Here is a 72,089-nt window from a genome sequence, read left to right on the forward strand (position 1 = left end):
GGAGTTAAAGTCTAGTGTGCAGGTTGTAGCTTATAGCTTGAGAGATTTAGATTTCTAACACTGTGTAGTATGTTTTGGGTTATAGCGATTTGACGTGACTATTGAATCAAAAAAGAAATTGTTTCGGTAATTTTTTGACAGGAGCAGATGTGAACATTGACTTTATCGTTGTGGAAAAACATCAAACTCAGCACGTTTACCCGTTGGATTCAACAGATCTTTTAAAATTTGGTTGTTGCATGAACGATACGTGGGAAAACGTTTTAAAGACTCTCATTGAATACGCTGAAGTAATCTTTCGTGGAAATTAATTGTTTCTGCAATATTCTTTCTCTTAAAACAATTTGTTACACTCAAGCTCATCATAACAGGTTCCTTAGAGGAAAACAATATGGGATTCGAAAATAAAGTTCGTGAATTTCAGCCACCATGTGTGGAGTAAGGGAAAGCAGAAGTAATCACTCTTTTGTTAACAACCATAATAAAGTCATTTCTGCAATTCACAACGGTTCATGAAGCATTGCACGATGAAAATTACACGCTTCATTTCGTTTAATGCGGACCTCTAAGGTAAGTTCTTAAAAGCTAGCAAAAAGACTCTATCGCCAGGTTCTGCTTCCGCAAGTAACAGAAGGCAACACAAGTTTGATTAGCATAGCGGTGCTCTAGAATCAAACCGTTCTAGATAAATTTGTTCCGCAATAAAAACGTTTCAACAAGTTCACGCATATTTCTTACGAATTCAAAATGAACGAAACAAAAAAGGTTGGTTTACTGCATAGTTGGCAAGCAATGAAGAAATTGACGATTTGTATTTTGAATCCGTAGCATCATATCCTATCATGACATCTGCAAATTAAATAGAAAAAATTTCGAAATAGTACGGTGCTGTTATGGTCGAAAATGGAGGAAATAAGAATATCATCGCCAAGGGCAGCATTCATTAAAAGCATACAAGTTGTTTAAATAAACTAGCCGTTCCTGTTAAAAAAACTTCAAAAAGTGCTGGAATTTTCGATGTATTTGCTTTCAGTGAATCCATTCGTAAATCGAGAACTTAATGAAACGTTTGAGAAGGAAAAAAAACACGGTTTAACATTCAATGGGAAACTAACTGCTACTGGAACTAGACAAAACGCTTTTGTTCAAATTGAACCTGCAGACATTTTCACACGCTCTGTGAACCTGATCAAAGGCAAGTGTAGACTTGTGCCATCGCAGATTGGGTCATATCAACTTTGACAGTCTGCAGAAGTCGATTCTGGGTTTAGTTTCTGCCAACGATTAATAAGTGGCACCAAACACCAGCTTAAAATGCGTGATATTGGAGAGCAAACTCGTTTGCCTTTAAGTGTACCTGGGTCACGAGCGTCAGACATTCTGGAGGTTGTAAATCTTGATCTTTTTGTAAAAATGAAATAAAAATCCTGAGATGGCAGTCGTAACTACGTAACATTAACAAGCGAAAAGTGATGGTATGTTAGAAAATATTTCATTCAAGACAATTCAGCAGACAGCTGGTGAATGCTAAGCGTTTGGTTTCTACAGTAACACTTCAACGTGGGAACGAAAATCGATTCACGGTTTATTTTTTAAAACGAAATTAAAAGAGATGCTTGAAGATGTTATTTGAAACAAAAACAAAAATTCAACCCCATTGTGAACCCCATTCAATCCTGGCTACCTTATCAACGGTAGGAGAAGAAAGAACTAAAACGTTCTAGCAATATGCTTTACTTGAAATTAATTTCTGGCCTGCTTTAAGCCGCTTGCACTACAGGCTGAACTGAGCTGCCAGGATATCTATCGTTGCTCAAAAGTCTAGCAATCAAGCATATATTTAAATAGATTTTGGGATATTTGCTGAATAAAAAGAATTGCAAATTGATGTTAGGATCGAAAAATTCAGAATTAAAATATTTGTGTATTTTGCGGAGCAGTTTTTGACAAAAACCATCGGGACATGAAGTCGAGTTCTGGATTCTTAATTCGGTTTGGAGGTGCGATAACCGGTTATACATCACGAAAACAAACTTATGTGGCACTTTCACCTACAGCCGCAGAGTTGATTGCAATGAGTGACGCTTGCTTTCAATTGCAATGGAAAATTTTAGTGATGGAATGGTTCAACGAAACAAAATAATGCGGAATACTTATTTAGTAATTGTGGAAATTCTAAGTTGCGTTCGAATTGAAGGTAATGAGATAGTCGAAACACAATCGAAACATATCGAAAAAAAATATTTTTAGCCTGCACGACTTGTAACAGAAAAATTAAATTCAAATTATATTTGAGGTTCCATGCAATTTCAAACTTCATATCTACAACCATGTAACTAAAAATTCATGCATTTTACATTGGATTTGTCATGTGATGTATTTCAGTGCTTATTCCTCTGGTCATAGCTTTTCAAAACCTTTAAATTTTTGTGAAAGGTACAAAGTTAAGTAAAACACTGTTAAAAGTTAAAGATCATTTGCTTCATGCTTGCTTAGCGAAAAATTATACTTCAACTAGGGACAGGGCTCTTTTCGTTACTTAAGTCCCTTTACATCGGAAATATTAGTCCTTGCTTTTCACTATTGTGTCTTTTTGGGTCTATCTATCTTAAGGATTGCGCTCGTGAAACCTCCTTTTTGCTGTCGTTTTTGTTTTACCTCTGAACAAGAAAAAAACTCCTCAATATATAAATGAATTAAATATTGCGTGGCTAACATTTTCTGAATTAAACTAAGTGCCGCGTATGTAAATCGTATGGCATATTTGCTTTATGGAAAGGATTCGTGAAACCGAATGAAACTTTTCTATTGGAAATGTTACCATTTGAAAAACATGTTTTTAAAAAATTAATAAATTTCAGAATTTTTATAGTTATTTAGTTCAAGGACCACAACTGTTGCTGGAATACAAAAAAATTGAACTTCTATAGGACTACATATTTTTGTGTTGTTCCATAGATGTGCAAGGTAAATTTTTTTGGAATCTCATATAAAAATTCTGTGTTTTTTAAATATTTATTTAATTTTAAATATTATTTATGTTAAAATATTTGTGAAGGCACGCTCAAGAATCTTCCAAGAAATTTTCATATGGACACGACAAAGAACTCAATAGATAGTAAAGCGAAACGAAATCTCATGATTTAAGTGGTAAGCTTTACTTGATTGTTGTGTTTTATAACACGAACCACACTGGTGTAAACAGACAACCCTTGCCATCGATATCAAAACAATTGCCGAAAACCTGTTGAAAGAAAGGATTGGTACCTACAAAATTGTGGATAAGCAAACTGATGACAAGTTAGCATGCAAAATCAAAGATAGCATTTGTTTAAGGAAATAAACTCATTTGAATCGCAACGGCCTTGTGCGTCACGCCTGCTATTCTTTAGAAGACTGGGCATTGCGTGTCACTGAACTTCAACCCCTGTAGCCTAAAGCGCCGTTTTGTCACCTGAGACCTAACCTACTACCACTTTTGAATGAACTCATTCCTATCCCCGTGGTTCGGAGCGAGACGCAGCGACTGACTCATACTGCTTCGCATTCGCGCTGCAGCGCCGAAAATTTTCAACCCACTCTTTACTGAAACTTTGCTTGAAGAATAAAACAAAGCGACGGATGGAAAGCATAAACCGTTACAGTTTGAACGGAGAGCTGTCTTATGAACTCTGGATGGCACCGGCGCTGCCCTCAACGCAGTAGCCTTGAAGTACTGAAATCCATTTGAAATATTCACGTATGACGTATACCAACGAACACGTATGTGTTTGAGTCACCCATTGAAGGAAATTCTTACTTAGTACATGAACCAGCAGGACCAAATCAATTTTTTGCACGACAACACTTGGCCGCATATGGCGACTCCAAAACGTTCTTACCAGCTGGCAATAAATTCTGATGTTTAACTAAACTTACCATCTTATCCAGATGTTGCGCTCTCCGACTACTGGAGGATAACTCGACCGCACAGCACTTTCACGATTTCGTCGATCTGAAATAAGATTGAAAGAAGATGTTCTGATAGTAAAAAGACTAGTATCGGTTTTTTCTGCTGAGCCTTTGGATGGGTCTCTTGATACTAATTTGGCTTACCTTTTGAACTGCCTTTACATAAGATTTAAAAGAAAGTTCAAAGAAAACAAATGAAATGACCTTTACTGCAGGTACTTCTCTTATGACCAATAAATTTGTGTCAAATTTATGAACCTTTTAAAAATGGATGTATCAAGCAACAGGTGTACCTGTGATCAATGGTTCAGCAATAGGTGTACCTGTGTGTCACTTTAAGTACCAATTCAACATAACAAAAATAACAGATTTCAACTGAACTAAGATGGTTTGCACGAAACATGTTGAGTCCCTTCAAGTTTTCTCGTTGTAGATCACTTTAAAACCCAAGTTTATATTGCCATATAGAGTTTTTGGCTGCTTGTTTCAGAAAGGGAAAGTTTAGTTTTTGCTTCGTTTACCGTCGTGAGTCCGTTTTAAATCACTTTTATTCGACGCAGTCGCAATGCTCACATGGATGTTCACCAAGTTCCAAGGTGTTGAAAATAAAGTAAAACAATGAAGATTTTTATGCAGCATACTTTTTGATGCATCAATTGTAGGCATCCACTTTTTCTGCTTTGCACGGTCGATCTCGCCCAGCATTCAAAGTCTGTTAAAAACCTGACGCTTCTGCTTTCGCGCTGCTCTGGACTTAGCGATAATCTTGTTTTGCCGCCCTTCTTTGTTTTTTGCCAGTGTAAGGACTTCTTTTAACACCGTTTTGTTGCTGCTGTCTTTGGTTTGCTCCCTGAAAGAAGACGAGCTTGTGAGACATGCAAACACTCCTTTTTTTGACATTTTCCCGAATGAATTTGACTGTTGCCACGGAGTGGTTTTAAACGGATTTGGTAAAGATTGTTAAACAATGATTGCATATCGCACTTCCATACAGCTTGAAAGCCATCGGACATACAAATTTAGTTTAAGTAAATCCTATGAACAAAAGTTTAAATTTTATTCTATTTTTGATAAATATTTAAATCACAAGAAGTTACATTTTTGTAAAATGATTATTTGTCCTGACCTCACTTTAATCGATTTAAAATGATTTTGTGGACCAGTCAATAATCAGACATATTCTTCCAACGAGACAGCTTAATTCAAATGCATCACTGCATGCACGTTTATCGTTGCACGTCAGATGTTGAGACAAAGTTTTAAATTTCAGTAAGGTCAAAAGGTCTGGGTTGCTCCTCTATGAAATCGTAAATGTGTTTTAACATTGTCATTGCTAAAGCATTTGAAAGAAAAACTAAAACTTCTGACCGGTTAAATTTTAAAGCGGATGGATCTCACACAAGTCATGAAACATAAGAACTATTTTTTCCCTAGTACAAAGATCACAAGACGTGTACAGGATGTAGGCACATTTCTCATCGGGCAGGTATTTACCTAATCAGGTACAAAACTGGCGCCTTTACGCTTAGCTCAGACTACCAGGACCAATTCGAAGCCTACTTTATAACAATTACACCTCCTCTTTTTCAATAAATTTCATAGAGCACGATAATTTTGCATTTAAAAATAAGCGTAATATTTTCCCATTCGCTTCATTATGTGATGTTTTCAGCAGTTCGATGCACTACGTCCAGTGTAGGTTTACATTCAAGGCCGTTTGTTGGAAAACTGGGTAGTTTTGTGCCCAGGTAAAGTTCGCTCTGCTAAGCGCTTAAAGAGGTTACCTGAATCAATCGTAGTTTTCTTGTAAACAGATTAGTTAGTTTTTCGAAGAAAACTTTCAGAGAGCAAAACAGATACGCTTTTAAGCAGGTATAACATTTCTGGCTTATAATGTACCAAAGGACTTATTAGCGTCTATGATCAAACATCGTAGGCGTTGTGGGGGTTTTTCCATCGTTTGCAGTATGGGTAGAAAAGGTGAAAAAATTCTACAAGATTGCGGTGTATCGAAAAATGGCATTTTAAGGTTTTTCTAAAAGCAAGCTTACCTTTAGTATCAAGATGATGCACTTTAAAAAGCGTTGAGTATTGAAGGAACCAGCTGATTTAAAATAAGTTTGGATGCGATGTTTGTCACAGATTGAGTTTCTCGAACTTTCCTGGTGGTGGATAACTTTGAAAAGAAATTAAAATGATTAAGCAGGTCGTTCTGCAGCTTTTCACAGTATTCGAGACTTAACAAATTGTGAAATTTGTCATCGTCCGTTTTAAATTGGATTTGTTACACACGGTGGTTCGTCATTCATTTCAATTTAACGCACAAAACTGGCTGTAATACGCACTCGTTTTGTTCATCGAAAACTAGGCTTCTTTGTAATTTTTTACAAAAAATTTTACATAGACTGTTTGCTGCAATGCTTTACCATTACAAGACAGACTGGACTTTTTTTCAACGATGCAAAGAACAATTATAGGGAGACCCATCGTGTTATGTACCATCCTACGTTTTTATTACTTTTGAGCTTTTAAATTAAACAGATTGATTTCGATTAAAGAGCAGAGTAAATCTCATCTTAAAACATTGGGCAAGCAGTATTAGTTTTTGTTCGTCGATAAAATCGCACATTTTTCTCTTTTTGAAGTCTCTGTAGAATGATTTGCAACAAACTTCATCGTCTCTCGAGGTTCCTAGATTTTCAAGATTGCATTTGACGACTGACGGTTGTATTTTATTAAATTTGCTTTAAACGATCCAAAAATGATCAAACAAACGACGTTAGAGGGACTTTTTTTTTCATGATTAACATCACAAATGATTTGAAACGTTATGAATTTATCAAGTCACATAAGGTTTAATTTCGTAACATGCGAACGAAATTGTACATGCACATTTAGCTAGGGCAAATAAAATCAGATCGTAGCTTCTTCATTGAACAAAATTGTTCTACTGCCAATTTTAGTTAAACACGCGGTTTTTTAATCAAATTTCATTGATTACTTTCCGACAGTTAAAAAATATTAGTGATCTGCCAAGTTGTTTGAAATTTCTCTTTGAAGAAAGTACTCTCTGCCAACTCTGGAAATAAAAAAATGTGAATTGTGACAACAATAGACATATTACAATTCATGCTTTACTACACATTTTTTTTTATTTTTCAGAAGGAACGGCCTGGCCGTATTGCCGTACAAATTATTTCATGCATGGTTAAAATAATCTAGCCACCGTTTTAAAAAGATGACAAAGATTTTTTTGCATTCCTTAAAAATCTGTGTTTGCGTTTAGAGCACATGTGGCTAAAGAAACTATTTGCCGTTGCTTCCTCCAACGGTTAAAACACCGAGATGCGCAAATTGCCAATTACTGTTCAGGAAAGCCATAACGAGGCCAGGTTTAGTCTTTTCTCCGTGTGTTAAGCGAGTTCGCCAATAACCATATTAGGTTTTCTTGGAAACGGTTTGAGCATTAAAGCTAACACAGCTTCTTTTGTCAAAAGTGAAAGTACTTTTGCCTTGCAAGCTTCTGTAGATTTGTTCTTGTAATTCGTACTTCCTATTTTTTATTAGAATCACTTAGCATATTGATCGAGCAAGACCACTCGTACGGGTCTTCATTTGAGATAATTTCGCAATACATGATTGGTTCTTTTCATGGCGATTAACAAATCCTGTGCAATATGTAAGACACGATCTTGTTTTTAGGTTACTGGCTGCACATCAACACTTTAGGCGTTTTATTTGTAAAGTGCGTCAAAAGTATCGCTAAATTTTATTTGGCATAGGTGAACCTCTCGCCAGCTTTTCGTGTGTTAACAATTCTGGCTGTTTTATTCAACTGTAAACTTGCCGCTATCAAACAAATCAACATAACCTAACACTTTAAATTTTACTTCTCACGAAGTTTCACTATTTTGATACCAGCATTCCTTCCAGAATAGTCGACGTCGAGAAGAAATTTGAACAAATTAACATATTATCAAACAAAACAATTTTCCTTAATGTTAACGTGAAGAAAAAGGCAAATAACATTTATTTTACCAAAGCCGATTACGCATAAGCTTATATTACCAAGCCGCACTGACACACACACACACACACACATACACATTTGCAGAACAACAGAAGACCCCAGTATGACACGTCTGGTTCGCTCAGAGGTCAGCTTGAAAAGGCAATCCACCTCGTGGTTTCTCAGATTTTCTTGCTCACGGTGCTCAAAACTCTGGGCAGCTTTAATAAAGGGTGTTTACAGTAAAGGTCAGCGCTATGCCAAGGTGTCTTAGTGACAAAATCTACATGATTTATTTATGTTTAGTGAATTACACATCATTGCGTTGATGCCATCGAAATGAAACACATATTTTACCAAAACTACACATCCAGTTTTGCTCAACGAGGCACGCATGCTTTTTCGAATCATTTTTGATCAGGCGTTACATCACCGAACAATCATACGCACCGAGTGCAGTTGATTAAAAACGCCACGATAGGGTTGCTCGTCAGCTTGTTTCTATTATTTTTTTCCTATTTCATTTAAAATGCTGTATTTTCATTGTTCAAATAAATTTGACTTACTCTTCTTTAAACTTGAACTTGAACAAACGTAATATGTGGTCAAGACTGCAGCGTGACGTCCCATAAAGTATCGCGACGTCGCCTGTCAGGTTGCCTCTTTATGAAAAATATGTCGCCCAAACCATGCTTAACAATGCCAGGTGTAGTAACAGAGAAAAATGTGACATTGCGCTTGCTGTTATAAAATTTCAATTCAATATGTTACAATAATCGACAACTTCATAACACGTTAACACATTCTATGAGAAAAATCGCATTTAGCGTTATTCTGCTTATTTCAAGCCTTCATAAAAGTAATTTCTTATGAAACTCAGTTTTCATCGATATTTTAAATAAAGTTTTTTCTGGTGGTTACACGCAAATAAACTGCTCTTCCACAAGTAGGAGATGCCGGAAAAATATACACCTTGTTCGGTGAAGTAAAATATCCCCGATGTTTGGGTTATTTGTTTTTTAATTTTAAGCATAAATGGAGACCTCTTTCAAATTATTCTAGCATGGATGTAAAGCACGCTATCCAACCCGCTAGGCATTTCGAAATAAAAGTCTTGAAACAACCTACATGTGAACAAAGGTGCTTATTTTTTGTATGAAGATGAAACAAATATAGGATGTTTTTCGAGCAGTCGTCCCACTCACATTACTAAACCTCTCGAAGTTGCATGTTTTCTAGGACGATTCACTCGAAATCGCCTAGCGGGTACTAGCTTCGAAGCACAATGGTTTGTGATACGAAGGTGACTTTGTACAAAGCGAAAAGCCACTTTGGAGCAATCTTGTCTACGGCCTCGTTAAATTGTCAAATCGACTTTACCTACTAGCAAAGCGATGTGACTGAGCAAATTTTTTTTTTTTGGCAAAGAAATCCGTTTATTTCTTCTGCATGAAGAAGATATTCGTAAAAAATATGTAAGATCGATAGATTATATTTTTCTACGCATCGTCAATACGTTTAAGCTTTTTGAACGATAAAGTAGATGGGAAAGTGCTTTAAAGTAGATCTGAAAAAAGCTATTTAAAAATAACCATCCAGGATTGAATGCGCTAGCTAACGATTTTCGTGGTGCAGTTGAGTACGGACTAGCTTACTTTTTTCTGACGCAAGACCAGTGCTTTTCGTAAGCATTCTGCAAGACTGCACGAAAGTATATATAAATACATAACTTTATAGTGTTTTTGTCGAATTGTGCTTAAGAAGGAATTTTGAAAGAAGTTTTCCATTTATAAAGGGTGTCAAAAAGCAATGAAAACAAAACATCGCTTGGGTCTCAGTACAGTCCTATCTTTGTCGGTCCAACATATTTTTTGCTCCATAAAACTGACAACATAGAATGAAACAATGTGAAGATGTTAACGCTTCTGTGTTTTATTTGCAGCTACACAAAAAAAAAGCAATTTGTGCTTGTAAGAGAGAAGTATAGAGATAACACAAATCGAAACATGTTTTCCCAAGGCGCTGAAGAAGTTGCATTTTTGGCCAGTAAAGTGTAAGAAAGACACTGCTTGTGTTACGGATGTTTATTTCAAATAAACTTTCCTTCTTTCCTTTGAGACTCTGTCTGTAAACTCAGTGTCATTTCGGTGAATATAAGAAGTTGATTCATTGCTAAAGTTAATTTATTATGCTTTCATTGCTTTCATAGCTTAAGTAAATTATGACTTGCTATTTGTTTATGTTGGTGGTGCCCATAGTGCAGCGGTAGCACGAGAAAACACCATACCACAGGTGTGCAATCGAATTTCGAGTCTGGCACCGTCCGATATCATGAACGGCTGACCAACGATCAATAATATACCGCCTTTCGGTAACACAAACTCTCTTCGAAGAGAGGCCTTGTCCCACAAGCTTATGTCGTTTCACATAAAAAAAACTTTGTTTATCTTAAATAAAACTTAACAAAAAAGTTAACATGTTTTGACCAATCGCTGAGCTTTGAAAATAGGCGTTTTAAGACTGCTGCATTGTTTTTTTTTTTCTAGCGTACTAATCGCTGATTAGAAGAAATCGTTAACAAAAATTTCTAATATATGTGATTTTACAATAACAGAAACATTGGAGTAATCCGAGTGCTTCTAACGATGCCAAAGAGTTATCTGCTTCGGTTTTAACAATAATCAGTTTCTTTTCTCGCCTACACGACACGGTTTCTGACATGAAACAACTTGCAACTGACGCGTCTGCCATGGCTTCTCAGTAAAAGGCCACCAGGTTTGATCATTCTTTTTCATTCTTCTTGAGAAATTATCTACGGACAGCAAAGCACTCTTAGAAATTTGTTTACTTTCCATTCGATATATGTTTGCATCTTGCAGTCTGTAAAGCATTCCTGGAGCAAACGCTGACAGCAAAAAAAAAAATGATGTGGTCGGATGCAAACTACATTGCACCAACTGTACATATCTTACGCAAAAAAAGCACACGATTGCCTTATGTCGAGGAAAGGAAGTGGTGTTAATTATAGGTAAACAACAATGTTTAGACTTTCCTTGTTTATTGAAAACTTTTTCTCGTTAGAACTTGTCTATCTGGGGCTAAAACTTAAAGTAGGAGGTAAGTTTGGTTCGCAGCGATTCTCTGATAGATGTAACATCAACCATCTTGGCGTAGAGCAACCAATGTTCGAATCAGACCTCTCTATAAAAAAGATCGTTGTTCAACGGACCAAAGATCGGTGCTTCAAGTTTTTTGCACCACTTTTAATCGCCTCAAGTGGAGCAGCAGAAAGTTTCAGGTAGTCCAAGGGAGGTAATGTAAGTAAAATTTAGCAATGCACTTAAACTGGAGACACAAGAAAGGTGTAAGCCACGGCCTTTAACAACATACGATACAACATTTTCTCGGCTTTCGTTTCAGTTGGTTTATCAGGCATTGTATAAATATTATGTGTAGACAATCAATTCGACAAGTGACAAAAAATTACAAGACTAAAAAGCAACAAAATATCATTAAAAATATAGTAAATACAAAGAATTGTATAAGGAAATTCATTTATTATATGCCACACTGACCAAGACCAACTATTCTCAAGAACTACCGATTCAAAGGCCTTCAAAAACAGATCTGGCCATTGTTTCAATTGTCTTGAAAAGTTCTTTTATGTGAGGGATCTGTTTCTCAAATTGATCAAGTAATAGTAAAGTAAAGTTTTTGACAAATAAGCTTTTATACCCATCATCCCTAGTTGTGGCAAGGATTTTGAATCTGGTTGATGCCAGTTTTGCGTGCAGCTTCGTTCTAGTGGTAAATATGCCGAATCCCCAGATACGAACCTAAATTACAGAAAACGTCACGACTTTGAGACGATTTTATCCATTCAATGTTGATCTAGTAATCGTTCAACCGCATCTAAATCCCCAACAATAAACAACTTACTATTCTCTTATCAAAACGTGTAACACACTTCCAATGTGAGGGTCACCGTTGTTATAATTTCAGTATATCAAGAAAATTATCTTACAAAAGAAAACAATGCTTTTTGCAGGCAATAAATATCGAAAACAATCTTATTATAAAACATCCTTAAAGTAACGCTGCAAAACCTAACGCTGCACGGGTGACGCTCCTACTTGGATAAAGTGACGCACTAAAATCGAAGCAAAACCACATCTTTGTATGGACATTTTGGAAACGCTCATCCCATTGCATTGCATTGATCACCATAGCAATCAGCATCCTTGGCGAAAATGGCAGGATCGCTATAGAAATCACAGTTGACCTGGGGAAACCAACTCGATTGGAAAAAAGTAGAACGGGATTTTCAAAATGGTTCTAAATTTTGTAAAATGCCGTTCACGGGCACTATGTGTTTGATTCATCAGATAATTCTAAAAAATGTGCACCAAATCCGTGTTTAAAGGGCGCGGGCAGGCTGGCTCAGATCAATTGAATCACTTTTGCTGTGTATTTTCTAACACTGCAAATGCACAAAAAAATATTCGAAAGGTTCAAACACAAAAAAGTAGAAAAAAAAAACACTTAAAAACAAGCACATATGACACCGTTTTCGACACAAATCACTATCACCGAAACAAAAACACAATCACAAAAAACCTGTTACAGAAACGCACTACAGGTCAGTTCCCAAAACACAAATTTCTGAGCCGTCTCTCACACGAAACCACACACACGCGCCTCTAAGAAAAACAATTACAAAATTTGGTAAACAATAAACAGTCAATTTTGTAGAACCTGAAGCGTTATTTTACAGAGTCTATGACAGTCTACCTACAGAGCCTGTCGTCTACGTTTCTCTGTACTTTGATCGCCTTGGCAATCAGCTCGCTTGAGTTAAACAAAAGGATACTTGGATGACGAAATTCATAAAACGAACACTCGAAACTCTCCGAACACTAATCCTATTGCATTATATTTTTGAATTTAACGGTTTTTAAATTGAGATCGTAAAAAGAGCCAATGCTCTTCCAACCGGGATAAGGTTTTGAGTAGATGTAGCTTTTCATCTATTGACTCTACGTGTTCACTTTATTAGATCTTCTAAATTATGCGAAATTTAAAATGTTCTTTTGCAATTAGCCAGTATTTCCCGGGGACTCCATTTAGTGAGACGATAAGACCGGGAATATTTGTCGACACATTAGTCAATTAGTGGTGCTTGGCAAATAACGGGTATTGGCCCCGTTATTTTTCTTTGACAACAATTCTTTCGTTTGGCCCGATAAATGTTTCATTACTATTCAGCCATCATAAGGCAGTCAGTGAGCCGGGATTTAACTTTTGCCTCCCACAGTTTGATACAGGCTAAATCTTCTAATTGGGCTGAGCCTTTGATTTACAGAATTTGCCACAATTTTACTAGATGCTATTGCAAATTATTTCATCAACATGGGCCCGTGTAACTGGGCCGTTATACCTAGTTGTAGGTAAAACTGTCTTAGCGTGATTATGAAAGTAGAGCGACAGTTTTACTTTAACTCCAGTTAAAATGTCAGTGCAAACTTAGGTTCTGGTTTCAATCGTTGTAGCTTCGTGCTCTCAATGGGGTTGGGTTAGGTAGATTGCATCCGACAAAAGAGGTGCTGCTATATTTTTGTTGTCAAGCTCCATCCCATCCATTTAAAAAAATGTTCGATTTGGGTAAAATGGAATCAATTCCATTGTCACTAGATCGACTCGTTACGTGACAAATTTGACTCGCATTAAAGTCAAATAGTTACTGGTAAAGGCAGAACAGATTTTAAAGAAGTCACGAAAACTCAAACATTTTTAGAAAAACCATGAAATCAAATCCTAATTTAGTCACATTCGAATCAATTCTTGAGAATTTGGGATTCAATAGTCCGATGTATTGAGTCAGACGGGATTCGATTGTTTGATATCCGTCTAGGGAAGAAATCGTTGCATTTTCTGAATCCTGCTTCTGCCACCACCAGTTGTGTGTAAAGAAGCAATAAAAATAGTGTGTTGTTATTTATCATCTGCGAAGAATTTGTTTTCTGTTTGCAAAAGTTTGCTGTCCGCACACTGCTGGCTTTCCCTTTTCGATCCCGTTATGTTTCCTGCTGTTTGAAGAGCAATCTAAGATAAAACGTCTTCGTTTGTGTGCAAGGCAGCAAAAAGCTGTTTAGATTTCACTAATAGTAAATTTATGCTTCAAATCGTGTTTTTTGTCCGTCAGCCTAAACTGATCGATGACCTTCGATGGCTTTTCTGTTCTCTACCTGGCTTTTTCTCTAAGCTACCGGGCTAACGGACATGATGAAGGCCAACAGCTTCAATCTCAGCATCACCATAAAGCCAGACAATCAGCAAAGCCTCGCTGCAAGGCGGCGGGGCTCGTTCTCGCGCAATAGTCAACTGTACGGCGGATCTTACAAGTCACAGCAGACGACCGGTTTTTATGACAACGGATGAGAACGACCAGGTAGATGTTCGATAGAACCGTTTACACTTTTGGAAAGTAGTCTTATTTCACAAAATTACGTAGTGCTGCATTTGTAAGTGTTGGCGATCTTGACCCCTTATTTACAAATTTAATTCAGCAACCATTTCTTTTTCATTAACTTATTTTGCAATCCTTTTGCAAAAACTTCGCGGGCAGTTTATGATGGCAAATTGGCCCGTACTATCTTTTTCGCAGATATCTTTTTTTTGAAGACCGTGTATTTTTTATTTTTGTACTTCAATTCAAACGTTCAGGTATTACGAACTTTGGGGTTAAAGACAGTTGAATTGGTGGTTAGTCTTTCACACGGTAGCAGCCGAATGGGATGCGAGTAAGGTTGGGTAAAATTGTGATAGAAAGGGAAAATGTATGAGTTGTGTTTCAAAATCTGTTCTGCATTTTTTTATTCAAAACTGTGTGACTATGCGGTGTCTGACAAATTGTCGTTAGGGGTCGAGATTTATCGACAAAAAAAGGTTCGATTAGCTTTGTTTCCAGGTTTGCACTCCAATACTGTTTTGATTGTGCGACAGAGATCATTATCTAATAACAACATGAAGTGCCCGATTTTTTTTCAATCACTGGTTTAAGTTTAAAATCAAACTTTTGGACCACCTCAAACACTCTTTTTCGGTCATCTGGATGAAAATGAAAAAATTGCGAAGTATATTTTTGTATCTATAAAACCACCAACAATGTGAACCTGTACTATTTTTTTATTTTCTTGTAGTTTTATAATTCCTGTTATAGTTTCAGCAATGACAATGGGCAAAAGGATCTTTTTGCAACCATGAGTAAAAATTAGTTTTTATACGATCGGCCTAGTCGAAGTATTTTTTTTAAAAGATATAAGATAGCGTAGAGGGTTGTGAAAAACATTGTCAGGCAGAGTGTTTAGTTTAGTTATGGGTCAAATTTAAAAAAGTAGAAATATTCATGTTGAATATCTTTTCTTGAGATGAATGTCATTAGAAGATAGTGCTTGACTTTGCCAAACAATTTTATCAAGCATACTCCTTTTTCTTAGCGTAAAGATCTTGTAGTTCATGCCTGCCCGTTAAATGCTTACAAGGCTTGTTTCTTTGTCGCACGTGGGAAGTCAGCCCTATCGTACTGGGTAGAGACCGGTATCGGTTGTGTTTCGAACCTTCGCCATCAGTTGGTGAGCCCTGGCGCTCATGGGCCGATTTTGTAACCGGCGCTACTGATCGGCTGTCGCGTACCTCCGTCCGCAAGCATTCAAATTTTTTTTTAGACTATGAGTCTTCACCTTGGAAAATCCTGCGACCAGAGTGCAAACTTCTATAGACATTTTATTCTAACTAGGTTAAACGGCCCGGTTACACAGGTCCATGTTGATGAAAGAATTTGCACTCAAATCTAGTGAAGTTTCGGTAGGTCCAAAAAAAAGCTTTACTCTAAGCATCAGCCAGGTTAGAAGATTTAAGCTGTATCTAACTGTGTATGGATTTCCCGAATCCCGGTTATTCTGATATGATATTGGCTCAATGGTTTTCGTATGACATGATATTAATCACCAGGTTATGATTATTACCTAAATATTTATATCGAACCAAAAAGAATAGCTATTGGCAATTGCGGGTAGTGTATCAGAAATGCGTTTTACAGAGCTAGTAAAATTCTTAGTCCGGTTAGATTGGTCGATGTTTCGTATAGAATCATTATTTAAATCGAGTAATTCTAATGCGCAGGATAATATTCTATCTCATTAAATGCCTTTTCCCGGATAGATAAAGTTTCTCTAACAAACTGTGAGAGCCTATATCATATACCGGTTGTTTTGATATGATATCGGCTCACTGGTTGGATTATGACATGCTCATGGCCCAATGGTAATAAAACAATCCAGGTTCAAAATATTGACGAAATTATTGGGTCAAAACGATTAACTTTTAATTAAGAAGACTTTCACCTGATCAAATTAAAATATCTCCTCAATCATATTTGTCTATTTCTACTCGCAATCTTGATTTTCATTTTCTTCAGTACAGGCCTGAGTATATGGGTCCATGTTTAAGGTGTAATCTGCATTAAAATGTAGTGAAGAGAATGCAGTTGATTCAATGGATATAAAGCTACTCCAACTCTAAACCTCATCTCGGTTTGAGGAACATTAACTCAATAGGAAGCATCTATGTGTCATGGTTATCATGAGCGAAAAATATTGGTCGGTTATAGATTGCTTTTGAATCGGTCTATTTCAAAACGGGTTATTATGGACACCGAATTACAAACAAAGGTAGGGAATGGCCAATTACCAATTGCTATGGTTAGGAATAGGACAATCGCCTCCATTCATCTTTCCCGGTTTAATTCGCCTGTGTGAGATGATCTGCAGGCACATCGTATAACATATCCTACTTTCTTTTATGGATACGCTTTCCATTCCTTCTGATTTCGCCAGTGTTCTACATGCATTATGAGTGCGATAATCTGCGGGCCACTGCATATTTTAAATACCGGACCTATGATGTTCTGCTGTGATTTTCTTTATTTGTAATTTGTGTGCAACTATGTTTCGTGTTTTGTGCATATGTTTTAATTTTTTTTTGTTTCAATCTGTCCGTAACACCTTGTGTTTTGCGTATCTACCGGTGTCCTATTTCATTTAGTAAAGGATTTTTTCTATCTTTGTTTATATATGTTTTCCTTTTATTGTTTGCGTGTTGATTTTTATGAAACCATGCTGAGCCATACATTTCTGGTAATCCAGGAATGCATGTTCAATTGAACGCGATTAATATTTTTCGTGACTGGAGCAGCGCAATTGTAATTTTTGCACCTTTCAAATTTTTAATCGGTTTTCCCTTTCTCCAGGCCTGCAGGTTTAGCCAGATGGAAGAAGATCTTATTTCCCCAGGCGAGATAGTTTCCCCAGTTAAGCTGGTTGATATAGCGATCCTTAACTTTAGCCCATGCGCACTCGTTGGCAGTATGACGATCCTTAAATTTCTCCATGCGAGTTGATTGGTTTCTATAGTGATCCTTCGATTTCACCTCAAGCGAGGTCCCATAGAAAAGTAAGGTTTTGCATCACTTTTGGTGCGTCACTTCATTCAAGTAATGGAGTGACCCCAAAGCATCACCCCGAAAACCTTACCTTTACGATTATTTAATACATTACTAGGTATAACGGCCCGGTTACACGGGCCCATGTTGATGAAAGAATTTACATTAATATCTAGCGAAGTTTCGGTAGATAAAAAAAACGATGCTTTACTCTAAGCATCAGCCCGGTCAGAAGATTTAAGCTGTATCTAACTGTGTGTGGCTAACCCTAATCCCGGTTATTTTTTTAAAATATTAATTCACCAGGTTCTAATTATTTTGTTATGATTCATACCGAACCAAAATGGTATAAGTATTGGTAATTACGGGTTGTGTCTGAGAAATGCGTTCTACAGAGATCATAAAATACTTAACCCGGTTAAACGGCCAACTGTTATAGTGCGAATCTTCATTTAAATCGAGTTAAACTTAATAGAAAGGATAATATAAGGCTTTTTTATAGCCTTAGCCCGGTTGAAAAATTCAGACGCTCTATCATCCTGTGAGAGACTAATTCAAAACTCGGTTATTCTGATATGATATTGGGTCTCTGGCTAGCTTGCAACATGCTCATGGCTGAATAATAATTAGATTACTAATTATTTTTTAAGTTATAAGGATAAAAAGAGGAGCTGTTCATCACTAAAGGCCTTACCTGAGGGATGTGTTTTACATTGACTGCGTATAATAATTTCCTGATTATCAGCAGCCAAAATCCAGCCAGAGAAAAATAACAGGGACAATAATCGTCATATGTCAACCACTACTAATTGATTATTGTGTCCACAAATACTCCCTGTTTTATACACCTACCAAATGCAGTGCCTGGGTAATACAGGTTAATTGCAAAGAAACATGATGAGTTTCTCATAGTTAAGAACCTAAGTACCCATCAAAATAGGATAAAACGCTGCATCTACTCAAAACCTCATCCCGGTTTAAAGGACAATGTCTCAATAGGAAGTTTTGTTCCATGGCTTATGACATTAGGAGCTTGGCCAAAAAAACGCGTTGTATCACGGCCAAAACTCAATAACTGTCACCAAGCCATACGTAACAGTCCAATGTAAGCCATTTCAATGAAGTATAAGATCCCCGTCTATTAATGAAGGATTCCTATTGGTTTCGCCCATGTTCAAAATGCGGTGTGAGTCAGAAAGTCGGCAGGCCATTTCGTATTTTAAATACCGTGCCTATTTTTGTTTGTAAAAAATGTATGCTAAGTCATTTAAAGGAAAAATGTGGTCGACTTTAGAATCACGCGAGAAATTTGATGTTCTCTTGTGATTTTCTGAATCCCGTCGTTAATGAAATGATACTAATCAAGGCATAGTTACTGTATGGTTGCCTCACTGCTATATTAAACCCAACTTAATTTAAAAAAATATATTCGCTTCAAAATGCCTACCAAATACCTTCTTTCTTTCGTTCGTTCGTGTGAAGTTCCAGGCCAGGTTCCGTGACTGGATCTGCGCAATTGTGCTCTTTTCAACAATTCAATTCAAAACCCGTTTAAATTAGTGTTCGGTGTTCAGATATTAGTATGTGTTGCCACTTGTGGGTTTTGCTATTCTACATCAAATACTCTGCAGTAGGCTATCATTCTTGATGTTCTACATACACTGCCCCGATTGCTAGGTGAGCTGTAAAACGCTGTATGGGGTTTCTTTCTAAGTTCTACTATTCAAGGTCTATCGGATACATGACTATCGGTCAGGTGTATTTTTCCCATAAACTGACTATCAATCGTCCTTTATCAACGTCCCTAAACAAAACCACACACCTTTTATTCCTTCGTTTGCGGGTTCAAAAATTTGTCCCGTGAATGGAATGAAATGGCATGGTTTGTGTAAAAAATACTTCCATCGGAACAGTACTAACGCTTATTTTGTAATGACCAGCGTAAAAAAAAACGCGATATTTAATCGGGCTATCTTCACAGTCAAATAAAAAAGAGCCGCTTCCGTTCGTAGGCTTATGTTTATACTTTTGTTAGGCCTTATTGTTTAGATAATTATAACAGCTTATTAAAATGTGGCTACAAGTCATGATTGTGTACGTTTTGCTTCTAAGTTTGTTTACAATTAAACGCCGCGTTTTCTAGCGGACATTTCTGTTAAAAGTTGTATCGCACCGTGCCTTTTAAGCTTATGGTTTGAGTTTTGGGAAAAACAGTTGTTCTTGTTGAGCTTGCTGTTTGCTGGTTTGAAAATTCCAAAATAAATTCTTCCTAAAATGTGGGCAGCCTATCGACAGCATACATCAGTCCGTGAGTAGAAAAGCTGCCAGGAACTTGCACTTGCTCATTATTCTCAGAGGATAACTTTCTCATAGACAGAAAAAAGACGCCTTTGAACAGAATATAACATGGAATCATAACATTCTCGCCGCAACTAGCGGATCTTTCTTCCCTTTAATAACACACTCTTCCAGCTCGGGAGATAACGAAGAGATGATTTTGATGGTCACGCCAATCGACCGCCAACACTTACAAATGCAGCACTACGTCCTTTTGTGAAATGAGACTTTTTTCCTCAAGTGTAAAAGGTTCTATCGAACATCTACCTGGTCGTTCTCATCCGTTGTCATAAAAAGCGGTCGTCTTCTGTGACTTGTAAGATCCGCCGAACAGTTGACTATTGCGTGAGAACGAGCCCCGCCCCCTTGCAGTGAGGCTTTGCTGATTGTCAGGCTTTACGGTTATGCTGAGATTGAAGCTGTTGGCCGCCATCATGTCCGTTAGCCCGGTAGCTTGAAGAAAAAACCAGGTAGAGCAGAAAAGTCACCGTAGGTCACCGATCGGTTGAGGCAGACGGACAAAAAACGCGATTTGAAGCATATTTTCACCATAAGTAAAATCTTAATGGCTTTTCGCTGCCTTGCACACAAACGGAGCGGTATTGCCTTAGATTGCTCTTCAACCAGCAGGAAACATAACAGGGATCGGTAAGGGAAAGCTAGCAGTGTGTGGACAGCAAACTATTACAAACAGAAAACAAATTCTTCTCAGTTTTAAAATACCAACACACTACTTTTATTGCTTCATTACAGACAATGTGAAAGATTTAATTTTACTCATATCGAACTTTTTTAAACGGATTGGATAGAGATAGACAAAGAAAATACAGCAGAACCTCGATGGTTGGATGTGTTAAACCTTACCCAACGCATTTGCCCCACGAAGTGACAATGATTGAACCTAGAACTTGATTTTGTACTGACTTTTATACCGGATTTGAAATAAAACTATCGTGCTACATAGTCAATCTTGTTTAAGCAGTGTTCCATACAGTTGTGCCCGATCTTCAATGCCTGCAAAAAACATTTTTTCTTTACGTCAGAAGATTGTCGTGATCAACCGAACTTATAACAACGGGGATCCTCCCTTTGGAAGTGTATGGCACGTTTTTCTAACGGAAAAATAAGTTGAGATTTTATGGGGATTCAGAATAGGGCATACGATATTTAAACCGAAATTGAATGGTTAGTCTTGTCTTGATGTCGCAATTATTTTTTTTATTGTGATTCGGGTTGGGAAATTCTGTTAACCCACCATTAGAACGAAGCTGCAAGCCAATCTGAAGGAAATAGGCTTCAGAAACCTTGGTCAATACATGTGATAATGGCTCAATTAGCTATTTTGTCAATAGCGAATTAGTACTTCGGTCAATTACAGCAACAGACCCCTCAAATGAAAGAGTTAACGCACTGCTGCTGGTGTTTGAGTTTTAAAAAAACTTAAACTTTATTTCCTACAACATAATGTGCGGGTTAATACCCAACTATCGGTTTCGGATGCTGGATACCAACTGATGATCGGTTCGCGATCTGGATCGTTGGTTCACGGTCTTCTGATTCTAAGTGGTCCGCGTCGCTGCGGGAATCTGCAATCTCAGCATAATGCGGGCGGTCCGCGTTGCTATGGGAAGCTGCAACTCAGCATAATGTTGTGGTCCGGGGGCCGCGTCGCGATGATCGAATGTTGACTCACAATGTATGCTCTGGCGATGTCCACAATGTATGCGATGGCGTTGTCCACAATGTATACGCTTGCGTTGTCTTGACTCCTCCCTTCTTAAATGACTTTGTACTCAAAGTCTTGTTGCTGCGTGGAATGATGTTGGTCTGCTTACGAATGTTTCTCCGCGTTGCGGTTCTTGGTTTATGTTTACTTTTACCATTCTCCTTCTATTGACAAATAAGCAGATTACGGTTGCGCATATGAATAGTAACATGAAAGTTCCTCCGAATGCATGAATTTTCCATTTGATGGAGTTGTTCTGTAGATTTATACTTTGTAGCGTTTCTCGATGTTGCAACGTAAGATTGTTTAGATATTCTATCGGTGGTCTGTCTTCAATTTCGCTTATGTTGACTTTTATTCACGCTGTCGAGTGGAATGGTTTACCGGGAATGATGGCTTCATTGTTTGAATAAATTTCTCCGTTGATGATTATGTTGCAATTTTCAAATTGTATCAAGTATGACCCGTTCAATACTTGGTTTGCATTACTGCAATTTGATGATATTTCTGCGATTGCATCATTAATGAGAATATTGGCGTCATTAATGCGTTTCACCAATCCTTTCGAGTAAATTTTTTCGTATTGACATTCAGCGTCTTCTCGTTTCACGAGTTTTTCTATGCATTTGGTGGGTTGTTGCAGATTTACTTGTTGGCATATGTAGAAATCTTCCTGCTCTTGGCATCTTTCCGTAATTTCGAATACATGCGTTCGATTTCGTATTATGAAATTTTGTTTTACGATAATCCGTCTCTCGTGCTGGATTATGGAGTCAATGTATTCGTATTCGTACATTTGTGTGGTTACTTTGGGGAACTTTAGTATGTAGATGATATGCGTTTGGTTTACAGCAACTTGCGCAGTTGATTGCCCTAGCAATTCCTCTGGAGTACGGTAAGTAATGTTGTTACTCTCTAGGAATTGGGCTATGGAGTTTAGATCATCTAGGGATAGTAGCTTGCTGCTTGGAATCCCGTGTTTCGCGAGTATGATGGCATCTTCAATTACTTCTAATTTTTCTTGTAGCATGTTCATGTTTGATAACAGGATTAATTGACGAATCTCTGTCTGGTGCGTTTCGTATCGTTGATTTTCAATGTTGATAACCGTGTTGGCGACTTCTGTTATTTGTTGGAGTCGTTCATTTAAACCTAGGTTGATAACTACTTGTTTGTTGTTTTCAGCAATTAGGGAGTTTATCGTTGAGTTAATAATGTGTAAGTCGTCGGCGTCTGGATTTCCTGCGATCCATTTCCAAACTTTTCCGATCGTGTCCCATCGTTTTTCTCTGTTTGTAAACGGTCTAATTTTTCTAAAGGTTTCCTGTAGCGTTCTAGCTTTTATGTTAATCAAACTTTCAATTGATGCCGTATAGATTCCATTTGGAATTTCTTCTAACGTTCTCTCTACTGCTTCTTCTATGTTTTCTAAATCGATTGGATGTATCGTCCTTACATATCCGATTTGAACTTTAGCTTTACTTATTGGTATTATAGCTAAGGGATTATTACTTAGATCATATATGCTTATATCTGCTACTATAAGCTTGATAAACAGGGTTGTAATCACTCTGTAACGATAGTTAAAAGAATTTTAAAGATTGTATTAATATTTTGTCCTCATTTCCTTAGATTAATTTTGTGTATTTTTCGATTATTTGAATCGATTATATAAGTTGGATGATTCTCCTTTACTTTTATTATGTTGAAACGACTTTCGCGTTTATTATTTGTTTTCTTCCTTTCATATACATATTCGTTTTCTTCATAGTCTTTATATTTTTCATCTTTGATTTTTTCATCATTCTTTTTGAATATTTCGAGTATTCTTTCATTTGTAGCTTCTCTTATTCTTGCTCTTTCTTGTGGATCATCTGATCGTTCTCCTACGTACACATTTCTTGGTGTATCCTTTATAAATGAGTGAATGCTATGATTATATTTATAAACGGCTTGTTGCACTAATGTTATAATACTCATTTCTGGATTGAGTTTTTTCGTACATCTCGCTATTTCTCTGATAGTCGAATGGCATCTCTCTACTTGACCATTAGTTTCTGAACGATTAACTGGAGTTTTGAAGATTTTGACTCCTAGATTTAGTATTGATTGTTCGATTACACTCGATACAAAAGTACATTCGTTGTCTATAACAATTTGGGCTGGCAAGTCCCAGTCATATAAAAGTTGTAGTAATACTTCCTTTATGTCAGCAATTGATTTCGATTTTATCGGTCGAATTTTAACGTACTTTGAAAATTTATCAATTGACGTGATAAATAAAAAGTTTGCGTTGTATGCAAATATTTCAATATGAATTATCTCTCCTGGATATGTCGGTATTGGTGTTTTTACTGGTATAAATACTTGTGGTTTTCTGTCGTATTTTTCGGTTTTGCATATCTCACAATTTTTAACAATATTTTGAATACTTTTTCGCATTCCGGGGAAATAGAATTTTTTTATAAATTGCAATGAATTTTCCTTAGCGTTTCTGTGTGCAAAATTATGGATATTTTTAATCTCTTCGATTTGTTTTTCTACGTCGCAAAGATCTTCAACTTGTATTTGAGAAAATCTAGCTTTAACTGTTTTTGGATTGTAAAGGTTTTTATAGACTTCTTGGATAATTCCCATTGTTTGTTCATCTGTGTAAATTCCATTAATTACGTTTGGATTAATAATTTTTTTGAATTTATCTTTGATAAAATCAGTAGTAAAATTTGGTTCGATGAAAATATGCCTTTTAAATTTCGGGAAAGGGCTTATTAGTTCGGAAGAGGAATTAGTTCCGATTTTAAATATTAGTTGGTTACGGAAAACATTAATAGGTGCTTCTGTTGAAGGGATATATGAATTATCGTCTTCATCAGCTGAGTGCTGGGTTGGTGTTAGTGAATTAATTTGTATTCTGGAAAGGGCGTCGGCTACGACGTTCGATCTTCCTGGTTTGTAGCATAACTGGTAATCATGTTCCTCTATGAATGATTTCCATCTTTTCAGCTTTGCGTTGTTGTTCTGCGGTGATAAAGCAAATGTTAATGGTTGATGATCAGTATGGATATTAATTTTCGCTCCGTATATGAAATTTCTCAGTGTATGTAGTGCCCACACGATGGCAAGCATCTCCTTTTCGTTTGTTGCATAATTTTCCTCAGTTTGGGAAAGAGTTCGGGAAATAAAGGTTATTGGTCTATCTCCGTCGTGGCATTTTTGTGAAAGCACGGCTCCTAGTGCTTTATCTGATGCATCTGTTGTCAGTTCAAATGGCTTCTGGAAATCTGGAAAAACTAAAACATCATTAGAAGATATTATGTCTTTCAAAGTTTGGAATGCGTTCTTTGCATTTTGATCAAATTTAATAGGAACATTTTTGGATTCGTTTTTTGAAATTTGGCGATGGCCATCCTCCCCTCTTAGGAGTTTTGCGATGGGTTTTGCCAAGTGAGCATAGTTTTTAATAAACCTGCGATAATAACCTGACAGTCCTAAGAATCTTCTTAGTTCTTTGAGGTTCTGTGGTTCTGGGAATTTTTTTATGGCTTCAACTTTTTTTATGTTTGGCTTAAGTCCTTCACTTGAGACAATGAATCCGAGGAATTCTACTTCTGTTTTTAAGAATTCGGATTTGTCTGGCTGTATTTTGAAATTTGCGGCTCGCAATGTGTCTAAGACAATTTTCAAGTTTTGCAGATGTTTTTCAACTGTTTCACTAAAAATGATAATGTCATCGATGTAAACGTGACATATTTTTCCGATATGTTCTCTCAAAGTGTCGTCCATGACGCGTTGGAATATGGGGGGTGCATTTTTTAATCCAAAGGGCATGCGTACGAATTCATATTTTCCATTGTTTATCGAAAATGCAGTTTTTTCGATGTCGTTCTCCGACATGGGTACTTGATGAAATCCTGATGCTAGATCAAGGGTAGTGAAAAATTTATTTGAGCCGAAATTGGCTAAAACAGTAGATGGATCCGGAATAGGATATTTATCACTTATTGTTTGAGTATTTAATTTTCTGTAGTCTATGACAAGTCTATATTTTTTTTCATTGGCAGCGTCCAGTTTTTTTGGAACAATCCACACTGGTGCATTGTATGGGGATTTTGAAGGTCTGATAATTCCATCATTTAGTAGTTTTTCAATTTGCCTGTTAACTTCACCTTTAAGTGCTTGGGGATAAGGATAAGTTTTACCGTAGATTGGCGATTCATTTTTTGTCCTTATGGTAGCTTTTACTTGTGAGGTAAAAGGTAATTTAGAATCAGGTGGTTGGAAAAGATCCTGATATTCCTGTAATAGGTTATGTAGCTGTATTTTTTCGTTTTGGTTGAGATGATTATCGCGGATATTTGTTTTATTTACTTCCTGTAGTTCATATTGTTGTAGGGGTATTACATTTGTGCCGTCAATGATTAATTCATCATTGGCTGTATCAATAACTGCTTTGATTTCTGTCAGTGAATCGTGCCCTATTATGGCATCGAATGATTTCAAGTTTTCAAGATGATAAAATTTTAACATTTTATCTGAAAATGGTTTGAATAGTCGAGCTTGTGAATAAGCTTCCATTTTTTATATCTCCTGCTACAGAAGATACATAAAATGGTTTATCGATTTTATGGGAAATTTTAGCATGTTTCGGGTGGATATAGTTCTTATTAGAACCGGTATCAATGAGCATTTTTAATGGCACCGAGGCGTTACCATAAAAAAGAAAATAAGGCAACGCCGAGTTTAGTCTAAAAAATTAAGTTCTGCGACTTCGACAGTGTCACTGAAGTTGCATCCTTCTTGTTTTTCAATGGTTCGGAGGTATCTCTCGAACGATTGTAATGTGTTGTTATCTATTGTGTTGTTCGCGGGGTTACCGTTTTCGAATTGTTGTGGCGGATTGGCATCCGTTATGTGGTTCACCGTATTTGAGTGTCCTGGCTGTGTTTGGATATTGTTGACCCTGGGACGTTTTGGGGGTCGAACGTTGTTTGAGTTAGGGCGGTTTCCATAGTTCACTTGTTGTGTTCTGATGGAATGGTCAACTTCCATAGGCTCTGGTGGCGGTTGACGTTGAAAATTGTTAAATGGTTTTTGTTGGTAGTGTTGGTTGTTCTTTTGGGCGAAATTATTAAAATTTCTGTTTTCCGTGAACGGTTTGGGATGGTAAGGCCTTGGTTTGGTTAGCATTTTTCTACACTCAATATTTTGAAATGAAATGCAGTAGCTGTAGGCTCCTGCAAGGGATGTCGGTTCATAATTTCTAATGAATTTATAAACGTCTCCATCTAGTCCTCTCATGAAAGCATCGATTGCTTTTTTGTTATACATTTCGATTAAAGCTCTTGAGGCTTCGGGGTGTGTGAATCTTTCGTCAGTGTATATTTGATTTGCTATAAGCGAGAGCAATCTATTTACTTCGTCGTAGTAAACTTCCAGTGAGTGGTTCTTCTGCTGCACGCTCATAAGTTGGAAGTCTAATGTTTCCAAATCTCTCTTTTCACCGTAATACGTGACCAATGTTTTTTTGATCAGGTTCCAATTAATGCCTACGTTTGAAGCAACGAGTGAATCGTTCGCTTCACCGCGGATTTTTCTGCGAATAAATTTGCAGATCATATGGTATTTTTTTTGGAGTTCAAGTGTGTCTGTACTTTTAGTTTGGTACAGTTTTACCAAGCTGTCTACGTCGTTCAACCAGCTATTCAGTTCGCTGGGATCCCCAGTGAAATTTGGTAGATCCTTTACCAAATCAGGGATTTTTTCAAAACTTTCTGGATTTACACTTGTTCCATCTGGCTTTGTAAAATAAAGCGGTGGATCGGAATAATCCATCTGAGTGGGGGCGACATTGCACGCTTTGAGTGCGGCAATGCGGTTAATAATTTGGTCAAGGTCTGGTCTTGACATTTTGAAGGAAAAAGATTGTAATGAATTTATAAGATCCTCCAGGATTTTTTTGTTTTAACACGTTTTTCACTTCACTAGGTAATTTTACTTAATATTTGTTAATCGCGTTTTTGTAATCACTTGATTTTTGTTTCACAATTTTGTGTTTGTTTCACAATTTTTACTTACTCTTTTTTTTTGTTACTTACAGTACCATACGCATCCTGTATCGGGCGATGGTTTTATGATTTATGATGCTCCTCTGACGGGCGTTGTGTTTTACTGCTCCTCTAGCGGGCGTAGTTTAATTTCAGGAAAACCGAATGTGAATGACTTCCTTCTCGGTGTAATGGATGGCTCCTTTTTGTCCTGTGTGAGCTGCTAACTGCACAGGTGACTCGGGATCCTTTTTACACGGCTGCACTCGGCGATCAGGAAAGTCTTTTTAAGTTTGGGATTCGGTGGTAACTATCACTCTAGCGTGGTTACTTTCACTTTCACTTGTACTTAATTTCACATAGCGCGGTCCCTATTCGGGCGCCAGTTAACGCACTGCTGCTGGTGTTTGAGTTTTAAAAAAACTTAAACTTTATTTCCTACAACATAATGTGCGGGTTAATACTCAACTATCGGTTTCGGATGCTGGATACCAACTGATGATCGGTTCGCGATCTGGATCGTTGGTTCACGGTCTTCTGATTCTAAGTGGTCCGCGTCGCTGCGGGAATCTGCAATCTCAGCATAATGCGGGCGGTCCGCGTTGCTATGGGAAGCTGCAACTCAGCATAATGTTGTGGTCCGGGGGCCGCGTCGCGATGATCGAATGTTGACTCACAATGTATGCTCTGGCGATGTCCACAATGTATGCGATGGCGTTGTCCACAATGTATACGCTTGCGTTGTCTTGACTAAAGGTCTTTGCAAGACAATTTTCACAATAACCATAACATCTTTTGAAAGGCTTTGGAGCGGTAGCTGTTCACCGGTGGTAGCTTTCGTTGCATATCCTGTTTGGATTTATTGATACAAATTTTGACATGTTCCACGTTTTCCTTGTTGACAATTTGTAGGTACCGGCTGGCTTTGGTTTTCGTCGTTTGACAAATCGTTCGAAGCTGGTTTATAGTAGCGTGCTTTGTTCTTTACTCATATGGTTCAATGCATTTTGTATGACAGGAGATCCGAACATGGACTCATAAACAAGTTGTAAAGGTTTTCTGCGTCAGACTACTTTGTTGAACAAAAAATATCGTCCAATTGAAGCCCTGAATGTATCATTGTAAACCTACAAGGCTTGGAAACCAAAGAAGTAGAATGGAATATAAAACGATTGATGGCCATAAATTTGATGATTAAGTACACAAACTTTGTTTGAGTTTGAGGAAAACCTTCTTGTCAACCACTAAAAATTCAGACGAGAATAATGATCACATCAAACGTTTGTTTTGTGTCAGTCAAGTTTGGAGTAGGTTTTATAAACGTGAGAACTGTAGTCCGCTAGCCTCGGTTTTCGTCGCTGTCCAAGTCCCTTTTGGTGACGTAACCCAGGGCCAGCCTTTGTTCAGTATTGTAATTTGCTGTCACTTGTCGAGTTGATTAATCGCACAAAATTTTGATACAATCCCGGAAAAACGAACTCAAACGGAAGCCAAGGAAGATGTTTTATGGTTTGTTTTTTTTTAAGGATGTTGCTTCCAGCTTTTGTGCGTTCTTCATTTTAGTGGTATATCCCATACAGATCAATAGAACCCTGGCGCTCTGTTCGAACACCAGGAACCTTTGGCTGCCCTTTGTGAGGCAATTCAAAATGGTGCAAATAACATGAAGATACGACTGTTTTTCCGTTAACACATCAATCTTCGTTATTAACAAATCCGGTTCGACCATTCATTGCACAGAGACGCTGAAAACGAATGATTCGAAGAGTGTTGAAAAAACTGCAGACATTTTCGAAATGGTAAGCATTGATCGTTTTTAATTCGAAAAATAGAAACTTTTTAACAATCGTTCCATCTGAAGATCACCGAATTTGTGGAGGGATCGCCGACAACAACTGCGAAAACAGATGCAAACAAAGTTAATAACAAGTACGTTTTCCGCATGAAATAACACCACCGAGCAAAAACCTATGCAAAAAACAAAGAGATAAAAAGTTTGCTGCGGGTGTAAAGAAATGCGATGAACGTCAAGTGGAAGCTCATCAAAACGACAAAGATCCAAATGAACTATCCTTTGATACGGGAACGAAAAATTAAGCCACGAAGAAGAGCCAAACAAAGGACACGTAAAAGAGGTGTCACAATTAGCAAATGGGCAAGCACTATAGCTTCGGCGATGGAGTGTTCGATTCCGACGGAGAAGACAATCTGGAAAAGAGAAAAAACATACAAATCGACGAAAACAGCCGGTTGTCCGCGAAAGCTGATGGTAGCCGACTGTCGGATTCCAATTTTTACCAGGAAACGGAACAGAGTGAACGGAATACAGCGTCCGAATTACACAAGATCATGTCAAGCAGTGATGTCTCTAGCAGTCTATATCCGACGTATGGACGTCCTGACCTGGGTGCCGAAGGATCGAAATCCATGTCCAACTCCCAGGGGGAGCGCTACCGTATTGATTCCGAAAACGATTCGTTCGACATGCCATAGGGTAGCGGTTTTTAAGGCGGAAGTCAAAACAGCAACGCGAACAGCGCAACTGATAGCGACCAAAAGGCGATACATAAGCGACCTTTCCGCGCAACGAAGCCAGAAGGAGCAGGAAATTTGCACCATTGAAAAACAAACACTACCGCAAAGGAGGAAAGAAGATAATAAGTATCAGATTAGAAATATGGCGTTCATCGAAGGTTCATCATTGAGCAAAATAATATCAAAAGAAGCTAATTTTATTTATACAAAAACAAGACCTCAGGCTGGAGATAAACATTCTTTGGTTAAAACATTTGCAAAGACAAATACGGGTAATGCAGCAGATAAGCAATCGTTTCAAAATAGGTATGAATTAGCTTTTGTTTCTAACTAGGTAAATCGGCATAGTTTCAAACTTTTTCGAAAACATCTATTTCTCTAGCTTTAAAGTTGAGATTTTACAACAACGTTATTGTTAAAGCAGAACTCTTTTGAAAATAAAAATATAGCCCAACGAAGATAGGGATGGGCGCAATTTTGAGCACTTTTGTAATGGAAATCTGCATAATGAGTGCTTCATACTTTTGTTGTTTATTGTTTATTCATGTTACTCATTGCTAGGCTGTACTATGTTAACGTTGCTTTCGCACAGCACGATTAACTGATTTCAAGTTTCAATGCTCTTTAAAACTTCAATAGCAGCAGAGAGAAAAAAATCTAAAGACGTAATGTCGTGTTTAGACTTCAGGTCAAAATGTGAAGATAAACTGGTAAACATAAATGCGCGGATACATTAATTTCGAATATTTTGGCTATCAACAGATCTATTGAAACGATTGCTCCAAGTTTTCAATTAACATTTAGAATACTTCATTCAACACAACGTTTTCAGTTTTTCTTTCCATTTTGCATGTTTCTATCCTCATAATGGCAAGACGAACGAAGAAAAGCTCATATGACTTACCCATTCGAATTGTTACCAGCACCAATTACACGATCATTTTTTTGCATAAGATCCACAAATTAAGGATGTCCCGTATTTTCACATGTATCATATCAGCGATCATCTTGCATTGTGCGCATTTTGATAGCACATTCTATAAATCTTTTAATGATTCCATGAAGATGCGCTTAATTCTTAAGTTTAGCGTTCAGACTGGACCCCGTAGTAATTCTATGTGTTATGCTGATTCCTGAGGGTTTATTAGAGCTGGTGATTTCATAGAAGGGAGGGACATCTATTAATAATGTCCTCAGCGTGACCAGTCGTCCATGTGGAAAAGATGCGATGTCTCAAAACAAAACGTTATACACCTAAATCACAAAATAGATTCAATTAGTTATGGATATCGTTCGCAACATTTCTTTTCTGCACACCATAACTAGCCAGAGCACGTTAAATAGCAAATGTTTTGACCACTCAATCATTATTATTTAAAAGAACCTTTATCAGTTTGTCTTTGCTTGCTTGTTTTGGCACAGAAAAGGGTATTCTAAAGCATTTGCTTTCAGTCGACTCAATTCGGTCGTGTTTGAAAATGGTACTAGCGTCATAAGTTTACAGGTCGTATTTTTTCATGTTGTAGCGATTATCCATGTCCTACTATTTTTTCACCAAAATTGTGTCACTACAACAAATGTTTCATATTTTTTTGTTGATTTGTTAAGTCCCGTTTCGTGTAAAAGTACTTTTTGAAGCTATAAATAGAAATGCCATCCAAAAATGATACTAAACAAATGCAAAACTCAATAAACTACATTCATTGGTTTTATTTTTTGTTGATAATTTCAACAATCGAAACCTGGCAACAAAAAACGGGTTGCAACCGAGAGTAAATGACAAAGAGTGCTTATTTTTAACGTCCTATTAGAGTTGTTATTGAGGTTGCAAGAAAACCGTCAGACAGGAGTTTGACTCGAACAAGTTTTCAAAAGAAAAGGACATTTTTCCTTTTTCCTCGACCGCTCAGTAACAATTCTTCTTGAGAAACCATTTCTATTTTATTTACGTATTTTGCATTCCTTTTGCACCAACTTTGTGGGCAGTTTATGATGGCAAATCGGCCCGTTCTATCTTTTCCATAGATATCTTTTTTTTGAAGAACGTGTATTTTTTATTTTAGAATTTCAATTCGAACATTCAGGTATGAAGAATTTTGGCGTTGAAGACAGTTGAATTGGGGGTTAGTCTCTCACATGGTAGCAGCTGAATAGGATGCAAGTACAGATTGGGTAAAATTGTGATCGAACGGGGAAATTAATGTGTAGTGTTTCAAAACCTGTTCTGCATTTTTTAATTCAAAACTAACGTGTGTCCCATAAAGTATAAGCACGATTTCTAAATTACGTTTCTGGAAAACGGATGACCCCAAACAGTTGATTCTTCGGCTGTTTGATTGTTTACATTCAAACCTAGTTGGTAGTGCATCCAAACTATTTTTTCAACCGTTTCTGTTAAAACGCGGGGCATTTCCGTCAAAAAGCGCAAAAGCGTTCTGCCCAAATGGTGTTCGACTCCTTACATTTCGCTAAGGAAATTGGCGAAATCGGTAGGTGTATGTATCGGAGCCGTACGAGCCGCCATCCAAAAGTTTTGGGAGGCGTTTAGCTTCGGCGATACGCTTAAAAATGGTTAAAAACCTGGTCCTATCGACCAACAGTAGAACCGGGAAAGAGCAAAAGCAATCAAGCAAAAATAGGAAAGTTCCATTCGCGATGTGGCTCAACAAATGGGTACGTTAAAAAGTAACGTCCAATGAGACAAGGCAAGATTGAATTTAAAATCGTACAAAATCCAGAAGAAATCGAAACGGACTGCAAATTAGGCATGCATTAAACATCGGGCCCGGAAACTGTACGACAAGCTGCTGTGTGGTCAACCCTCATGCATCATGCAGTCGACCAAGACCAGACCATTTGAGATATTTTTTGCGCTAACGAAGGCACACTTGAGAAAACATGTTAAAGCTACGGAAAACATCAACAGATTTCAAAAAAAGTGTAAAACTGTTCAAAAGTGTCGAAAACCGTTCACGACATGTATGTGCTGACCTGCGACAGCCATATCGGCGGCAAAATATTCACAAAAAAAACGGTGAAAAAATAGAGGTGAATATTTTTCAAGTCCAACTGCAATGCCAGTTTTTTCTGATCCATCTCGTAATTTTTTAATGTAGCTTTCCGCTTTCCTCACTTGGTCTGCTGATGCGAGTAATTTAGCTCTGCTTTCACCTACTATTGCGTACAAACCTAACAATGCATGAGATTCATTAACACTAGAAACACCGGACCAGTCATTTTGACTGGTCCGGTACCATTCAAACGTAATTATTTCTTAGGGTGAAATAATTCAACCGATGTTAATGCATGACTTTTACACATTCAATGGAATATTCAATCCATTGTATTCCAAAGTAAAATATTCATTTAAATATTAAGATTAAGTTACGTCATGGGCTTCTCTACCGGAACCAGTCATTTTGACTGGTATTTTGTTCGAATGTTGAACAGCTTGTTTCTGTGCAAAATGCTTAAACAAAATTAGCATTTTTATCAGAAACAGACTTACCAACCGCAATATAGAGTTTACTCTTTGATAAAAAAAATTGTATGCAGTTTCATCAATTCACATCATGACGAAAAGTGTAATAAGTGCGTTTTCACTTCTCATCGATGATCCAAAATTTCAACATGTGAAAGATTGTACGGAAGTCGAGGCATTGCGTGTGTTGAAAAAAGAATGGAAGTTACCGAGAGCAAAATTAAAAGCATTTCTGGGAATACTATATGCACTGGGTGCATACGAAATGAAATATTTTAAGTTGTCTTATTTATTGAGCCGAGAATGAAGTCCACCATTATTTGCAAACACTATGTGTCGAAAGGAGTATGAAGAAATATTACAATATATTCGTTTCGATTACAAAGAAAAATGATCTGGACGCCTCAATGCCGATAAATAATGCTGATATCCGATAAATGTTATCCATAGTTTGGAAAAAGTTTTTTTCTGAATAGCCAAAACTGCTTCAAACCTGGGGAAAATATAACAACTGATAAACAACTATTTCCAACGAAATCAAGATGCCGATTCACACAATACTTGCCAAATAAACCGGACAGATTTGGCATCAAGTTTTGGTTGACCTGTGATGTGCAAACAAAATACGTTCTAAATGGGTTTTCATACCTTGGAAATCTCTCAACCCTTAGGGGTTGAGTTGTGCTCAGACTCATAGAGCCATACACTATGGCAGGAAGAAATGTAACTATTGACAAATTTTTTACAAGCATACCACAAAAAAGGACACCATGCCCCGTTTTTTCATCTGTTGCATACAAATCTGGCAATATGTCACTCACGGTATACAAAACCCAAGAAGAAAGTTATTATTCTAAGCACAAAACATAAATCGGTCCTTGTGGCCAAAAAAGGAAAATGTTTACCTGAATCCATCGAATATTACAATAACACGAAATATGGTGTAGATATTGTTGATCAGATGGCCAAAAAATACTCTGTAAAATCTGACTCTTGGCGATGGCCACTTCATGTATTTTTTAACATTCTGGATTTTCTGGATTTTCATTCTGGAATAAATGCGTGGATACTATACAAATAAACAACAGGAATCAACATTTCACGCAAAAGATTCTTGTTTTATCTAGCAAAAGAGCATACAGAGGAGTGGATAGAGACAAAAACTGAGAAAGCTCCAAAAAACATCTCTGGAAAAGAAAAACTTTTAAAAACATTTTCTGAGGTGAACAATTAAATTCTTACAAGAAAATGGTGTCAAGTGGGATATTGTAACAACAATAAAACAAAAAACTTGTGTTACGTGTGTAAAAAGTATGTGGAAAATGCGGTACAAATAAGGTCTACATTTGTACAAAATGTTTTGCTAACGAATGTATGTGAGTTTTAGTTAAGTTTTTGTTGAATGATGTGAACTAAAAAAAACTGAAATCGTTAAAAGAAATGACGAAGCAACTAATAAAAACAAACTTTGAATGTGGAACTCCACAAACTACTGTTTTTTTGTTGTTATTTTACCAAACAAGTAAATTGCAATGTAAATAAGGTTAAAACATATTTTCTTTAGTGGTATTAGTATCAACCAATCAATAGTTCATTCATCAAAACCTAAACCCTCAAATTTATATAAAAATAATAATCAGATCTTAAAAAATGTTTACTTTTGAACAACCAGTCATTTTGACTGGACGCGGTAGAGTTGCCTGCGTTGAAAACGTGGTAGTTCTAGTGTTAATGCTCTCTAATCTGTCTCTCAAAAACTGGGAAGCACTAGATGTTTTAAGGCACGTTCCATCTTTTTCTATACCAACTTTAAGCTTCTGTTTGATAAAATCTTGAACAATGCTAAAAATGGACAATTTACCAGGTTTTGGTACCTGTACCATGATTTCTTGTGTGATTTCATTTATATGGCTGGAAAGTTCAATCTGCAACAGTTCAATACCCATTGCTAACAACAAAGGAATGTTTTGCATGGTTGATAAAATTTTGTTCAGCAAATCAGCATACATTGCGACCATGCCGTGCTGCACAAGTTCTCCGCTATTTTTGAAGTGCTCCGAATTTTCTGTTAGGTTTAACCGAATAAATTTTAAAACTTTGTTATCGTCAAAATCAAGCAAAGAATAGTATATGTTTTGATTTAGTTCCGATTGAAATGTTGTTTTGAAGTCATAAAAACGGCTTGAAAGATAAAGCTTATAAACTCCATCGACTCTACTTAAACTTTTTATAAACTTCAGCACCAAGTTTGTGTAGTCAGGAGCTATTTCATCAAAGCCGTCGAACAATACTAGCAGTTTTTTGTTGTTGAGTTTGCTAAGAAATATTTTGAGCAGTATTGACTCCTCGGCCGTGCAGTTTGAGTTGTAGCTATGAATCTCCCAAGTTTCTGCTGAGAATCGAAGATAATTTGAAATTCTTTTTGCTGCTTTGCAGTACTTAGACATATTTGGATCGAATTTTTGTGTCACGTGCAAATCCACAAAGAATAGCCGGAAAAGCAGATTGATTTCGATAGTTTCGTTCATTTTTGAACAAAGATCCTGCAAATCATCAAAGTTTGAGGAATGTTCTATCAAATTAACTTTAATAACTAAAAACTCTTTAAGAGACTGCATCGTTTGAAGAGAATTCGCGAGCCAAATCATATAAAAAGTTTTACCAGAACCTGCATGATTCAATAAAATCACAGTTTTCGACGTCGCTGGGGAAGACCTTGTAATGAAATGTGTATTATCTTGTGAAAACCTGGTAATTTGCTGCTCTGTTTGGTATACTGATCTTTTCTGAACGAATAGTTTTGAACAAATACTCTTATCTTCCTGCCTTATCCATGGTGAGGGGATTTCGTCAAATCCACAATCTGTCTCGGATGAAATTTCGCTACGGTGTCTGGATGTACTTAAAAGAACAGAAAACGCAATGTCATTGATGTTGAAATCGCAAGATACCGATGCGGATATTTATTAGCAAACTCAAGATTGTGTAGACTTTAATACTTTGCTTAGGTTTATACAGTCGTGAAAACGACTCAAGATGCAATTGCATTCATGCAATTGCTCAACGGTTCTCAGTTCGATAAATTTTTGCTGCTGGGTTACTTAATTACATCTGGCAATGAACTTGAATCTGTACTAAATTTTTTACTTTGTTTATGCGTACTTCTGTGAATTGCACACCTCTACGGAGCTTAGACTAAAGATGCCTTGAGGCATGGGTGAGCCCTCAGCCCTGTTAGTTGAGAACCGTTGCATTAAAATAATCAACATTCTTTCGTGTTTCAAGGAAATAAAGCATCGTAGAGCAGATTAGAAGAGATTGAATGTTGTAAAATCTACTTTTTTCACTGCACTGTCTTTACAAAGCTGTTGGGTTTCAAGAATTAAAGTGTCGTAAAGCAGATAAACAGGGAGTAAATATTTAGAAATCTTCTTTTTTCGCTGCTCTGTCTTTACGAAAGATGTGACAAAATTTAAATTGTATGAACACCTAGTATGTCTATTTTGAAATGTGTTCTATCTTCCACAGGAAATAGCTGAAAACGAAGTTTCGAACATCAAATCTGAGTGAGGTTGTATTACAGCGTTCAGAACTTCAGTGATTCTTTTAGTCCTGCCCTTTCTTCATCAACACTGCATCTACATAAAAAACCAACGCAGTTAAGTACAAAACCACACTACCTCGACGAATTTATCCAAACGGCTGCAGAAGACAACGTTTCTTTATATGTAACTGTTGCATCAGTCAACCCGTACCGAATCAACCATCTATATCAAATTAAAAAAGTGCATCGACTTTCGCGTCAACTTTAAGCATGGCTGAACCACGAGCCGTGTCATCAAACTTTGGTGCTTCTGCTCAAAACCAGCAGAGCGGAACAGCCAGGTTTTTCAAAGGCATTGATTATCAACTACAAATGGCATTCAAGGTTATATGCCATATGGCCAAGCTGTCGCAAGAGAATCCCACTTTCAACTTCAAAATCATCAGTGAAGATAAGAAAGCAATCAAATTTGATGATTTGGTCATCGATTGCACACACGGAAACAAGAGTTTTTATCTTTACTTTCAAGCCAAGTGCCAAGATAGCGCAAATGCGGTAATCAGTTTGAAAGACATCATTAATCCCAAAAATGGTAGTTTCTCGCTTAGCATGTATTTTAATGCTTTTGATTTACATTACGGAGCCATGAAGAAAAGAAGTAGGTTGGTTATTTGTACAATGGCTGGTTTGGCGGAAGATTTGAATCCGTTTGTGAAACGTTGTTCAACCGCGAATCTTGAAGATTCTTTGCTAAGATCAATGAGCGAAGAAGTTTATCAGTTTGATATCGAAAAGTCGGAAACATTAATAGATCATATTGAAAAACATTCACTGCTGATAACACTGACAAACGATTTGGCAAGTAAATTTTTTAAAAACGATACAATTTTTCTAAATAATTCACCGTTTGCAGAGTTTCAAAATCTTATAAAAAAAATGGTGTCAATTGACACTGAAAACCCTGCATTTTATATAGTAGATAAATCATTTTAAAAAAAAAAAAAAAGTGGCCAAGAGTGATTTTAAGAAAGCTTTTTTTGAAGCCTATGCAACCCTGTGTAGTCCTGATAATATTTGGGAAAGTCTTTCCAAAAGACGCTTTAAGCTAGTTATTCCAAAACAAAACCTTCCAGATGATCTAGCAAACCGTTTACCGAAAAAGCCAGATGCCACGAAAATTAAAAAGTTTCTTACCTGTTTCAGATTGGTTTGTAAAACACCTGTAGATGAAAAAGATTTTTGTGCCTGTGTCAATAATATCATCCCACCAACGCAAAGTCCACCAGCACTAAGCTTTTTATCAGACAAACTTTTTAGGTGGTTGCAAAAGTGGATGAGAAAAGGAGACGGGGCAGTTTTAACAAAAGACAATCTAAAAAGCTTTTTAGAAACACCTCAGCGTTCATTTCAATATATGCAAATTGACGCCATATCAAATTCGTATTGCAAATCATTGATTGAAAATGATTTTCAATGCAAAGAAAGCACATTGCTCAATAAAACTCTTTTTATAGACCTCGAAAATTACCTGTCCCACGTTACTACTGATAGCGTTTTTATAAAACAGTTTTCTGTTCAGCAAGACGAATATCCAGCGTGGTTTGTGCTTCAACTTGTAAAGTGCTTGCAAAAAAGACTTGGAGATAATATCGCTTATTTATTTTTGAACGAAGAGGAATTCTCTAAACATGTCGTAACAGTACAAAAAATATTTTCATGTATGGATTTTCCACTGATCTTGGTAATAGACTGCAGCGGCAATGAAAATACCAACTCTGCAGCTATGTTTTCAACTTGGAATGCGCCTAAAGGAACATATGACAAAGTGCTCATCACAATAAGCCAATTTTCTCCAGCTTGTAGTACTGAAAAAAAAACTTATAATTCGAGATTTAACGGATGAATGTAGAAGTAAAAAAATGAACATAGTCACAAACTTTCTCGGAACCTTAACCCGTGGTGCAGAATTATTCTGCGATGATGATCCGCTGTTTCTCGTGTCTGAAGTGGAATGCTCTTCAATGAAGTCATTTTTGAACCGTAACTTAAACTTTGAGCGGTTTTCAAAAATTAAGCAGACATATGTTCACCGTAGTTATACCGTAGGCTGAGGGTAATTAAGTAACCCAGCAGCAAAAATTTATCGAACTGAGAACCGTTGAGCAATTGCATGAATGCAATTGCATCTTGAGTCGTTTTCACGACTGTATAAACCTAAGCAAAGTATTAAAGTCTACACAATCTTGAGTTTGCTAATAAATATCCGCATCGGTATCTTGCGATTTCAACATCAATGACATTGCGTTTTCTGTTCTTTTAAGTACATCCAGACACCTAATATAAACACTTAATTTTGTCTTATCACACAATAACGCCTCGTTCCAAATTAACCTTTCTGCATTGGGTTAAATCAGCAAGTTTTTTTGACAACTGCACATTCATCCGTTTCGACATAAACAAAGTTTAGAGTCATGCACTTTGTCGGAAGTATTTGTTCACATGGTTAAATCACAACGATATGTTTCCAACTGGCAAGGGCAAATAGGCAAGGGTCAGCTTGGATTAAATAAAAATGATCCAGTTGAAGTATAATTATCGATGCGAATCAGGCTCGTTCTATGTTCTTTTGCATGTCCCAGTATCAAACTTTTTTAAAATTAAAGTAATTAAAAAACATTGATTTCAAATCAAGTGATTTTCTTCCGAGAACAATGTATTGGTGAGTCAACTGGCGTCGGAGTGAAAGTTTATCACCTTTTCTGAAGAACCACTAGTATCAGTGTGTAAAATAAAATGTATAAAGAACAACTGCAAGATCAGTCTGACATAAAAAAACGGTATTGATGTGGCATGGTATTTATGCCAAAAAAAAATTTGGTCATCTTTCGCGTCTTTATTTAAAACTTGTTTTTCCAAATATGCCATTTGAAATAAGCATTCTAAGATCACATCACAGGGGATGGTAACATTACTTGGATGGTCTCGGTGACTGTTTTTAAGTGGCGTATTATTGCATCGCCGGTATATTATGGACAAAACAACTTTACTTAAAGATTTCGGCGTGATGCGTTTAGACTGATACCTTACCGTATGAATAACATACCGTTGGAAGAAGAAACGTGTTATGAAGAACTTCAAGAGGGCATCTCACATAACTGTAAAGACAAAATGCAAAGAATCTTTTTTAGAAACGATAATACAAAAATATAAGCTTTTTTGTACTCAAACGGTTTTAGCCGAAGGTATCGATTGACGCACATGAACACATATTAATTGTTTTAACTCAAAAAGATGTGACTAGTCCTTACGGTTTGCTGGCTTCGGTCGATGTCATGAATTTTCGTCACATTTAGATCACGTTTTGCCATATTTCATTTAATTTCATTTCATTTTATTCCATTTATTAAATATGAAGTTATCTGGCCCTCTGGCCTACATTATCTAGTAAACAGATTTTAAACACCGGGTCCTGAGTACAGAAGACAGCTCGGCGGAACTCCGGCTGTAAAGCGTTTACTTTTCTCAACATCCTCAACGGTGCATAGAGATTAGTTTTTTCCAGGAGATCGGGAGCGACATCCGAAGCTGAGAAAAGTTTCAAAACAAAGTACACTAAGAAACAATGCTAGTATTTTCTAGAGAATTGAGACCCAACAATAAACAGCGAGTCCTATTAGGAGGACGGGACATACAATAAGCCCATGGCAAACGATTGTACAAGACACGTGTTGCCCTCTTCAGAACGTTCTCCAATCTATCAATTCCCCTGGTAGAACTTGTGGCCAGACAGTACACGCAAACTCAAGAATTGGTCTTACTAGCGAACAGTGCAGGTATTTTAAAGTAAAAGCGGACTTAAAGCTCTTAGAAACGCGAAAAATTAAACCTAGTTGACGTGGAACTTTGGCAATTGTTGAGTTGAAGTGGTCAGAAAGCGTCAATTTACTGTTTAGCAGACCAGTAAGGTCCGTGACAACCTCCAAACGTGGCATCAAGAAGCCTTCAGCATGATAAATAATACTTCAAGGAGACTGTTTACGAGACAAGCTTGTCACAGAACACTTCTTAACATTATTATCGCAACCCATAAGCTGAACACCAAGCGCTGAAACGAGTGAGGCAGTCCTGAAGATGATGCCAGTCGGAGACATCTTTAACAGAGACAAACTTTTTTAAATCATCAGCGTACAGGAGCTTAGCGACCTTTATCAAGTGTAATACGACGTCGTCGAAAAAAATCACGAAAGGCAGTGGTCCTAGGACATTCCCTTGGGGAACTCCAGAAGCGTGCATGAATGGAGCAAAGAGTCTCGAGACAATGTTTACTTGAATGCGTCTACCAGTCAAGAAGCTTCGAATCCACTGGACAAGGCCACCATGAACACCGTACCTTGTCAGTTTATATAGCAGCAGGGTAGGGTTGACTGAGTCGAAGGCAGCGTGGAAGTCCGTATTAATAGCGTCGACCTGGCCGGCGTTGTCGACGTTATAGTTTACTAAGCGAACAATAGTTCAGGAAGCACATGAATTGGTTTCGATAGATCTATTTTTCATGTTTGACGGGAGATATCGATTGTCGAAAACCTGTTGCACGTGGATAAGCCAGTCCTCTCGTACAGGGGAAGTTCCGGTCTTGGTTGAGATTCGAACCCACGCCGTCGTGGTGGTAAGCCCCGGCCGCTCATGGGCCTCCTTACAGTTGAATATTAACGCACTGCGGATCAAGTCAGGCCCAGCTGCGTACGAAGGCTTGAAGTTTTTAACAGCAGTGAGTACCTCGTCTTCGATGAAGGAAGGCAGCGAAATGTCAACTTGCTCTTGAACAGCTCCACAAACTGTGGAGTCGAATTAAAGCCATGTTGAAGCATTGTCATACAGAGACGAAAAGTACTTGCTAGCCATTGGACATGAAATTTCATTACAGAACAGACCAACGATTATACTATTTGCAATTTGATGTTGTGTCTTTGAAAGATGTTCAAGGCACGTCGTTTTTCGCGCACTTGTTTTTGACATCGACTCATTAAATTCAGATGGAGCACTTCGTTACGTTTGTGTATGTTTGTTTGCTTAAAATTGCAAAATTTGTTTATCAACTGATGCTTGTTTTATTTTTACCTTTATAACTCGAGTCGTATTTTGTGATTCAAACAATTTTTTTGTTGTCACTTAAGGGTTTAACCATACATTGTCCAACATTCGTAAACGTGCAACCGAAGATTCTGAGTTGCGGTAGTTTTGACATAATATCTTTGAAAACAGTTCTTGTGTCGATTTGAATCCTTTAGTAAAGATACTTTAGGGGGTTAATTAAAAAAATTTGTTCTGTTGAAGTGTAGTGACAGGAAAGAATAGACCGAGCTTCGACAAAAATATAAGGAACGCAAATTATCTGTGTTCGAGGCCGGAGTTAAAGTCTAGTGTGCAGGTTGTAGCTTATAGCTTGAGAGATTTAGATTTCTAACACTGTGTAGTATGTTTTGGGTTATAGCGATTTGACGTGACTATTGAATCAAAAAAGAAATTGTTTCGGTAATTTTTTGACAGGAGCAGATGTGAACATTGACTTTATCGTTGTGGAAAAACATCAAACTCAGCACGTTTACCCGTTGGATTCAACAGATCTTTTAAAATTTGGTTGTTGCATGAACGATACGTGGGAAAACGTTTTAAAGAGTCTCATTGAATACGCTGAAGTAATCTTTCGTGGAAATTAATTGTTTCTGCAATATTCTTTCTCTTAAAACAATTTGTTACACTCAAGCTCATCATAACAGGTTCCTTAGAGGAAAACAATATGGGATTCGAAAATAAAGTTCGTGAATTTCAGCCACCATGTGTGGAGTAAGGGAAAGCAGAAGTAATCACTCTTTTGTTAACAACCATAATAAAGTCATTTCTGCAATTCACAACGGTTCATGAAGCATTGCACGATGAAAATTACACGCTTCATTTCGTTTAATGCGGACCTCTAAGGTAAGTTCTTAAAAGCTAGCAAAAAGACTCTATCGCCAGGTTCTGCTTCCGCAAGTAACAGAAGGCAACACAAGTTTGATTAGCATAGCGGTGCTCTAGAATCAAACCGTTCTAGATAAATTTGTTCCGCAATAAAAACGTTTCAACAAGTTCACGCATATTTCTTACGAATTCAAAATGAACGAAACAAAAAAGGTTGGTTTACTGCATAGTTGGCAAGCAATGAAGAAATTGACGATTTGTATTTTGAATCCGTAGCATCATATCCTATCATGACATCTGCAAATTAAATAGAAAAAATTTCGAAATAGTACGGTGCTGTTATGGTCGAAAATGGAGGAAATAAGAATATCATCGCCAAGCGCAGCATTCATTAAAAGCATACAAGTTGTTTAAATAAACTAGCCTTTCCTGTTAAAAAAACTTCAAAAAGTGCTGGAATTTTCGATGTATTTGCTTTCAGTGAATCCATTCGTAAATCGAGAACTTAATGAAACGTTTGAGAAGGAAAAAAAACACGGTTTAACATTCAATGGGAAACTAACTGCTACTGGAACTAGACAAAACGCTTTTGTTCAAATTGAACCTGCAGACATTTTCACACGCTCTGTGAACCTGATCAAAGGCAAGTGTAGACTTGTGCCATCGCAGATTGGGTCATATCAACTTTGACAGTCTGCAGAAGTCGATTCTGGGTTTAGTTTCTGCCAACGATTAATAAGTGGCACCAAACACCAGCTTAAAATGCGTGATATTGGAGAGCAAACTCGTTTGCCTTTAAGTGTACCTGGGTCACGAGCGTCAGACATTCTGGAGGTTGTAAATCTTGATCTTTTTGTAAAAATGAAATAAAAATCCTGAGATGGCAGTCGTAACTACGTAACATTAACAAGCGAAAAGTGATGGTATGTTAGAAAATATTTCATTCAAGACAATTCAGCAGACAGCTGGTGAATGCTAAGCGTTTGGTTTCTACAGTAACACTTCAACGTGGGAACGAAAATCGATTCACGGTTTATTTTTTAAAACGAAATTAAAAGAGATGCTTGAAGATGTTATTTGAAACAAAAACAAAAATTCAACCCCATTGTGAACCCCATTCAATCCTGGCTACCTTATCAACGGTAGGAGAAGAAAGAACTAAAACGTTCTAGCAATATGCTTTACTTGAAATTAATTTCTGGCCTGCTTTAAGCCGCTTGCACTACAGGCTGAACTGAGCTGCCAGGATATCTATCGTTGCTCAAAAGTCTAGCAATCAAGCATATATTTAAATAGATTTTGGGATATTTGCTGAATAAAAAGAATTGCAAATTGATGTTAGGATCGAAAAATTCAGAATTAAAATATTTGTGTATTTTGCGGAGCAGTTTTTGACAAAAACCATCGGGACATGAAGTCGAGTTCTGGATTCTTAATTCGGTTTGGAGGTGCGATAACCGGTTATACATCACGAAAACAAACTTGTTACAAAGTAACACTGGCCGACGACTTTTAAACTAGATTGGTATCCACGCGGTAGTGGAATCGAGTAGTAAACAATAGTGACAGGCAGTGACAGGCAGGGTTTATAGAGTAAGAGAGGTCGAAGAAACACTCCTTATCTGCTTACCTTGGTTGGGCGAAATTTCGCCCGATCAAGATGCGCGCATGATGGCCCCGATGGGCATTTTGAAAATGAACCGGCCATCGCGAAACGGCCATCGCGATACGGAGAGTATAAATATAAGATACGAAGGGAAGCGGTTCCTTTTCTTGATTCGACTGTGAAGATAGCCCGAATAAACACCGCGTTTTTTAAAACGCTTGCAACACAAAGTAGCGTTGTTAATATACGGTTGGGGGCATCGTTCACATTTTTTTAAAAAACGCGCGTAGTGGTTCCCGTTGAACGGGATAAGTAATAAGTGAACCCGCGAGTGTTTTCCGCCGAACGAGAGGTGATAAGTTCACGCGATTGAGTCGCGACTACACCCAGGAACATTCGCCGTTCGAGGTAAACGCGATTGAGTCGCATAGTGACCAGAAGGATCATTCGCGGATCGTGTTACAAACCTACGAGAAAAGTTATGTTCCGTCCAGTGGCCCCGCGCACCGAGGAGTTCGTTGGTACAGGGCAGGAGCAGCATCCGCCCGCCACCGAGAGGCCACCAAGCAGGAGAAGTGTGCAGCCGGCCACTTCGGACCCGTTGGCCAGCTCAACGATCATGCGGCCCGCCACGGAAAGGCCAACGTCAAGAGGGTCATCCGTGAGCGAAGTGGACGAGTTAGTGCGGAGAGCTCGGTACGCCAAGCGTGAGCTAGCGGCCGTGATGAAGGAGCTTGGCGACATCGTCATTGACTCAGCGTCGTCTATCGCAGATGAGCTCGACGACGAATACAGAGCGATGGACGTTGAATGTGAAGATGCGCGCGCGCGAAGCGCGCCAGGCGAGCATGGCAGCATACTAGAGAAAGTGCGCCATCACGAACAGATCCGCCATCGCGGTTTAAGTGCTGCAGCCGCACACTCCAATGTAGCGCTGGAAGCGGAATTCAAACGGATCGACGAGCAGTGTGAGCAACGAATGCTCGAAGAAAAATTGCGCGTCATAGAGGAGTGCGAAAAGCGTCGGCAGGAGGAAAAACGACGCCTACTTCACGCCTCACTCCGGCAGCCTACGCGCGTCACTGCGAGGCAGCCGGAACCAGCAGTAAACGGAAGCCACTCCGAAAGCTTCGAGCTGCTGAACCAAAGCCAACTTTCGGCAAGAAAGTGCACGAGCCGAGAGTTGCCAACGTTCTCCGGGGACCCGCAGGAGTGGTCGGTGTTTATTGCCAATTATAAACACTCTACGGCCATCTGCGGGTACACCAACGAGGAGAACTTACTTCGACTTCAGCAGTGCCTTAAGGGGAAGGCACGGGACGCCGTGGAAAGTTGCTTATACCATCCGTCAAGCGTACCGGAGGCAATCGACATCCTGACAGAGTGCTATGGCCGCCCGGAGCTCATTGTGGAGTCGTTGATGACCAAAATTCGACGGATGCCACCACCAAAGGACGACCGATTTGACACCCTGGTCGATTACGGTGTCGCGGTCAGGAACCTGTGTGCGGCGATGAAGAGCTGCGGTCTACAGGAGTATCTCAGCGGAGGATCGCTGTTGAACGAGCTGGTGGAGAAGCTGCCACCGACGGTGAGGCTGAACTGGTTTTACCAACGGAACATCAACGGGGGGGCAACACTGTTGGCCTTCAACGATTGGATGAAGGAGCTAGTCAGCGCAGCTTGCCAGGGTGTTAAGCCAATCTCCCGGGACTTACAACGCGAAGGTGGTGGTCGCTCAGGCCACCCGCGTAAGTACGCTAACGTAAACGTCCATGTCTCAGGTCAGTCTGCAGAGCCCGTCACCGTAAATCATGGGGAACCCTGTTCCGTGTGTTCAGGGAAGTGTTCCAGTCTGGCAGAGTGCGGCAAATTTCTCGGCATGGACGTCAATTCGAGATGGCGGCACATCAAGACCCACGCCGTGTGCAGAACCTGCCTGAAGAAACATCCGCGTTACTGTCGTGTGGATGTGTTGTGCGGTGTGAACGGGTGTAACCGACGGCACAACAAGCTGCTCCACGACGAGGATTTTGTACGAGAACGCCAGTCGGGCAGAGCCGCCGAGAAAACGATGAGCTGCAACCTCCACGTTGGTCCGTATGATGGTGTGCTCCTCAAATACATCCCCGTGACGCTGCACGGAAAGGGTAGAACCATCAATACGCTCGCACTGTTGGATGACGGTTCGACGGCGACCTTTATGGACCACTCGTTGGTGGAAGAGCTGGGTCTTGTCGGACAACCCCGTCCGCTCTGTATCTCCTGGACGGGAAACCAAGGACGTCGAGAGGAGCAATCGGTTGAAGTGTCACTAAAAATCTCCGGAGTTGAAAGTTCGGCAATTTTCGACCTTCACTCAGTACACACCGTTGCCAGCTTAAGTCTGAGGAAGCAGTCGGTTGCGCCCTCGGTCATAAGCGAGGAGTACGAGTACCTCAAGGGACTTCCGCTGCGTGGGTACACCGCCAAGGCTCCACGAATCCTTATCGGGGTCGACAACATTTTCGTTGGACAGGCGCTGAGAACCGTGGAACGAGAGCCGAACGAACCAGCCGCTTCAAAAACTCGTCTCGGTTGGGTGTTGTATGGGCCATACAAACAGTCCGGCTCTAAAGAGGTAAAGATGGCATCGGTAAATGCCCACATCTGTCCGTGTAACAAAGAAAGAGATGATAGAATAAACATGGCATTGAAAGACTACTTCACGCTAGAGTCACTTGGAATATACCGACCGACTACAAGTTTACGTTCGCGGGATGAGGAACGCGCGCTGATGTTGCTTGGAACCAGCGTTCACTTAAAGGATAATCGCTATGAGGCTGGTCTGCTGTGGAAGTACGAGGATGTTAAGTTGCCTGATAGCCGAGCAATGGCCCTAAAGCGACACGAGTGTCTCGAAAGAAAATTGCGAAGAGATCCCGACCTGGCTAAAGCAATGCACAACAAGATCGTGGAGTACGAGCAGAAAGGGTACGTCAGAAAGCTCACTCCCGAGGAGCAGGTTACTCGAACGCCAAACGACTGGTACCTGCCGATCTTCCCGGTGACCAATCCGAATAAGCCTGGGAAGATTCGAGTAGTGTTCGATGCGGCGGCAAAGGCGAACGGAGTAAGCCTAAACTCCATGCTACTCACCGGCCCGGACCAATTGGTGAGTCTACTCATGGTCCTGTTTAAGTTCAGAGAGTACAAGGTGGCAGTGACGGGAGATATCCGCGAGATGTTCTTCCAGGTAGACATGAACCCTCGCGACCAGCGCAGCCAAATGTTCTTATGGAACGACGGGAAACTCGGTAGCGACCCACAGCATTACGTACTACAAGTGATGACATTCGGTGCCGCGTGTTCACCCAGCACCGCGCACTACGTCAAGAACGTAAATGCGGAAAGGTTCGAGGCTACACTACCCAAAGCTGTGGAGTGTATAAAGTACGAGCATTACGTGGACGACATGCTCGCGAGCGTAGAAACAGAGCAAGAAGCCATAAATCTAGCCCGTGACGTCCAGTATATACACTCCCAAGGCGGGTTTGAGATACGGAATTGGCTGTCCAATTCCACCACGGTGAAAATATTATTGAATGGCAACGAGAACAACGGAGTGGACATTCCTGTCGAGAGCGAAATGACGACGGAAAAGGTCCTTGGAATGTGGTGGAACACAGCGACGGACGTGTTTACGTTTAAAATATCCCCGAGGTACGATCCACGAGTGTTGCTTGGTGAGCGAGCACCTACGAAGAGGATAGTACTAAAAACGCTTATGGCAATTTATGATCCCTTGGGGCTAATAGGAAACTTCCTCATGTATCTGAAGATACTTCTACAGGAGTTTTGGCGCGCTAAGAGCCCATGGGATGACGAGGTTATCGGACACCTCGCCGTTAAGTGGCAAATCTGGGTAACCGCGTTGCCCAATGTTCAAAGAGTCAGCGTCCCAAGGTGTTATCGGAGTAAGACGACGGCCAACGCAGAAAGAGTAGAGCTCCACATGTTCTGCGACGCCAGTGAAAATGGGGCATCAGCCGTCGCCTACCTACGATTCGAGGAAAACGGTGTGATCGAGTGCGCCCTAGTAGGCTCAAAGACGAAGGTGGCCCCTATTACGTTCGTTTCCATCCCACGACTCGAACTTCAGGCCGCAGTCATAGGTGCCCGCTTAGCAGAGACGATACAGTTATCCCACCGAATTGCTATAACTCACCGATTCCTCTGGACGGATTCGCGCACCGTTATGAGTTGGTTGCTATCCGACCATCGCCGATACAGCCAGTTCGTGGCAGTTAGGGTCAGTGAGCTACTAGATACTACAAACCCGGAAGAGTGGAACTGGCTATCTACACGGCTCAACGTAGCGGACGAAGGAACAAAATGGCAAAAGCCACCAGACCTCAGCCCCTCGAGTAGGTGGTTCCGTGGGCCTGATTTCCTATGGGAACCAAAGGATCAGTGGCCCATAGTCGAACAAAAACCCGGAGAGACAAGCGAGGAGATTCGACATAGCCTGCTACATCACACGGTCACGACGCCAAATATCGAGTTCACCAGATTCTCAAAGTGGCAACGGCTACTAAGGGCGGTAGCTTATGTATACCGCTTTTTGGGAAATTGCAGGAAGGGCATAGCCAAAGAGCATAAGCAACTTGATAGCCTGACGCATGAAGAGCTGGAGCGTGCAGAAAACGCAATTTATCGAGATGTACAAAGATCTGAGTATGCCGACGAGATACATGTACTCAGCAGTAAAGAATGTGTGAAGCACCCTTGGAAGCGACCACTGCAGAAATCGAGCCCGCTGTATAAGCTAAGCCCGATGCTGGATGTGAATGGAGTGCTACGCATCAAAGGCAGGATCGAGAAATGTGTATGGGTCGGCGAGGATACCAAGCGCCCCATAATTCTCCCCCGACGGCACTACGTCACTGAACTGCTGATTCACAGTTACCACAGCAAGTACAAGCACGCCAATCACCAAACAGTCGTCAATGAGGTCCGCCTTAAGTATCACATCCCGCAGCTCAAGGCCACGTACAACCAGGTAAGGCACCGATGCCAATACTGCAAGGTAAAGTGTGCGCTCCCTCAAAACCCCGCAATGGGAAATCTGCCGCCCCAGCGACTAGCAGCATTTCAGCGACCGTTCTCGTACACCGGAATTGACTACTTCGGTCCGATGCTAGTCTCAGTGGGGAGAAGAGCTGAAAAACGGTGGGGAGTCATATTTACGTGCCTGACAACGCGAGGGATCCACATCGAAATCGCACATAGCCTCTCTACAGATTCCTGCATATTTGCGATCCGCAACTTTATCACGAGGAAGGGAATGCCTCTCGAGTTCATCAGTGATCGAGGCACAATCTTCGTAGGAGCCTCACGTGAGCTACGGGAAGCGATGGCAGCAGTGGATCAAGAGCGCCTGATGACAGAATTCATCCAACCTACAACGAAATGGATTTTTAATCCACCTGCTGCGCCACATTTCGGAGGATCATGGGAACGACTGGTACAATCAATTAAGAAAACGCTTACCAAACTGGCCCTTCCACATAACCCGTCCGACGAGCTGCTACGAGCTAGTTTGAGTGAAGTGGAGTTGATTGTAAACTCGCGACCGTTGACAGACGTACCAGTTGAAGATGAAGCCGAAGCCCCACTAACTCCCAATCACTTCATTTTAGGGAGTTCCAACGGTAGTAAACCAGCAGTGCCATTTGACGACTCGCCGCCGTCGCTCCGGAGGTCATGGAAGTCAGCACAACAGTTCGCAGATCTTTTCTGGAAAAGATGGGTTACCGAGTACTTACCCCATCTGACGAGGAGGACTAAATGGCACAAATCCACTAAACCAATTGAGGAGGGAGACTTAGTCCTCGTAGCGGATACAAACAACCCTCGGAACTGCTGGCCACGGGGGCACGTGATAAAAACATACCGATCCGCGGATGGGCAAGTACGACGCGTGCAAGTTAAAACTTTGAGCGGAATAATCGAACGGCCGGCCGTCAATATCGCTGTGTTAGATGTCGGCCAGAAACAGGGGTAGGCCACTTCACGTAGCATACCGGTGGGGAGAATGTTACAAAGTAACACTGGCCGACGACTTTTAAACTAGATTGGTATCCACGCGGTAGTGGAATCGAGTAGTAAACAATAGTGACAGGCAGTGACAGGCAGGGTTTATAGAGTAAGAGAGGTCGAAGAAACACTCCTTAACTGCTTACCTTGGTTGGGCGAAATTTCGCCCGATCAAGATGCGCGCATGATGGCCCCGATGGGCATTTTGAAAATGAACCGGCCATCGCGAAACGGCCATCGCGATACGGAGAGTATAAATATAAGATACGAAGGGAAGCGGTTCCTTTTCTTGATTCGACTGTGAAGATAGCCCGAATAAACACCGCGTTTTTTAAAACGCTTGCAACACAAAGTAGCGTTGTTAATATACGGTTGGGGGCATCGTTCACAAACTTATGTGGCACTTTCACCTACAGCCGCAGAGTTGATTGCAATGAGTGACGCTTGCTTTCAATTGCAATGGAAAATTTTAGTGATGGAATGGTTCAACGAAACAAAATAATGCGGAATACTTATTTAGTAATTGTGGAAATTCTAAGTTGCGTTCGAATTGAAGGTAATGAGATAGTCGAAACACAATCGAAACATATCGAAAAAAAATATTTTTAGCCTGCACGACTTGTAACAGAAAAATTAAATTCAAATTATATTTGAGGTTCCATGCAATTTCAAACTTCATATCTACAACCATGTAACTAAAAATTCATGCATTTTACATTGGATTTGTCATGTGATGTATTTCAGTGCTTATTCCTCGGGTCATAGCTTTTCAAAACCTTTAAATTTTTGTGAAAGGTACAAAGTTAAGTAAAACACTGTTAAAAGTTAAAGATCATTTGCTTCATGCTTGCTTAGCGAAAAATTATACTTCAACTAGGGACAGGGCTCTTTTCGTTACTTAAGTCCCATTACATCGGAAATATTAGTCCTTGCTATTCACTATTGTGTCTTTTTGGGTCTATCTATCTTAAGGATTGCGCTCGTGAAACCTCCTTTTTGCTGTCGTTTTTGTTTTACCTCTGAACAAGAAAAAAACTCCTCAATATATAAATGAATTAAATATTGCGTGGCTAACATTTTCTGAATTAAACTAAGTGCCGCGTATGTAAATCGTATGGCATATTTGCTTTATGGAAAGGATTCGTGAAACCGAATGAAACTTTTCTATTGGAAATGTTACCATTTGAAAAACATGTTTTTAAAAAATTAATAAATTTCAGAATTTTTATAGTTATTTAGTTCAAGGACCACAACTGTTGCTGGAATACAAAAAAATTGATCTTCTATAGGACTACATATTTTTGTGTTGTTCCATAGATGTGCAAGGTAAATTTTTTTGGAATCTCATATAAAAATTCTGTGTTTTTTAAATATTTATTTAATTTTAAATATTATTTATGTTAAAATATTTGTGAAGGCACGCTCAAGAATCTTCCAAGAAATTTTCATATGGACACGACAAAGAACTCAATAGATAGTAAAGCGAAACGAAATCTCATGATTTAAGTGGTAAGCTTTACTTGATTGTTGTGTTTTATAACACGAACCACACTGGTGTAAACAGACAACCCTTGCCATCGATATCAAAACAATTGCCGAAAACCTGTTGAAAGAAAGGATTGGTACCTACAAAATTGTGGATAAGCAAACTGATGACAAGTTAGCATGCAAAATCAAAGATAGCATTTGTTTAAGGAAATAAACTCATTTGAATCGCAACGGCCTTGTGCGTCACGCCTGCTATTCTTTAGAAGACTGGGCATTGCGTGTCACTGAACTTCAACCCCTGTAGCCTAAAGCGCCGTTTTGTCACCTGAGACCTAACCTACTACCACTTTTGAATGAACTCATTCCTATCCCCGTGGTTCGGAGCGAGACGCAGCGACTGACTCATACTGCTTCGCATTCGCGCTGCAGCGCCGAAAATTTTCAAACCACTCTTTACTGAAACTTTGCTTGAAGAATAAAACAAAGCGACGGATGGAAAGCATAAACCGTTACAGTTTGAACGGAGAGCTGTCTTATGAACTCTGGATGGCACCGGCGCTGCCCTCAACGCAGTAGCCTTGAAGTACTGAAATCCATTTGAAATATTCACGTATGACGTATACCAACGAACACGTATGTGTTTGAGTCACCCATTGAAGGAAATTCTTACTTAGTACATGAACCAGCAGGACCAAATCAATTTTTTGCACGACAACACTTGGCCGCATATGGCGACTCCAAAACGTTCTTACCAGCTGGCAATAAATTCTGATGTTTAACTAAACTTACCATCTTATCCAGATGTTGCGCTCTCCGACTACTGGAGGATAACTCGACCGCACAGCACTTTCACGATTTCGTCGATCTGAAATAAGATTGAAAGAAGATGTTCAGATAGTAAAAAGACTAGTATCGGTTTTTTCTGCTGAGCCTTTGGATGGGTCTCTTGATACTAATTTGGCTTACCTTTTGAACTGCCTTTACATAAGATTTAAAAGAAAGTTCAAAGAAAACAAATGAAATGACCTTTACTGCAGGTACTTCTCTTATGACCAATAAATTTGTGTCAAATTTATGAACCTTTTAAAAATGGATGTATCAAGCAACAGGTGTACCTGTGATCAATGGTTCAGCAATAGGTGTACCTGTGTGTCACTTTAAGTACCAATTCAACATAACAAAAATAACAGATTTCAACTGAACTAAGATGGTTTGCACGAAACATGTTGAGTCCCTTCAAGTTTTCTCGTTGTAGATCACTTTAAAACCCAAGTTTATATTGCCATATAGAGTTTTTGGCTGCTTGTTTCAGAAAGGGAAAGTTTAGTTTTTGCTTCGTTTACCGTCGTGAGTCCGTTTTAAATCACTTTTATTCGACGCAGTCGCAATGCTCACATGGATGTTCACCAAGTTCCAAGGTGTTGAAAATAAAGTAAAACAATGAAGATTTTTATGCAGCATACTTTTTGATGCATCAATTGTAGGCATCCACTTTTTCTGCTTTGCACGGTCGATCTCGCCCAGCATTCAAAGTCTGTTAAAAACCTGACGCTTCTGCTTTCGCGCTGCTCTGGACTTAGCGATAATCTTGTTTTGCCGCCCTTCTTTGTTTTTTGCCAGTGTAAGGACTTCTTTTAACACCGTTTTGTTGCTGCTGTCTTTGGTTTGCTCCCTGAAAGAAGACGAGCTTGTGAGACATGCAAACACTCCTTTTTTTGACATTTTCCCGAATGAATTTGACTGTTGCCACGGAGTGGTTTTAAACGGATTTGGTAAAGATTGTTAAACAATGATTGCATATCGCACTTCCATACAGCTTGAAAGCCATCGGACATACAAATTTAGTTTAAGTAAATCCTATGAACAAAAGTTTAAATTTTATTCTATTTTTGATAAATATTTAAATCACAAGAAGTTACATTTTTGTAAAATGATTATTTGTCCTGACCTCACTTTAATCGATTTAAAATGATTTTGTGGACCAGTCAATAATCAGACATATTCTTCCAACGAGACAGCTTAATTCAAATGCATCACTGCATGCACGTTTATCGTTGCACGTCAGATGTTGAGACAAAGTTTTAAATTTCAGTAAGGTCAAAAGGTCTGGGTTGCTCCTCTATGAAATCGTAAATGTGTTTTAACATTGTCATTGCTAAAGCATTTGAAAGAAAAACTAAAACTTCTGACCGGTTAAATTTTAAAGCGGATGGATCTCACACAAGTCATGAAACATAAGAACTATTTTTTCCCTAGTACAAAGATCACAAGACGTGTACAGGATGTAGGCACATTTCTCATCGGGCAGGTATTTACCTAATCAGGTACAAAACTGGCGCCTTTACGCTTAGCTCAGACTACCAGGACCAATTCGAAGCCTACTTTATAACAATTACACCTCCTCTTTTTCAATAAATTTCATAGAGCACGATAATTTTGCATTTAAAAATAAGCGTAATATTTTCCCATTCGCTTCATTATGTGATGTTTTCAGCAGTTCGATGCACTACGTCCAGTGTAGGTTTACATTCAAGGCCGTTTGTTGGAAAACTGGGTAGTTTTGTGCCCAGGTAAAGTTCGCTCTGCTAAGCGCTTAAAGAGGTTACCTGAATCAATCGTAGTTTTCTTGTAAACAGATTAGTTAGTTTTTCGAAGAAAACTTTCAGAGAGCAAAACAGATACGCTTTTAAGCAGGTATAACATTTCTGGCTTATAATGTACCAAAGGACTTATTAGCGTCTATGATCAAACATCGTAGGCGTTGTGGGGGTTTTTCCATCGTTTGCAGTATGGGTAGAAAAGGTGAAAAAATTCTACAAGATTGCGGTGTATCGAAAAATGGCATTTTAAGGTTTTTCTAAAAGCAAGCTTACCTTTAGTATCAAGATGATGCACTTTAAAAAGCGTTGAGTATTGAAGGAACCAGCTGATTTAAAATAAGTTTGGATGCGATGTTTGTCACAGATTGAGTTTCTCGAACTTTCCTGGTGGTGGATAACTTTGAAAAGAAATTAAAATGATTAAGCAGGTCGTTCTGCAGCTTTTCACAGTATTCGAGACTTAACAAATTGTGAAATTTGTCATCGTCCGTTTTAAATTGGATTTGTTACACACGGTGGTTCGTCATTCATTTCAATTTAACGCACAAAACTGGCTGTAATACGCACTCGTTTTGTTCATCGAAAACTAGGCTTCTTTGTAATTTTTTACAAAAAATTTTACATAGACTGTTTGCTGCAATGCTTTACCATTACAAGACAGACTGGACTTTTTTTCAACGATGCAAAGAACAATTATAGGGAGACCCATCGTGTTATGTACCATCCTACGTTTTTATTACTTTTGAGCTTTTAAATTAAACAGATTGATTTCGATTAAAGAGCAGAGTAAATCTCATCTTAAAACATTGGGCAAGCAGTATTAGTTTTTGTTCGTCGATAAAATCGCACATTTTTCTCTTTTTGAAGTCTCTGTAGAATGATTTGCAACAAACTTCATCGTCTCTCGAGGTTCCTAGATTTTCAAGATTGCATTTGACGACTGACGGTTGTATTTTATTAAATTTGCTTTAAACGATCCAAAAATGATCAAACAAACGACGTTAGAGGGACTTTTTTTTTCATGATTAACATCACAAATGATTTGAAACGTTATGAATTTATCAAGTCACATAAGGTTTAATTTCGTAACATGCGAACGAAATTGTACATGCTAGGGCAAATAAAATCAGATCGTAGCTTCTTCATTGAACAAAATTGTTCTACTGCCAATTTTAGTTAAACACGCGGTTTTTTAATCAAATTTCATTGATTACTTTCCGACAGTTAAAAAATATTAGTGATCTGCCAAGTTGTTTGAAATTTCTCTTTGAAGAAAGTACTCTCTGCCAACTCTGGAAATAAAAAAATGTGAATTGTGACAACAATAGACATATTACAATTCATGCTTTACTACACATTTTTTTTTATTTTTCAGAAGGAACGGCCTGGCCGTATTGCCGTACAAATTATTTCATGCATGGTTAAAATAATCTAGCCACCGTTTTAAAAAGAAGACAAAGATTTTTTTGCATTCCTTAAAAATCTGTGTTTGCGTTTAGAGCACATGTGGCTAAAGAAACTATTTGCCGTTGCTTCCTCCAACGGTTAAAACACCGAGATGCGCAAATTGCCAATTACTGTTCAGGAAAGCCATAACGAGGCCAGGTTTAGTCTTTTCTCCGTGTGTTAAGCGAGATCGCCAATAACCATATTAGGTTTTCTTGGAAACGGTTTGAGCATTAAAGCTAACACAGCTTCTTTTGTCAAAAGTGAAAGTACTTTTGCCTTGCAAGCTTCTGTAGATTTGTTCTTGTAATTCGTACTTCCTATTTTTTATTAGAATCACTTAGCATATTGATCGAGCAAGACCACTCGTACGGGTCTTCATTTGAGATAATTTCGCAATACATGATTGGTTCTTTTCATGGCGATTAACAAATCCTGTGCAATATGTAAGACACGATCTTGTTTTTAGGTTACTGGCTGCACATCAACACTTTAGGCGTTTTATTTGTAAAGTGCGTCAAAAGTATCGCTAAATTTTATTTGGCATAGGTGAACCTCTCGCCAGCTTTTCGTGTGTTAACAATTCTGGCTGTTTTATTCAACTGTAAACTTGCCGCTATCAAACAAATCAACATAACCTAACACTTTAAATTTTACTTCTCACGAAGTTTCACTATTTTGATACCAGCATTCCTTCCAGAATAGTCGACGTCGAGAAGAAATTTGAACAAATTAACATATTATCAAACAAAACAATTTTCCTTAATGTAAACGTGAAGAAAAAGGCAAATAACATTTATTTTACCAAAGCCGATTACGCATAAGCTTATATTACCAAGCCGCACTGACACACACACACACACATACACATTTGCAGAACAACAGAAAACCCCAGTATGACACGTCTGGTTCGCTCAGAGGTCAGCTTGAAAAGGCAATCCACCTCGTGGTTTCTCAGATTTTCTTGCTCACGGTGCTCAAAACTCTGGGCAGCTTTAATAAAGGGTGTTTACAGTAAAGGTCAGCGCTATGCCAAGGTGTCTTAATGACAAAATCTACATGATTTATTTATGTTTAGTGAATTACACATCATTGCGTTGATGCCATCGAAATGAAACACATATTTTACCAAAACTACACATCCAGTTTTGCTCAACGAGGCACGCATGCTTTTTCGAATCATTTTTGATCAGGCGTTACATCACCGAACAATCATACGCACCGAGTGCAGTTGATTAAAAACGCCACGATAGGGTTGCTCGTCAGCTTGTTTCTATTATTTTTTTCCTATTTCATTTAAAATGCTGTATTTTCATTGTTCAAATAAATTTGACTTACTCTTCTTTAAACTTGAACTTGAACAAACGTAATATGTGGTCAAGACTGCAGCGTGACGTCCCATAAAGTATCGCGACGTCGCCTGTCAGGTTGCCTCTTTATGAAAAATATGTCGCCCAAACCATGCTTAACAATGCCAGGTGTAGTAACAGAGAAAAATGTGACATTGCGCTTGCTGTTATAAAATTTCAATTCAATATGTTACAATAATCGACAACTTCATAACACGTTAACACATTCTATGAGAAAAATCGCATTTAGCGTTATTCTGCTTATTTCAAGCCTTCATAAAAGTAATTTCTTATGAAACTCAGTTTTCATCGATATTTTAAATAAAGTTTTTTCTGGTGGTTACACGCAAATAAACTGCTCTTCCACAAGTAGGAGATGCCGGAAAAATATACACCTTGTTCGGTGAAGTAAAATATCCCCGATGTTTGGGTTATTTGTTTTTTAATTTTAAGCATAAATGGAGACCTCTTTCAAATTATTCTAGCATGGATGTAAAGCACGCTATCCAACCCGCTAGGCATTTCGAAATAAAAGTCTTGAAACAACCTACATGTGAACAAAGGTGCTTATTTTTTGTATGAAGATGAAACAAATATAGGATGTTTTTCGAGCAGTCGTCCCACTCACATTACTAAACCTCTCGAAGTTGCATGTTTTCTAGGACGATTCACTCGAAATCGCCTAGCGGGTACTAGCTTCGAAGCACAATGGTTTGTGATACGAAGGTGACTTTGTACAAAGCGAAAAGCCACTTTGGAGCAATCTTGTCTACGGCCTCGTTAAATTGTCAAATCGACTTTACCTACTAGCAAAGCGATGTGACTGAGCAAATTTTTTTTTTTTGGCAAAGAAATCCGTTTATTTCTTCTGCATGAAGAAGATATTCGTAAAAAATATGTAAGATCGATAGATTATATTTTTCTACGCATCGTCAATACGTTTAAGCTTTTTGAACGATAAAGTAGATGGGAAAGTGCTTTAAAGTAGATCTAAAAAAAGCTATTTAAAAATAACCATCCAGGATTGAATGCGCTAGCTAACGATTTTCGTGGTGCAGTTGAGTACGGACTAGCTTACTTTTTTCTGACGCAAGACCAGTGCTTTTCGTAAGCATTCTGCAAGACTGCACGAAAGTATATATAAATACATAACTTTATAGTGTTCTTGTCGAATTGTGCTTAAGAAGGAATTTTGAACGAAGTTTTCCATTTATAAAGGGTGTCAAAAAGCAATGAAAACAAAACATCGCTTGGGTCTCAGTACAGTCCTATCTTTGTCGGTCCAACATATTTTTTGCTCCATAAAACTGACAACATAGAATGAAACAATGTGAAGATGTAAACGCTTCTGTGTTTTACTTGCAGCTACACAAAAAAAAAGCAATTTGTGCTTGTAAGAGAGAAGTATAGAGATAACACAAATCGAAACATGTTTTCCCAAGGCGCTGAAGAAGTTGCATTTTTGGCCAGTAAAGTGTAAGAAAGACACTGCTTGTGTTACGGATGTTTATTTCAAATAAACTTTCCTTCTTTCCTTTGAGACTCTGTCTGTAAACTCAGTGTTATTTCGGTGAATATAAGAAGTTGATTCATTGCTAAAGTTAATTTATTATGCTTTCATTGCTTTCATAGCTTAAGTAAATTATGACTTGCTATTTGTTTATGTTGGTGGTGCCCATAGTGCAGCGGTAGCACGAGAAAACACCATACCACAGGTGTGCAATCGAATTTCGAGTCTGGCACCGTCCGATATCATGAACGGCTGACCAACGATCAATAATATACCGCCTTTCGGTAACACAAACTCTCTTCGAAGAGAGGCCTTGTCCCACAAGCTTATGTCGTTTCACATAAAAAAAACTTTGTTTATCTTAAATAAAACTTAACAAAAAAGTTAACATGTTTTGACCAATCGCTGAGCTTTGAAAATAGGCGTTTTAAGACTGCTGCATTGTTTTTTTTTTTCTAGCGTACTAATCGCTGATTAGAAGAAATCGTTAACAAAAATTTCTAATATATGTGATTTTACAATAACAGAAACATTGGAGTAATCCGAGTGCTTCTAACGATGCCAAAGAGTTATCTGCTTCGGTTTTAACAATAATCAGTTTCTTTTCTCGCCTACACGACACGGTTTCTGACATGAAACAACTTGCAACTGACGCGTCTGCCATGGCTTCTCAGTAAAAGGCCACCAGGTTTGATCATTCTTTTTCATTCTTCTTGAGAAATTATCTACGGACAGCAAAGCACTCTTAGAAATTTGTTTACTTTCCATTCGATATATGTTTGCATCTTGCAGTCTGTAAAGCATTCCTGGAGCAAACGCTGACAGCAAAAAAAAAAATGATGTGGTCGGATGCAAACTACATTGCACCAACTGTACATATCTTACGCAAAAAAAGCACACGATTGCCTTATGTCGAGGAAAGGAAGTGGTGTTAATTATAGGTAAACAACAATGTTTAGACTTTCCTTGTTTATTGAAAACTTTTTCTCGTTAGAACTTGTCTATCTGGGGCTAAAACTTAAAGTAGGAGGTAAGTTTGGTTCGCAGCGATTCTCTGATAGATGTAACATCAACCATCTTGGCGTAGAGCAACCAATGTTCGAATCAGACCTCTCTATAAAAAAGATCGTTGTTCAACGGACCAAAGATCGGTGCATCAAGTTTTTTGCACCACTTTTAATCGCCTCAAGTGGAGCAGCAGAAAGTTTCAGGTAGTCCAAGGGAGGTAATGTAAGTAAAATTTAGCAATGCACTTAAACTGGAGACACAAGAAAGGTGTAAGCCACGGCCTTTAACAACATACGATACAACATTTTCTCGGCTTTCGTTTCAGTTGGTTTATCAGGCATTGTATAAAAATTATGTGTAGACAATCAATTCGACAAGTGACAAAAAAGTACAAGACTAAAAAGCAACAAAATATCATTAAAAATAAAGTAAATACAAAGAATTGTATAAGGAAATTCATTTATTATATGCCACACTGACCAAGACCAACTATTCTCAAGAACTACCGATTCAAAGGCCTTCAAAAACAGATCTCGCCATTGTTTCAATTGTCTTGAAAAGTTCTTTTATGTGAGGGATCTGTTTCTCAAATTGATCAAGTAATAGTAAAGTAAAGTTTTTGACAAATAAGCTTTTATACCCATCATCCCTAGTTGTGGCAAGGATTTTGAATCTGGTTGATGCCAGTTTTGCGTGCAGCTTCGTTCTAGTGGTAAATATGCCGAATCCCCAGATACGAACCTAAATTACAGAAAACGTCACGACTTTGAGACGATTTTATCCATTCAATGTTGATCTAGTAATCGTTCAACCGCATCTAAATCCCCAACAATAAACAACTTACTATTTTCTTATCAAAACGTGTAACACACTTCCAATGTGAGGGTCACCGTTGTTATAATTTCAGTATATCAAGAAAATTATCTTACAAAAGAAAACAATGCTTTTTGCAGGCAATAAATATCGAAAACAATCTTATTATAAAACATCCTTAAAGTAACGCTGCAAAACCTAACGCTGCACGGGTGACGCTCCTACTTGGATAAAGTGACGCACTAAAATCGAAGCAAAACCACATCTTTGTATGGACATTTTGGAAACGCTCATCCCATTGCATTGCATTGATCACCATAGCAATCAGCATCCTTGGCGAAAATGGCAGGATCGCTATAGAAATCACAGTTGACCTGGGGAAACCAACTCGATTGGAAAAAAGTAGAACGGGATTTTCAAAATGGTTCTAAATTTTGTAAAATGCCGTTCACGGGCACTATGTGTTTGATTCATCAGATAATTCTAAAAAATGTGCACCAAATCCGTGTTTAAAGGGCGCGGGCAGGCTGGCTCAGATCAATTGAATCACTTTTGCTGTGTATTTTCTAACACTGCAAATGCACAAAAAAATATTCGAAAGGTTCAAACACAAAAAAGTAGAAAAAAAAAACACTTAAAAACAAGCACATATGACACCGTTTTCGACACAAATCACTATCACCGAAACAAAAACACAATCACAAAAAACCTGTTACAGAAACGCACTACAGGTCAGTTCCCAAAACACAAATTTCTGAGCCGTCTCTCACACGAAACCACACACACGCGCCTCTAAGAAAAACAATTACAAAATTTGGTAAACAATAAACAGTCAATTTTGTAGAACCTGAAGCGTTATTTTACAGAGTCTATGACAGTCTACCTACAGAGCCTGTCGTCTACGTTTCTCTGTACTTTGATCGCCTTGGCAATCAGCTCGCTTGAGTTAAACAAAAGGATACTTGGATGACGAAATTCATAAAACGAACACTCGAAACTCTCCGAACACTAATCCTATTGCATTATATTTTTGAATTTAACGGTTTTTAAATTGAGATCGTAAAAAGAGCCAATGCTCTTCCAACCGGGATAAGGTTTTGAGTAGATGTAGCTTTTCATCTATTGACTCTACGTGTTCACTTTATTAGATCTTCTAAATTATGCGAAATTTAAAATGTTCTTTTGCAATTAGCCAGTATTTCCCGGGGACTCCATTTAGTGAGACGATAAGACCGGGAATATTTGTCGACACATTAGTCAATTAGTGGTGCTTGGCAAATAACGGGTATTGGCCCCGTTATTTTTCTTTGACAACAATTCTTTCGTTTGGCCCGATAAATGTTTCATTACTATTCAGCCATCATAAGGCAGTCAGTGAGCCGGGATTTAACTTTTGCCTCCCACAGTTTGATACAGGCTAAATCTTCTAATTGGGCTGAGCCTTTGATTTACAGAATTTGCCACAATTTTACTAGATGCTATTGCAAATTATTTCATCAACATGGGCCCGTGTAACTGGGCCGTTATACCTAGTTGTAGGTAAAACTGTCTTAGCGTGATTATGAAAGTAGAGCGACAGTTTTACTTTAACTCCAGTTAAAATGTCAGTGCAAACTTAGGTTCTGGTTTCAATCGTTGTAGCTTCGTGCTCTCAATGGGGTTGGGTTAGGTAGATTGCATCCGACAAAAGAGGTGCTGCTATATTTTTGTTGTCAAGCTCCATCCCATCCATTTAAAAAAATGTTCGATTTGGGTAAAATGGAATCAATTCCATTGTCACTAGATCGACTCGTTACGTGACAAATTTGACTCGCATTAAAGTCAAATAGTTACTGGTAAAGGCAGAACAGATTTTAAAGAAGTCACGAAAACTCAAACATTTTTAGAAAAACCATGAAATCAAATCCTAATTTAGTCACATTCGAATCAATTCTTGAGAATTTGGGATTCAATAGTCCGATGTATTGAGTCAGACGGGATTCGATTGTTTGATATCCGTCTAGGGAAGAAATCGTTGCATTTTCTGAATCCTGCTTCTGCCACCACCAGTTGTGTGTAAAGAAGCAATAAAAATAGTGTGTTGTTATTTATCATCTGCGAAGAATTTGTTTTCTGTTTGCAAAAGTTTGCTGTCCGCACACTGCTGGCTTTCCCTTTTCGATCCCGTTATGTTTCCTGCTGTTTGAAGAGCAATCTAAGATAAAACGTCTTCGTTTGTGTGCAAGGCAGCAAAAAGCTGTTTAGATTTCACTAATAGTAAATTTATGCTTCAAATCGTGTTTTTTGTCCGTCAGCCTAAACTGATCGATGACCTTCGATGGCTTTTCTGTTCTCTACCTGGCTTTTTCTCTAAGCTACCGGGCTAACGGACATGATGAAGGCCAACAGCTTCAATCTCAGCATCACCGTAAAGCCAGACAATCAGCAAAGCCTCGCTGCAAGGCGGCGGGGCTCGTTCTCGCGCAATAGTCAACTGTACGGCGGATCTTACAAGTCACAGCAGACGACCGGTTTTTATGACAACGGATGAGAACGACCAGGTAGATGTTCGATAGAACCGTTTACACTTTTGGAAAGTAGTCTTATTTCACAAAATTACGTAGTGCTGCATTTGTAAGTGTTGGCGATCTTGACCCCTTATTTACAAATTTAATTCAGCAACCATTTCTTTTTCATTAACTTATTTTGCATTCCTTTTGCAAAAACTTCGCGGGCAGTTTATGATGGCAAATTGGCCCGTACTATCTTTTTCGCAGATATCTTTTTTTTGAAGACCGTGTATTTTTTATTTTTGTACTTCAATTCAAACGTTCAGGTATTACGAACTTTGGGGTTAAAGACAGTTGAATTGGTGGTAAGTCTTTCACACGGTAGCAGCCGAATAGGACGCGAGTAAGGTTGGGTAAAATTGTGATAGAAAGGGAAAATGTATGAGTTGTGTTTCAAAATCTGTTCTGCATTTTTTTATTCAAAACTGTGTGACTATGCGGTGTCTGACAAATTGTCGTTAGGGGTCGAGATTTATCGACAAAAAAAGGTTCGATTAGCTTTGTTTCCAGGTTTGCACTCCAATACTGTTTTGATTGTGCGACAGAGATCATTATCTAATAACAACATGAAGTGCCCGATTTTTTTTCAATCACTGGTTTAAGTTTAAAATCAAACTTTTGGACCACCTCAAACACTCTTTTTCGGTCATCTGGATGAAAATGAAAAAATTGCGAAGTATATTTTTGTATTTATAAAACCACCAACAATGTGAACCTGTACCATTTTTTTATTTTCTTGTAGTTTTATAATTCCTGTTATAGTTTCAGCAATGACAATGGGCAAAAGGATCTTTTTGCAACCATGAGTAAAAATTAGTTTTTATACGATCGGCCTAGTCGAAGTATTTTTTTTAAAAGATATAAGATAGCGTAGAGGGTTGTGAAAAACATTGTCAGGCAGAGTGTTTAGTTTAGTTATGGGTCAAATTTAAAAAAGTAGAAATATTCATGTTGAATATCTTTTCTTGAGATGAATGTCATTAGAAGATAGTGCTTGACTTTGCCAAACAATTTTATCAAGCATACTCCTTTTTCTTAGCGTAAAGATCTTGTAGTTCATGCCTGCCCGTTAAATGCTTACAAGGCTTGTTTCTTTGTCGCACGTGGGAAGTCAGCCCTATCGTACTGGGTAGAGACCGGTATCGGTTGTGTTTCGAACCTTTGCCATCAGTTGGTGAGCCCTGGCGCTCATGGGCCGATTTTGTAACCGGCGCTACTGATCGGCTGTCGCGTACCTCCGTCCGCAAGCATTCAAATTTTTTTTTAGACTATGAGTCTTCACCTTGGAAAATCCTGCGACCAGAGTGCAAACTTCTATAGACATTTTATTCTAACTAGGTTAAACGGCCCGGTTACACAGGTCCATGTTGATGAAAGAATTTGCACTCAAATCTAGTGAAGTTTCGGTAGGTCCAAAAAAAAGCTTTACTCTAAGCATCAGCCAGGTTAGAAGATTTAAGCTGTATCTAACTGTGTATGGATTTCCCGAATCCCGGTTATTCTGATATGATATTGGCTCAATGGTTTTCGTATGACATGATATTAATCACCAGGTTATGATTATTACCTAAATATTTATATCGAACCAAAAAGAATAGCTATTGGCAATTGCGGGTAGTGTATCAGAAATGCGTTTTACAGAGCTAGTAAAATTCTTAGTCCGGTTAGATTGGTCGATGTTTCGTATAGATTCATTATTTAAATCGAGTAAGTCTAATGCACAGGGTAATATTCTATCTCATTATATGCCTTTTCCCGGATAGATAAAGTTTCTCTAACAAACTGTGAGAGCCTATATCATATACCGTTTATTCTGATATGACATCGGCTCACTGGTTGGATTATGACATGCTCATGGCCCAATGGTAATAAAACAATCCAGGTTCAAAATATTGACGAAATTATTGGGTCAAAACGATTAACTTTTAATTAAGAAGACTTTCACCTGATCAAATTAAAATATCTCCTCAATCATATTTGTCTATTTCTACTCGCAATCTTGATTTTCATTTTCTTCACTACAGGCCTGAGTATATGGGTCCATGTTTATGGTGTAATCTGCATTAAAATGTAGTGAAGAGAATGCAGTTGATTCAATGGATATAAAGCTACTCCAACTCTAAACCTCATCTCGGTTTGAGGAACCTTAACTCAATAGGAAGCATCTATGTGTCATGGTTATCATGAGCGAAAAATATTGGTCGGTTATAGATTGCTTTTGAATCGGTCTATTTCAAAACGGGTTATTATGGACACCGAATTACAAACAAAGGTAGGGAATGGCCAATTACCAATTGCTATGGTTAGGAATAGGACAATCGCCTCCATTCATCTTTCCCGGTTTAATTCGCCTGTGTGAGATGATCTGCAGGCACATCGTATAACATATCCTACTTTCTTTTATGGATACGCTTTCCATTCCTTCTGATTTCGCCAGTGTTCTACATGCATTATGAGTGCGATAATCTGCGGGCCACTGCATATTTTAAATACCGGACCTATGATGTTCTGCTGTGATTTTCTTTATTTGTAATTTGTGTGCAACTTTGTTTCGTGTTTTGTGCATATGTTTTAATTTTTTTTTGTTTCAATCTGTCCGTAACACCTTGTGTTTTGCGTATCTACCGGTGTCCTATTTCATTTAGTAAAGGATTTTTTCTATCTTTGTTTATATATGTTTTCCTTTTATTGTTTGCGTGTTGATTTTTATGAAACCATGCTGAGCCATACATTTCTGGTAATCCTGGAATGCATGTTCAATTGAACGCGATTAATATTTTTCGTGACTGGAGCAGCGCAATTGTAATTTTTGCACCTTTCAAATTTTTAATCGGTTTTCCCTTTCTCCAGGCCTGCAGGTTTAGCCAGATGGAAGAAGATCTTATTTCCCCAGGCGAGATAGTTTCCCCAGTTAAGCTGGTTGATATAGCGATCCTTAACTTTAGCCCATGCGCACTCGTTGGCAGTATGACGATCCTTAAATTTCTCCATGCGAGTTGATTGGTTTCTATAGTGATCCTTCGATTTTACCTCAAGCGAGGTCCCATAGAAAAGTAAGGTTTGGCATCACTTTTGGTGCGTCACTTCATTCAAGTAATGGAGTGACCCCAAAGCATCTCCCCGAAAACCTTACCTTTACGATTATTTAATACATAACTAGGTATAACGGCCCGGTTACACGGGCCCATGTTGATGAAAGAATTTACATTAATATCTAGCGAAGTTTCGGTAGATAAAAAAAAACGATGCTTTACTCTAAGCATCAGCCCGGTCAGAAGATTTAAGCTGTATCTAACTGTGTGTGGCTAACCCTAATCCCGGTTATTTTTTTAAAATATTAATTCACCAGGTTCTAATTATTTTGTTATGATTCATACCGAACCAAAATGGTATAAGTATTGGTAATTACGGGTTGTGTCTGAGAAATGCGTTCTACAGAGATCATAAAATACTTAACCCGGTTAAACGGCCAACTGTTATAGTGCGAATCTTCATTTAAATCGAGTTAAACTTAATAGAAAGGATAATATAAGGCTTTTTTATAGCCTTAGCCCGGTTGAAAAATTCAGACGCTCTATCATCCTGTGAGAGACTAATTCAAAACTCGGTTATTCTGATATGATATTGGGTCTCTGGCTAGCTTGCAACATGCTCATGGCTGAATAATAATTAGATAACTAATTATTTTTTAAGTTATAAGGATAAAAAGAGGAGCTGTTCATCACTAAAGGCCTTACCTGAGGGATGTGTTTTACATTGACTGCGTATAATAATTTCCTGATTATCAGCAGCCAAAATCCAGCCAGAGAAAAATAACAGGGACAATAATCGTCATATGTCAACCACTACTAATTGATTATTGTGTCCACAAATACTCCCTGTTTTATACACCTACCAAATGCAGTGCCTGGGTAATACAGGTTAATTGCAAAGAAACATGATGAGTTTCTCATAGTTAAGAACCTAAGTACCCATCAAAATAGGATAAAACGCTGCATCTACTCAAAACCTCATCCCGGTTTAAAGGACAATGTCTCAATAGGAAGTTTTGTTCCATGGCTTATGACATTAGGAGCTTGGCCAAAAAAACGCGTTGTATCACGGCCAAAACTCAATAACTGTCACCAAGCCATACGTAACAGTCCAATGTAAGCCATTTCAATGAAGTATAAGATCCCCGTCTATTAATGAAGGATTCCTATTGGTTTCGCCCATGTTCAAAATGCGGTGTGAGTCAGAAAGTCGGCAGGCCATTTCGTATTTTAAATACCGTGCCTATTTTTGTTTGTAAAAAATGTATGCTAAGTCATTTAAAGGAAAAATGTGGTCGACTTTAGAATCACGCGAGAAATTTGATGTTCTCTTGTGATTTTCTGAATCCCGTCGTTAATGAAATGATACTAATCAAGGCATAGTTACTGTATGGTATGCTGCTATATTAAACCCAACTTAATTTAAAAAAATATATTCGCTTCAAAATGCCTACCAAATACCTTCTTTCTTTCGTTCGTTCGTGTGAAGTTCCAGGCCAGGTTCCGTGACTGGATCTGCGCAATTGTGCTCTTTTCAACAATTCAATTCAAAACCCGTTTAAATTAGTGTTCGGTGTTCAGATATTAGTATGTGTTGCCACTTGTGGGTTTTGCTATTCTACATCAAATACTCTGCAGTAGGCTATCATTCTTGATGTTCTACATACACTGCCCCGATTGCTAGGTGAGCTGTAAAACGCTGTATGGGGTTTCTTTCTAAGTTCTACTATTCAAGGTCTATCGGATACATGACTATCGGTCAGGTGTATTTTTCCCATAAACTGACTATCAATCGTCCTTTATCAACGTCCCTAAACAAAACCACACACCTTTTATTCCTTCGTTTGCGGGTTCAAACATTTGTCCCGTGAATGGAATGAAATGGCATGGTTTGTGTAAAAAATACTTCCATCGGAACAGTACTAACGCTTATTTTGTAATGACCAGCGTAAAAAAAAACGCGATATTTAATCGGGCTATCTTCACAGTCAAATAAAAAAGAGCCGCTTCCGTTCGTAGGCTTATGTTTATACTTTTGTTAGGCCTTATTGTTTAGATAATTATAACAGCTTATTAAAATGTGGCTACAAGTCATGATTGTGTACGTTTTGCTTCTAAGTTTGTTTACAATTAAACGCCGCGTTTTCTAGCGGACAATGTGCTTTGACATAATGATACTGCTGAGAAACAGTTGGATTGTTTATTTTATTGAACCTTTTTTAAAAAATTGATTGATTGGTTTTAAGTATGCATTTCTGTTAAAAGTTGTATCGCACCGTGCCTTTTAAGCTTATGGTTTGAGTTTTGGGAAAAACAGTTGTTCTTGTTGAGCTTGCTGTTTGCTGGTTTGAAAATTCCAAAATAAATTCTTCCTAAAATGTGGGCAGCCTATCGACAGCATACATCAGTCCGTGAGTAGAAAAGCTGCCAGGAACTTGCACTTGCTCATTATTCTCAGAGGATAACTTTCTCATAGACAGAAAAAAGACGCCTTTGAACAGAATATAACATGGAATCATAACATTCTCGCCGCAACTAGCGGATCTTTCTTCCCTTTAATAACACACTCTTCCAGCTCGGGAGATAACGAAGAGATGATTTTGATGGTCACGCCAATCGACCGCCAACACTTACAAATGCAGCACTACGTCCTTTTGTGAAATGAGACTTTTTTCCTCAAGTGTAAAAGGTTCTATCGAACATCTACCTGGTCGTTCTCATCCGTTGTCATAAAAAGCGGTCGTCTTCTGTGACTTGTAAGATCCGCCGAACAGTTGACTATTGCGTGAGAACGAGCCCCGCCCCCTTGCAGTGAGGCTTTGCTGATTGTCAGGCTTTACGGTTATGCTGAGATTGAAGCTGTTGGCCGCCATCATGTCCGTTAGCCCGGTAGCTTGAAGAAAAAACCAGGTAGAGCAGAAAAGTCACCGTAGGTCACCGATCGGTTGAGGCAGACGGACAAAAAACGCGATTTGAAGCATATTTTCACCATAAGTAAAATCTTAATGGCTTTTCGCTGCCTTGCACACAAACGGAGCGGTATTGCCTTAGATTGCTCTTCAACCAGCAGGAAACATAACAGGGATCGGTAAGGGAAAGCTAGCAGTGTGTGGACAGCAAACTATTACGAACAGAAAACAAATTCTTCTCAGTTTTAAAATACCAACACACTACTTTTATTGCTTCATTACAGACAATGTGAAAGATTTAATTTTACTCATATAGAACTTTTTTAAACGGATGGGATAGAGATAGACATAGAATATACAGCAGAACCTCGATGGTTGGATGTGTTAAACCTAACCCAACGCATTTGCCCCACGAAGTGACAATGATTGAACCCAGAACCTGATTTTGTACTGACTTTTATATCGGATTTAAAATAAAACTATCGTGCTACATAGTCAATCTTGTTTATGCAGTGTTCCATACAATTGTGCCCGATCTTCAATGCCTGCAAAAAACATTTTTTCTTTACGTCAGAAGATTGTCGTGATGAACCGAACTTATGACAACGGGGATCCTCCCTTTGGAAGTGTATGACACGTTTTTCTAACGGAAAAGTAAGTTGTGATTGTATGGGGATTCAGAATAGGACAAACGATTTCTAAACCAACATTGAATGGTGAGTCTTGTCTCGATGTCGCAATTTTTTTTTATTGTCACTCGGATTTGGAAATTCTGTTAACCCACCATTAGAACGAAGCTGCACGCCAATCTGAAGCAAATAGGCTTCAGAAACCTTGGTAAAAACATGTGATAATGGCTCAATTAGCTATTTTGTCAATAGCGAATTAGTACTTCGGTCAATTACACCAACAGACCCCTCAAATGAAAGGTCTTTTCAAGACAATTTTCACAATAACCATAACATCTTTTGAAAGGCTTTGGAGCGGTAGCTGTTAACCGGTGGTAGCTTTCGTTGCATATCCTGTTTGGATTTATTGATACAAATTTTGACATGTTCCATGTTTTCCTTGTTGGCAATTTGTAGGTACAGGCTGGCTTTGGTTTTCGTCGTTTGACAAATCGTTCGAAGCTGGTTTATAGTAGCGTGCTTTGTTCTTTACTCATATGGTTCAATGCATTTTGTATGACAGGAGATCCGAACATGGACTCATAAACAAGTTGTACAGGTTTTCTGCGTCAGACTACTTTGTTGAGTCAAAAATATCTTCCAATCGAAGCCCTGAATGTATCATTGTAAACCTACACGGCATGGAAACAAAAGAAGTAGAATGGAATATAAAACGATTGATGGCCATAAATTTGATGATTAAGTACACAAACTTTGTTTGAGTTTGAGGAAAACCTTCTTATCAACCACTTAAAATACAGACGAGAATAATGATCACATCAAACGTTTCTTTTGTGTTAGTCAAGTTTTGAGTAGGTTTTATAAACGTGAGAACATTAGTCCGCTAGCTTCGGTTTTCGTCGCTGTCCAAGTCCCTTTTGGTGACGTAACCCAGGGCCAGCCTTTGTTCAGTATTGTAATTTGCTGTCACTTGTCGAGTTGATTAATCGCACAAAATTTTGATACAATCCCGGAAAAACGAACTCAAACGGAAGCCAAGGAAGATGTTTTATGGTTTGTTTTTTTTTAAGGATGTTGCTTCCAGCTTTTGTGCGTTCTTCATTTTAGTGGTATATCCCATACAGATCAATAGAACCCTGGCGCTCTGTTCGAACACCAGGAACCTTTGGCTGCCCTTTGTGAGGCAATTCAAAATGGTGCAAATAACATGAAGATACGACTGTTTTTCCGTTAACACATCAATCTTCGTTATTAACAAATCCGGTTCGACCATTCATTGCACAGAGACGCTGAAAACGAATGATTCGAAGAGTGTTGAAAAAACTGCAGACATTTTCGAAATGGTAAGCATTGATCATTTTTTATTCGAAAAATACAAACTTTTTAACAATCGCTCCATCTGAAGACCACCGAATTTGTAGAGGCATCGCCGACAACAAATACGAAAAAAGATCCAAGCAACATGAATAACAAGTACCTATTCCGCACGAAATTACACCACCGAGTAGAAACCTAGGCAAACAACGAAAAATAGAGACATAAAGTTTGCTGCGGTTGTGAAGAAATGCGATGTACGTCAAGTGGAAGCTCATCACAACGACCAAGATCCAAATTAACTTTTCTTTGGCACGGGAACAAAAATTTAAGCCATGAATAAGGGCCAAACGGAGGACACCTAACAGAGGAGTCCCAATTAGCAAATCGGCAAGCACTTTAGCTTCGGCGAGGGAGTGTTCGATTCCAACGAAGAAGACAATCTGGAAAAGAGAGGAAAAACGACATTGGCGAAAACAACCGGTTGTCCGCGAAAGCTGATGATAGCCGACTGTCGGATTCCAATTTCTACCAGGAAACGCAACAGAGTGAACGGAATACAGCGACCGAATTAAACAAGGTCATGTCAAGCGGTAATATCGCTAGCAGTAGATTTCCGACGTATGGACGTCCTGACCTGGGTGCCGAAGGATCGAAATCAATGTCCCACTACC

The 72,089-nt window shown here is 38.6% G+C and overlaps 1 long non-coding RNA gene across 1 annotated transcript; it reads right to left on the minus strand.

Moving 5' to 3' along the window:
- Positions 1–6,964: 6,964 nt before the first annotated feature.
- Positions 6,965–53,104, minus strand: LOC131271302 (uncharacterized). The gene is made up of 3 exons (XR_009180105.1): positions 53,042–53,104; positions 40,230–40,281; positions 6,965–7,030 (listed from the first exon to the last, which is right to left on the minus strand). It is a non-coding gene; the product is annotated as an uncharacterized LOC131271302 (long non-coding RNA).
- Between the last annotated feature and the right edge of the window lie 18,985 nt (positions 53,105–72,089).

The sequence above is a fragment of the Anopheles coustani genome, unplaced genomic scaffold (assembly GCF_943734705.1).
Source record: "Anopheles coustani unplaced genomic scaffold, idAnoCousDA_361_x.2 scaffold_48_ctg1, whole genome shotgun sequence".
Taxonomy (NCBI): domain Eukaryota; kingdom Metazoa; phylum Arthropoda; class Insecta; order Diptera; family Culicidae; genus Anopheles; species Anopheles coustani.